Source organism: Theobroma cacao, chromosome 5 (assembly GCF_000208745.1).
Source record: "Theobroma cacao cultivar B97-61/B2 chromosome 5, Criollo_cocoa_genome_V2, whole genome shotgun sequence".
NCBI classification, from domain to species: domain Eukaryota; kingdom Viridiplantae; phylum Streptophyta; class Magnoliopsida; order Malvales; family Malvaceae; genus Theobroma; species Theobroma cacao.
In genome coordinates, this window is record NC_030854.1 from 3,026,667 (window position 1) to 3,089,875 (window position 63,209).

A 63,209-nucleotide genomic window follows, 5' to 3' on the forward strand; every position below is an offset into this window, starting at 1 on the left:
AAGGACAAGTATAGCTTTGTGTTTGTTTGCTTTCTGTTTTCAAACCTTTCATTAATTTTAATCCTCTGAAACAAGACCCAGCCACCAAATCCAGTTCTCCCGCATCTGACTTGTCCAGTTGCATGCTGAAACTTAAAGCCTGGGCGTAACACAATGGAAGAACATAACTTGTAAATTTGTTTGGACCAACCCCGAGAGGCCGAGACTCTCTGAAGCCTTGTCCCACAGGCTGAGGTATGGGAACATGGGAGTTGGGGCAGCCACAACATTTTTTTACCTCTACAAATCCTAGAAATGGCAACGTCACAGCCCCACAGGGAGGGGGTCAATGGAACCTATAGAGTTGTCCCCGGAAATACTACAATATGGAAGTGGACACGGGGGTGACACTTAAAGCAGTCAATGCAAGTTAAAGGCAAGGGCATGGATGGAAGGAAAACTTACTCTTTAAACATCAGTTAGCCAATATTCCTGGCTATTAAAATTGTAAAATTTGGATTTTACTTGTGCAACATTTACCAGATATTTCCTAATGATCTGAGAACATTTATATGTGCAGATCACAGTCGGTGTTAAGGGGGCTGTAGGGATAACACAGCTTCTTTACAACTGAACCTGAATTACAGTTTGCTTTAACGGCAAATACACAAATGCTTCAACTACACTTCTTCCTACGTAAATTTCTAGCATGAGGGTAAACTGGAGCTCCTTTAGTTGTTGTCGGGTGCTTGGAGGAAGGGGCATCAACAGGTGAAATTTTTGGGCTGCGAACCCTTGGATATGGATGAATGGTGGCCAGTTCACGGATTCGGCGCACCACAGGCTTTGGTAGGGGACGTACAGCATGCTTCAAATCATTCTCAACCTGCAACAAACATTTTAAATTATGATTATACCATAAGAGACACTATAAACCATCACTCTTAATGAACATACTCTGATCATTACTGCTTTTGATATGCAGAAGACCACGAGTAAATACTTGCCCTGCTGATATATATTTAAACAGTCAACCCTGCATCCCACATCATTTCATATTTTATCAGGAGGGGGAGTTTCAAACATGTAGCTCTTGATGCATTATAGCTGGGGTAATGTTTACTAGAAACGACAATTCTGCATCCTTAAGGATCCAGGCTCAGCAGCAAGCTCTTAGGCCACTTGATGATAAAAATACAAAGACTCCAAGCATTTGCAGTTCCAATTCTGATCTCTAAGTAATCTTAAAGAAATAGTTGTAATTAAAAGAATAAAAATTAAACAAGTAGAATGAGCTAGAGATACAAGCAATTGAAGTGATTGATACCATCCTATTCAGGTGGAAGCAAACGAAAGTGCAAATAGAGAAGGAAAACAACAGAAGGCTAACCTCTCTCCTGTTGTGTTTAAGTGCAGAGCTAGATCTCAGAAGATTTCGCCATTTGTCCTGTAGAAAGCATCCACATTTAAAAAATAATTCAAGTATTAACACAAGAGGAAACAATAATATTGGATACGGCAGCAAGGTACCCTCAGATCAACAGGTGTTCGATAAGCTGATGATGCAAATAGAAGCCTTTTTATATCAGTCCATCTTCCAACACCATACTGAGCAATTCCATCAACCAACTTAATCACCTCTGCAAGGGTCCACATCCTTTGATGCTTCCTCCTATCACAAGCCGTTTTGGATCTTTTGCTTCTCTTATGCTCATCTTCAGATTCAGATGCAGAAAGCTCATAATCAGATTCAAGCTCCTGCAAAGAAAGCAAGAAAAATAATTTTAAAATTTTAAGTTATCATGCTTAAGAAAATTATTGGGTCAACTACTTCCAAAGACAAAAATGCCTAATCAAGGAACAAGAATGCTATTTTTGTGCAAGTGAGAACAAAAGTATACATCCTTGATAGTCAGTTGTCTTCTGTTCTCACTCCTAGTTTTCATATAAAAAGACCTCACATCATCAATATAGTCCATACAAAAAATTCCATGCAGGGAAAGCATCAGTTCAAATATGATGTCATAACTAATTCCTATACTAAGATGCAGCAAAAAATCCCTGCCAAGATGTCAACAAATATGTGTTACCAGCAAGCAGAGAGGAATGTGAAATAACTATTGCCTTATGCCTAATAATTCTATTGTATTTGTGGCAAATATCACTGATCTGCAGCTAGCATTTATCAATATTTGTTTTTCTTCTCGTGAGTCTTTCTGGTTGTCATAGCCACACAATATTCAAGGACAATATCTAAACAAATGGAAGTGATGAATAGAAATATAAACAAGCAAATGAACAGGAGGTGAGAGGCTCGGAGGTAAGAGGAAACTATTTCCAGATGGGATAATGGAACTTCTACCAATTTTGGCACAATTTTCCTGGGACGTCCTCTCCGTGGCCGGGATTCAGATGGGACTTGAGGAAGTTCTTGTGATCTGACTTTAAGGCGCTTATTCTTTCCAGAAGCAGTAGAATTTCTAGAAAATTCCTCAATGTACCTCCTTGTAGGCTTCCGCACTCTCTTCTGTCTGAGAAGAGTGCCACCTTTTGTTACTTTAACAGAGCTTTTTACTTTCTTATTAGACAATATGAAACTTACTAAAGGTTTTTCATCATCATCAGACTGATCAAGATCTTGCATGTTTTCTATAGTAGGATGTATGGTGTCCATAACTGGAGCCTGACACCCACATTTGCTCCTAAAGGTCTGATGTACATCACAATTGACCATCTTCCCAAGCACACCATTCCTGCCATTGGATTCTTGAACAGCTGCAATTGATGATTCTGATATGCCACCAGCACTATTACTACTTCCACTAAATCCAGGTGAATGACTTTCTGAACTTGAGTTGTGCAAATTTGATCCTTCACAAGGTTCCAATTCAGAAAACTTTTCAGGAAATTCAATATCTGCACTCGAAACAAAAAACAGAGGGAAAAGGAAAAAAAAATACATGAGAATCATGTGTTACAGCACACAACTGGTAGGCAATTAAGACAGGTACAGACAAGACTCACCCAAAAGAAAATCTTCACATGCACCAGAAAGATCATGGGCTGCATGAATATCATCCACTTCATCAACTTCATCCAGCAAACCATCAAGAACCTACTAAAGCAGTATTTTGTCAGGTATCACCTATGCATGTTTGCATGCAGTAAATACAATATTCAACACAAAACCCTAAACAAAAAAATAAAAGGAAAAGCAATAACAAACACTATAAAGCATAAGACAGAAGAGTTAAAGAACAGAATGCATCAAACAATGACTTGGAGATGACATGAAAGCTTCAAGAATAAGCAATACTTACTTCAAGCTTCAAATCGTCTCCTCCTTGACCATGGATAGAATCCAGCCCACCTTAACAAGAATCACAAGAATATAACAGCATCAGAAGAATAACCATAGAAATTGCAAAATAAATCTGTAAACAATAGCATTCCTGAGTTCAACAAGGAAGTTAGTTTCTAGTATTATACTATTGCATTGTTTCATTCATAGTGCAATATTTGGGAAACACTTTTCAACCACATAAAAGCATAAAATCTAAGAACACTATTCAAAGACTGTCCCCGCATCCTTGTGTGACTCATAACTTTCATCTCTTGAAATGATTATGACAATTCATGACTTAAGCTTGAGTCTTAGAGCAGCTAGTCCAAGACTCCCGGAATTCATGCAGGACACATGGGAAAAAAAAGTGACCTTCCAACAAAAGAGACAGATAATAAGCAGGATTATATTAGTTTAAACAACTCAAAGGTAAAAGCTCAATATCACCAGAAATGCTTATTTTAACCAGTTTAAAGCACAATAGATGTTGTTTGTGAATGTGCAGAACTAATGATAGAACAAATTTACACTCAATCATTCTACAAAAGCATGTTAACAAGTTCATGCATCTAAAATGCATGCTCTTTGCTCCTACTATATTTTTTTGTTTTTTCCTCCCCCTGGAAATAGTTTGCAACGAAGAGGGGACCTATGCAGTTTGTTTTTAAAGGGATGACAGTGACCATCATATGGTACTTATCAAACACTCTAGATGCTTCTGCACGCTACCATTCACAAATTAGAAGCACTTCAAAGATCATTTTCTTTTTCTTTTGCTTTTTAATTTTTGAAATGAAAGCATCAGCAAAAAGAAGAGTGACAAGCTGTTAGAGTATTACCACAATTAATTTTCCAGCCAAAATCAAAAGCACACGAGAAGTCCTCCATTTTCAAGTGCTTTTCTAAATTCTCCTTCCCAAAACATAGGACTCCATCTACTGAAACATGCTCACTTTTAGGTTCTGCAAGTAAATGCTCAACTTCAGTTGCTTCATCTTCCAAGCCAGGAACAATGGATTCATCTACCTATATCCAGAGAAGAAAAGCAAGGGAAGGAGGGCAGAGGGAGCAATGTAGAACTTATCAAATTTATAAACTTATTTAAGGAGAATGCCACAAGCAAAATATGAGGGGCAGCATGAGACTGTAAGAGCAACTAAGCATCAATGACAAAAGGCAGGCAAAACAGAGAAACATAAACAGAGTTAACTGAACATTGATTTTTTCTTTTAAGACAGTATCACAGGTAGCCTCAACTTAAAAGAGACAAGTGGGGACCTACCCAAAACAAGAAAAAAAAGGAAATATTTAATATGGACAAGGCTTATAACCATTCAAATCCATTAGTAGGGATGTCAACAGGTCGGGTACCCTATAATTTTGAGATACCCGAACCCTAACCCTATAAAAAATCAACTACCCTAACCCTATTAATTACCCGAATAATTTTAAAAGTTACTACCCTAACCCTAACCCTATTATATTTTTATTACCCTATAATTACCCTAACCCGTTTAAAAACCCAATTAGATTAAAAAATTATTGAAATTTTTTTCATGGATATCCAATTACTCGAACTCGCATACATATACAATAATATTTCTTTACGTATTTCATAAAATTAATTACGAATTAAATTAATAAAAACAAAAATAGAATTATATTCCTTTGTAATATGATATGATATTCATATTATTTAAACATAATTAATTATCTAATAATTTTTTATTTATATATATTCATATTATCACATTAGTTATTTAACTAACTATATTTTAAATATATTATTTTGTCAATATACAACAAAGGAAACTGCTTGTCTAGATGGTGGAGGCGGTGAGTGCTTTCTTGCATGACCTGGGTTCGAGTCTTAATGCTGCAATTTTATTCAGGTATTGTAAACGGGTTTGGGTAGTGGGTATCCAAAGTGTGATACCCGAATCCTTATCCCTATCCATTAGCTTGATTCACATATGATTGGCCTATATTTTGCAGTTACTCCCATAATTTAGTAGATCAAATTCATGATTAAATAAACAACATATATGCATTACAAGTTGCAAAAGCTAAGGAAAAGTAAGTCGTGCTATGCATAAGAATTTCAAATATTGAAGAGAATGATAACTCAACAATTGAAAAGATTAAAGAAAAGTTTCTAACCCTTTGACGCTTCATGTCAGAAAGCTTCTTTATCAAATGAGGTTTCCGATCCGTTTTCATGTTATGACCTTAACTTGTACTATCCAAACCTGCTTTCATGTGTCCAATTTTCCCTACAATTAAATGGAAAAAGATCTTTATAAAACTATTGTCTACTGAATATCATAAAATGACTAGCTTAATACACCCAGGAAAACAAACATTTGTAATTCCATTGATCAACCCAAAGAAGGATTTTAAAACAAAGAAATAAACAATTTTGCCCATGATCGTCAATATAGAAAATTGATAAATCAAACTTATTTTCACCTTCATCCAACCTTTTAACTTTTCAAGGGACCAAGCGTAGTATAAAATATCAACAAGACAATGCAGATTCTATCCATATTACAACTAAGAAACCAATTCACAGACAATACATTTTTCTTCCTTTTTATTTTTGGGTTGCAAGGGGTTGTCCAAATTGGCCTTAAACATAGACTCACAATGACAAAAGAATCTGAAGTTCTTCTCCATGTTCTCTTAACATTCTTGGGTCATTATTGTATCTCTTGCTTCTTGCGCTCGCATTTTGCCTCATGAGCAAACTACATCACATAGTCAGTTCTACTTTCAACTCAATAGTCATTTACCTTTAAAACACAACCAAACAGAGCGCATTTTAGTTTAAGAAACATTTACACTGATTTTTCCGGGAGCTCTAAGAATTCCATTCACACATCCAAACAAGAACCTTTTAACGAAAAAATAAAAGGGAAAATTAAAGGACTTTCATGTTTATAAGAAAAAATGGAAAAAGGTAAAATCAAGTCTACGGAATTTCAACTAGGATTTAACATTAACAAAAAAGAAAAATGATTTTTTTCCGATAAACTGCGAGTAAAATTTTATAAAAAAATAATTTTTCAATTTTATACTTATATTTCTTAAAGAAATAAAGATATATTTAGAGTGAAGTGGGCCTACTCTATCTGTTCAGTTCATCTAAATTTTTATTTTTTATAATCTCAGTAGAAAAAAGAAAGAAAAACAAAAATCGGATAAGCTTATCCATTTTATAAGAAAACAGAACAGACAAAAAAAGAACCAAACATTTTTCGTTTCCTTTCCGATGTTTTCTCAGTAACCAAACAGACACTAAAACACAACTCCAACTAAAGAAACATCAAACAAAACAAAAACCAGACATACCTCATTCATCCGTAAACCAAACGCCAACCACTTATCACTCTCCGATCTACTTAATTTCCAGCTAAAAAAACCTTAAAAAATAAAAAAAATCAAGATCTGGTAAAATCTAGAAAAACAGATATAAAATCTAGATTAAAGAGAAAAAGATCTGACCTTAGAGAGAGTGTGAGTGCTAAGTGGAAAAAAAAAATGAGCGAATGTTCGAAAGAGAAAAGCTCAAAACCGCCAAACAGCGACAGGAGATGAAGAGGAATAGAGGGAAATGGGGGCTTCTTTTTTCTACTAGACGGAATCCAAATAGATTTTATATTACTACAATTTTTATTTTATTCTTCTATGGGGGTGTGTTTTTTTTTTTTTCTCGTCAAAGTGGTAATATAATGTGTCTGTCATGTCCGGGCCGCCTCGTCTGTGACCTAAGACAAGCAAAAAATAAATAAATAAAAATGATTGTGTGTGCTTTTTTGTGGATTGTCCACGTAGGAATTCTTTGACGGTGATATAGGGGGGCGTTACTCGTTAGACGTGATAAAGGCATGTTTGGAAGCGAGTAAATGGGCGGGTGTTTGGTCGTGCGCTTTGGGATTGGTAATAACTAATTAAGTAGGTTGGCTCGGCCCATAGATTAGGATTAGGAATAGCGTTTCTTCGGATTCCAAACCTGAGCTTGGATGTAGCCAGCCACTTGCCACTCAGTAGCTCGACCCTAGGCCTTTTGGTTGTGGACCCAACTCGAATGAAGCTGCGGTCCACATCATGGGACACGGTAAAAGACTTAACAATACGTGGGCTGTTCTCTTTTCCCTCTTTTTCTCAAGTATTTCCTGTCAAATTGGCTTGAAAAATATTTTCCATATTTCTTTAATGGGTTTGGTACACGAAAGACTTTTACAGAAAACATAGTCAATCATTGGTTTTCACTATCCAATGAAAATATCATCTTAAATACGATCAATTATCAATCGCTAAGGTTGATAAAGCCACTGTACGGGTTGAGATCATCTGCTAACGGTAATCGGCGACCACCGTTAATTAATAATTGTGAAGCAAAAAGGTTGAGAGCATTATCAAGTATTCATGTGACAGACTGACAGTTCCGTACAAAGATTACATGCGGAAATAAAATCATACAGAACCTGATACCAAGCTTAACCATGAAAGGCAGGGCCACGGCATCACAGTCTATTTCAGACTTGGTCATAAAGACTGACCGAACAATGGCAGAAGCAACTAATTTGATGGAATACCAGAAAAGACTAACTTTAGCAGAAGATAGAATAGACAAACTGAAAAGTACTAGGATTGTCAAGTATGCTTCCATGACAACTATTTAACCCTGTTTCCCTTGTTTAACTAGCAAAATTTTGGCTTTAAACCATGCGGTGAAGGATCACAAACTCTCTCAAGCATTGCCATCTGCAAAGAAGATTGAAAGTAACCCACTTCCAAGCAGTCAAGGAAAATGGAAGAGTTACTAGTTGTTAAATACTACTTTTGCAACCTGTGGTTGTCCTTGAGTTCCTTGATCTTCCATTGAATCTCCACTGGTTGCCAATCCTCGAATCATAACATCATAATAGACCTCTTCAACTCTTCTTAGGTCATACTTCATAGCTGCCACAATAAGAAAGCATTTCAAAATCTAAATCTAGGATAAGAAGTTGGCTTAAAACACCAGATTAGCAAGGAGCAAATTAAGAAGATTATGCTTACAATCAAATTTCTTGCGCAGGAAATCATTTCGAAGATTAAGCATCCGGAAGGCTGCATGAAGATCTGTCAAGAACTTCAGCACCTTTCTTGGGCAATCATAGTCCCCAGCTGTCACTTGGTTCACCACATATCTTGGCTGTGAAAATGAAAAAAAGAAAATAGCATGTTAAGCCAAGTTGATAAAATTTCCCAATTACTTTAATGGCTGGTAATTACATCCACCAAAACACCATATGTGGGGTCAGGGGTGCATTCAACTACTTGTTCAATTTCCGTAATATCTCATTCCAAATGATCACATTCTCACCAGTTTACTTTAATCTGTAGTTTCTCCAAATATCTGACTAAAATGTATGTGAAAAATAGAGTAGGAAGAATGCATTAGCCAATTGGAAAAAGCAAGAGACAGCATGCTTCTGACACAGTTCTTACCATTTCATTGGACATAAAGCAAATACCTGCATGGTAGAGAAAAAGTTCCCAGATCAGTATACTCAACTAGGAGAAAGATAATACTCCCCCAAGTTCAAAAAATAAAGAATAGTCATGTCCTGTCTCTTGCACAAAAAGACACAAACACTAAAGAATAAAAATAACCAGAAACCGACAACAATCAACAACTCTTCAGTTAAATTCATAAGTGCAACCAGCATATGTGACTGATTTAATTCCATCAAAGTATCTTAATAAAACTTTCAACCTGTATGACGAGGAGATCTTCTCTTCAACAAAAAATAAATAAAAAAAAAAGGAAAAATGCCCCTGCCTTTTGAACACAGTAAATTGAACTGTTTATGAGGTCTAAGAAAATTGAAGCTTCCTAGAAGTAGAGACCGAACACTACAACCCATTAGATAATAAAACTCAACAACATCTTCTTCAACACTTACCAACAAGATAGTCCTCCACATCTAAACCAAAATCCGAATCGTTCACTGCCAGAACAACCAATTTTCTCAATTAAACAGATCATTAACAAGAACAAAAAATACTCACAAACCTGGAAAAATATTCATTACTAAAACATACATCCAAGTTTTTCCTCAGCTTCAGTATGCATAAGAAGAGTTCCTGTTTCCAACCAATGCATAAAAGCAAGCAATGAAACTACCATTTGAGTTTCAGTCCTCCAATCCCCATGATACCTATACACACCAAACACCAAACAAAAAAACCAACTTACAAAACTTTTATATACATCAAAATTTGAAATAATCAAAATCTTAATTCAATCTCACCTATAATATTGTCCAGGGCATTCCCTAACAACTTCAGCGAGTTTATTAAAAAGATCCTTTAGCACATTAATCTGAGTCTTTGCCTTCTCTAAAACCTCTATTTATATATTAAAAAAACAATTTAGATAATATTTCAAAAATCAAATAAATTAGGGGGAAATGAAAAAGAAGAAACTTTACCGGGTATTGGTTTAGATTGGTGAACGAGGAGGAGACTAGCCTGCATGAGTCGAGTCGCCGACTCAATTTCCAAAACAACGGCGCGTATGCGTTCCCGTAAGCTTCCAGAGTCTTCTAGCTGCACTCGGAACTTCTCGAACTGCTTCTCCAAGGAAGGAGATGTTTGTGGCGCGTCGGAGTCACCGCTGGCCATGGAAGTGGAACAGAGAGTGGCGGTCACAGGGGAACGGAAAGGGAGGTTTTTGAAAACGCTTGAGGGAAGTGAAGGAAAAGTGGAAATGGCGGGAACAAGGTGAAGAATGGTTGGGTTAGGGTTTATGGAGTAGCGAGAGAGTGTGAAGCAGTAAGCGTTTCGAAACGCCGCTTTCATATTTGAATTGGCGTTTTTTTTTTTTTTCCTTTTTCTTCTTTTTGGTTTTTCTTTTCATGTCCTTTTTGCACGGCGGTGCATCAAACACCCAACACCTCAGTAATATTTTCTTTTTCTTTTTTTTTTTGCACATGAGTATTTTATTCTCTTGCATACTTATAATAAATAAATAGTTTTATTCCATAAAAAAGTAAATAATTTTTCTGTTCTAGAATAATTTCCTTATGATTTTTACATTTATAGATATTTTAATAAGTAATTTAAGTACATAATTTTATTTAAAAAAGTACTTGAACTATTAAAAAAAATTTAAAAAAATTTATTTTTTATTACATTAAATCAAGTTTTTATATTTTTATTTTTATCAAATAAACTTTTATAATTAAAGATTGATTAATTGTTGTTAATCAAAACACCACTTAGTACTTTATGTCATATACTTTTAATGTGGTATGATGATATATCACAATGATAACGTAACATGTTGATATAGTATAATAACATTATCATTTAGTGGTATCAATATCATATTAGCATTTAATGATAGTTAATCAACCGTTAATTTATTTGATTAAAAATAAAAATAAAGTAACTTAATTGAATGTAATAGAATAAAAAAACCTTATTTGAATTTTGTTAAATAGTTCAATAGATTTTTAAAAGCATAATGCCTAATTTAAATCTTAAGGAGCTTAAATGTGGTCTAAATGCCAGAATATTTTGTTAATTATTGGTTTTACTTCATTAAACATGAATTAAATACATGAAAAGCAAATTCCTTGAATGGAATCATTGGTTTTACTTTATTAAACATGAACTAAATACATGAAAAACATATTCCCTGAATGGAATCATTGGTTTTACTATACTAAACATGAATTAAAGACATGAAAAACATATTCCTTGAATGGAATCTGGCCTTTCATTCACCTCCAAACAGTTCACTGTAACTATACTAATGAACTGAACAATTTTTCTGACTCTTTTTTTCCTCAGAAAACTGTTTAAGGAACAGATCATGAGACCCATAAATTCAGCTAATTATGCCAGTTAAAAGGTTTGCCATAAAAATAAAGCCTCAGCCCATCATAACCAGAATTTCAGACCATGAAACCACGATGCAAAAATGGTCACTTGTTACTGACAAAGGTGGATAATGTGAGGGAACTAGTGAAGAAATTCTCTCCTTTCTTCTCTTTTCTGTTTGATTTTACAGGCAGCATGATGTAGTAATGTGTGAGTTTTCTAACTTACCTACCAATAGTCATACCACATACACAATTCAGATGACCACAAAAGCCTAAGAAATGGACATTACATGTTTACAACTGATCCACAAAGATGATTGAGCCTTGACTGCTAGCCATCAATTCCCATGTTGTTTAGAGGGAATTTTGTATCACTTTCTTAGTGGTGGTATAATTCAATGTTGAGTTTGTTTTGATACAAAATGTATGGACTTTACAGATTTGTACACCAAAAGAAAATCTAAGAAAAAAAGATTACTTCTCCTAACTCATTTCTTCCTGAAGGTAACCAGCATGAAAAAAGCTAAGATGCGAGCGACAATGCCATTGATAACAAGGATGATTAGACAAAGATTCCAGTCATGAAGATCATAGCCACTTTGATTCAATGAACCACAACGAGTTATTAGCCACACTCCAGAGTACCTGAGGAACAAGACAATGAGGAAGGAGAAGGATGCTCTCAGTAGGCAAGGATTTTGTGCTTATGGCTAGTGCTCAGTTACAGACAAGGATAAAATATAGGGCAAGAAAACAGAAAGGAAGAATGAATCAGCTAGTAGAAGCTAACCTTTCAGCATTTGCGATGACAAAAGCTTCTAGAGCCCACTTTGTGTAGCAAAAATTCCCAAAATATTTCACAATAGCACTGTCTTTATCCTGGTTCGCAGTTAGAGTCAAAACAACAGGAAGAAGCACTGCCCACTGAAGAAGAAATAAATGAGGTTCATTAGCTAAAAGAATTCAGAAAAATTTAGGTTAATAGTTTATGAATTGATGAATAGTAACTTTTAGTACATACCAGTTGGGCAAGACTAGGTGCAAGCAAAATGGCCAATATATACGCCATGCCCGTGACACAGTAAACAAGGCAGAGCAAGACAATGTAGTTATCTTGAAAGGTTGATCTAGGATTGCTGAAGAAATAGAACATGGATAAATACGCCACTGGTTTGAAGATTGTATTAAAATGATCAACTGTATCTTTGGATAGAAAATAAGCTAGACTGCTGATCCCAGATGCGCTCTCCCTTTGATATTGTAATTTATCCAGAGAAAATGATCTCAATGCTGCGATCTTGCATAATAGTGCTGCAAACGACGTGGTTAAGTCTATATACAGTGACTAAGGAAATAAAGAATGATAGGCATGGAATTACTGTGTCTCTGACAACTTGTTTATGGAATCTATTGCAAATACTGATCTAAGTATATGACCCAATGATAACATGAGTATGTCAGCCAAGCTTGACTTTTTAACTTACAAATAGCAACGACTGTATATGTGTAGCCAAGGGACCCGAATGTTTCATCGTTCACTTTAGCAAGAGTCCCTAAGCAGGCTCCAGCAAGTAGTAGAATCATTAAATCAACTGCTTGCATCTGAGCTTCTCGTAGTCGCTGTTTAGCAACCCTGAAATATTGCCATATAATAAGTAATTTGGGAAATAAAATTGAAGAGTTTATGTATTTACCCAGGGGCGGAGAGGAAAGAAACTGCAGCTGTTCCGAAGTCAAAACTTCAAGAAGTTCAATCTACAATAACAGTTATTAGCAAGCAGATGTTTGGACTAACCTCAAACAATTTGGTCCTTGATAAATATTCATATATATTACGGAACAAGATAAGGCAACTGGAGGGAGATCACTGTGCTACTGTGATACTATGGTGCCAAAAAATACTATCCTTTTAAATTGTAAGTTACAAGCTGTGATGTGAGCCTAAGAAGGTTCACTCTAGGCAACAATTAAGACGTTTCTGGAAACACTAGCAAAGCTGCCATAAATGTGTGAATGATTTAGCTACTTTTATCTGGGTATATAATTAGTTTACTAGCCATTAATGGTATCAGAGCGTAGACGAGAAAATGTTTTATATGCTTCTGAAATGGGAATACAGGTGATGGCTTATACCTCCCCAGGAAGTATCTATACTGGCGAGCTATACCCGGCGTTCTCCGGTTTGATAAGTCCTTAGATTTCGAGTAGTCATTCTGTATCTGGTCTCGCTTTACTTCAACATTAAACTTTACATCCTCCCACAGTTCTCCAGCAAATGATTGTCCAACAGCTGCAGCACCAGAAGTACTTGGATTTGAGCCAGCGGAGGGTGTTGTAAGTCCATCAGCCAACTGAAGCATGTCTGAGGGTATTGGGTAGCCATTGTGTAGCATCCATCTGATAGGAAGCTGTTCACGAGTCACTCCCGTTGGCTTCACAATACCTTCCAGAATGTCAATGAAGTGGTCCGGAGGATTGACACGATCTGGCACATTGATCCCCATGCCAGCAAAGTATTCTTCAACTTTCTTCACTGATCCATGATATGCAGTGAGACCACCTTTCGCTAGAAGAATTAAATCATCAAACATCTTGAACAAGGCATAGCTGAATCAGAAGAAACTAACAATTACCCTCCAAGAAAAATATAAAACACAAATTGCAAACTCAAGATGCAGCCATATTTATCTTACAGTCAATTCATCCTTCAAAAGCATTGATATACACAAGAAGCAATAAATAGACAAGCACACACTTTTTTTCAATTTATCTTTTGTACACAAGCGTAGTCCTATCAAAATGCTTGTGCTTAGATATTCTAGAAGCCACACTGATGACTTTGTCTTATTTTAATAAAAGACAAGACGTAAAATTTATTACTCAGCTTGACACCACTACCAGATGTAACTATCAATGTAGCAGCAACATGGATAGCAATGCACTATCATATCATAAACAATCAATTTGCTCTAAAATTAATAGAGAAGTAACTAATGCTAAAAAGCAACTCAAGTAAGCACCTGCTTGGGACCTGGTTCGCAACAATTCAGCCAATTAAAAGGTTATTTTGTCTTTCTCTAATTTTTGAGTTTAAATAGAACATCTGATTGTTCACTGTCAAGTTGTTAAATAAAGACAACAGGAAAATTAACAGCCACAGAAATGGAAGAAACATAGTTCATTTCTTTGTTTATCATATGCAATAAGTCAAGGTCATAGCTATTTTGGGAGAGAAAGAGAGAGAGAATCATGCCTTGGTTGGTGAAGTACCATGCAGATATTTACCCCTTCAAGAGCTTCACGTCGAAGTGCTCGAAGAAGCAACTGTGAAGATGAACTGTCTAAACCAGTAGTAGGCTCATCCAAGATCAATAGAGAAGGTTCCATAACCATCTCTAGTCCAACATTTACACGTTTTCTCTGGCCTCCAGAGATCCCTCGCTTCTCCACTGTCCCAACAACTGAATCCCTAACTGCCTGTAGTCCCAAGGACTCAATAACCCTTTCAATAACCAACACTTTATCGGGTTTTGCCATGTCAGCAGATAGCCTTTGGTATTATGGCATCCACCAAAAATAATAAAGTCAGAATGAAACTTACAGGATATGAGGTATCAAACACAAAGAAAATAAATTATGGTCCAGAAGGATGTTAAGATTACAGAATATTTCTGATTTATTGCCTCTTCCCTCTGCCAGAGGTAGGACTTACAACATAAAAGCATGCAAAATAATATTTGTTCTTTACAACTTGACCATTAGTGAAGTTGTCTGTCGGAAGTTTAGAATGCCTATTTCTTTCCTATCATGACATGCTTCAGTTAACAAGTGCTTAGTTCATGATTTTATACAAATTCTTCTTGATTTTCACATTTTTCTTTTACTTTAAATTGCATGAAGCACATAAACTGCAGAAAACCTAACAATTCCAACTAATAGCAACATGACTATGACCATTAAACTTCTGATTATAACTGGGGCAAGGTTTCTTAAAGTTAGATAAAATGCACGAATACATTCAATAATTCAAAATCCATAAGAAAGATGCCCAGATAAAAGATGAACTGTCTAACCAACCAATCTTCTAAAATGATGAGTCATGATGATTGCAGTTAGCTTGCATACATGATAAGTTTGAGACCACATACCTGCACCTCGCACTGAACCGGAGATTCTCCTCTACTGTCAAGTTTCCATGCACTATATCATCTTGTGGCACAAATCCAATAATTTTCTTATATGATTGGATAGGTTCATTTTTTCCATTTATAAGAATTAAACCTGTCACATTGCATCCAGTGGCTTTTCCTGTCAAGGCAGAGAGAAACGTAGTTTTCCCAGCTCCTGATGGGCCCATAACTGCAGATACTCGACCAGGCATGAGTTTCCCAGTGACACACTTGAGCAAATGTTTCTGTTTCCCCTTCAAAGTGAGGGTTAAATCCTTAAAAGAAATCTCAATCACAGGCCTAGTCCTGATATCATTATCAGTAGCCATTGAAATTATTCCTGAGAAGGTCAAGTTCTTGTTCTGTTGTGCTTTCTCCTTCTCAATTTGACCATATGCATACTTAAAAATTTGACTTTGAGTATGCAATTGTTTACCCCTTGGTGCTTGTTTTTTTATATTTTTGTCTCTGATATTCAGATTAAAACCTTCATGACTTTTGGGGTCCTCTTCAAGGGAATGCAACATCTTTGTGAGGCTGCTTGGTTCCTTTTTCTTTGCTTTTGAATCTGTAGATGATTGCCCTGATACCCTAGGTGGCACAGGTGGTGACTGAGTATCAATTTTAACAGATTTACCTAGACCAAAATTCTTCTGCTGTTCCTGTCGCCTAGTCGATTTTGCCCGAGAAAATGTCCGTGAAAGCTGTTGCTGCCAACCCCCCTTCTTGGCAATATTTTTTGCCGCTTTCCACCTTTCACGTGCTTGTGCAGTTTCCCGTGCATGTCTTGCAGCTGCTTCTCTGGATTTAGCCTGTCTTCTTTCCCGAGTACTAATTACTTGATCAGAGCAATTATAAATAATGAGCAGCAGAAGACTCATTCCAACCTACTTATGCAACAGAAAGTATAAAAGTCAACTGATTGAAACTAGAGCAACAAGAAAGCTAAAATAGATCAAATGGAGAGAAAAAGAAAACACAATTTAATTTTGCATAAGCATGCTGAAGAAATCCTTCAGTGGACATAAGTTTAATGGGGAATGCTTGAAAGAGTTATCTACAACGCATATAAATTGAAGGACATGGCAGATGAGCAACCCTGCATTCCCATTAATGTGGCACAGAGGCCAGCTCAATGATAATAATCAAATTAGTGATCTATGACAAGTTTGGAAACCACTTACAAAAAGCATGATTCCATAACCATGAATATCCTGGTTCGAAGTATTTGGATTGCAGGTAGTTAACTTGAAGCAAGCTGCAAATTATTCATAAAATTCCCATAAAAGAAGGCATTCATTCTTTTTGAATGAACTAAGAGCATTGAGAAAACTTTGCTGCATATGCAGCAATGATAAATAAGACACCTTAAGAGCAAGAAAAGATTGATTGAATAATGGAATGCATTTACAAATAATTATGGTGGTTCATCATATCATGTATTTGCAACAAATATTCCATCATGTGATTCAAACAATCCACTTTTGAGCTACTTTCACTCAATGGAATTTCACACTCAAAACATTTTGATATTTTCGCGCAGGCTGCATGAACAGTATTTGCATGCATTGAATTTAAATTTGAATACATTGGGTGTAATACAAGGAAACCGATTAAGCCAGTGCATCTAATCCTTTTTATTATAATTTTGGTGAACTTTTGTCAACTAGTCAAAATGAATTGTTAAATTTTATCTGTTAGTGTTCCATAAATTCTTCTTCCTAATAACCCTGAGAGTTCTATAGCATTAAAATATATGTATTGCAAGCTTTGAAAAGAAATATGAACAAGAGGAATTCAAAGCAAGCTTTGAGGAAATCAAACTGATAAAAAAAAACTTACGCAGTTGGGAAGTGGAACCCATTCTGCAGTAATGTCTGAAATTTCATCAAAAAAGCTTATCAGTAAACATAAATTCCTAGCATGGAGTACTTGCACAATATCATCAAATCACGTATATGGTATCCTGAGATATATTACAGGTTCTGCAAACAATTATATTGATGCTAAGAGTTATGGGATAAAAATCAATACCCACTACTGCAAGTAACTCTATTTATGGTAGAAGGGCAGTATGATCCTGGTGAACAGAAAATCTCACTACTACTTGCAACATCAGCCCACATATCCGCACCACCGCAACTGTGATTCGGCTGCCCAGGAGGAATTTGGTAATTATATCTGCAAATTTTCTCTACCAATAAATATTAATGCCTATTGTACACAATAAGAAACTGAGAACAGAAGAAAAGAAAATTTTGAAATCTAGGATATGAACTTACGGGTCACAAACTCCAGATGATGTATTCAGCTTTGCAAGTGGACAATAAGAACCTAAAGGGCATGCTTCATTTTGCATGAACATGAAAGACAATAAATGTATTTCATTCAGTTCCATTTCTATCAATAAAATAATTCCATAGTTTGAAATTTCCATCAGTAATTATTATCTTTATCTTAGAATTCCATTGCCTTTCAAATATGAATTAATTACGTGAACTTAAATTACTACAAGATGAAAGGAAAATAGATTCCTTTGGATGAAGCTTGGTTTTTCTTTTCAACAAACAAATAGATTCATACCAAGAAGTTAATACTAGCATCAGGGTATACTTATCCACATAACTAAACTTGCAGGTATGAATATTTATGCTGCACCATCCATATCCTCTCAATTGTTTAATGTAAAAGGAATCTCTACCCCCACTGTTTGATTTATCATGGATTTACCACATAAGATTTGCTCAGCGATGAAAGATGTATCATTAAACAAACTATAAACCAAATCTTGCATTACAGATTGCAATGTTACTGGAAAGAATTTCACCAAATTAATCCTGAAATGGGCTCATGAATCTATGAATCATCATGATTCAACTATCATTAGGAGTTCTGCATCTTTTCCCCGTGGTTATTGACTTTACACAGATAGGAAATAGTTTTTGTCGCACCTCTGCCAATGCAATAAGATATGACCAACTTGGTAACCCACCCCATACATTCATATGCCTTTTCCATCACTATTTTGCCATGCTGTGAACTCAGTCAAGACCACATTATGTAGATATTTAGGTCTGCAATTTTCAAAAAATAGTCTTTCCATTTCCTAAGCCACTTATTTTATACAATTAAAGTGTGAAAACTTCTTTTCTAACAGAGAAAAAAATGAATAGAGCAGGATTTCCTTTCATACTTTGCGATTACTAAACAGAGAAAACAGAAAGCAATCAACCACACAGAGTAGAAGAAAGAGAAGAACCAATTATGTGCCTAAAAATTGTAATTGATTTATTATAAAGTACTTACCTATCATGCAAGCAAGACCCCTAGGGCAAAAGAATCCTTCACAACATGGTTGACAGTTTTGAGTCCTGGTTGGCATGTAAGTTGAATTTTTGAGCTCAAAATGCTGGTTTTGGTCAGCATAGCAACCCCATCCCGGTTCACATCCAGAGACCCAAGTTGTCAAATTGCAGTTCTTGTTAGGTTTTACATAATTGATAGTTTCAGTCCCCTTTGCAAATAAACTACTGAAGTAAAATTTTATTTCTGCTGCTGTACATAGTCGATGGGTGAGATCTCCTGTTAAATTATATCACATTCATCATCAGGTCCTTGGTGACAAGTATGATAATACATTGGAAGAATGGAAAAAAACTACAACAGAAAAACTTGAATCATGGTAGATATTGCCATCAGATGACTCAGACTATTAATTTTATCACCCATTTACTTCATTTATCACTTTTAAGTTTGCTGAATTCATCAAACTGGTGCCGAAATTGCCCAAACCATTTCATGCCGACAGTAGAATTGAAAAAAGACAAACGTATCATCTGATTTATCTCATTTACAATAATGGAGTTATTATTTAACAGCATCTCCTTTTGCTATTGGTGTGCTAGAGTCATGGTCTTCTTGTTTTTATTTTTCAAATTTCCTAAATTTTTAGAAGTCAAAAAAAAATCCTCTTATTCCTTAGGATAATGCAAGTATCAATTATGAGTACATATTAAATCACAATTTTTCAGTAGACATAACAGCAAAAATTCTGAATCATCAGGGATGTCACCAGTTCAAATAAATATACCATTTGAATTGGCTAAAGCTTCATACCTTTTGTCTTCTTGACACAATTAGTCAAGAAATTCAAATTTCTCGAAAAATTAAATGCTCCATTCCAGTCAGCTTTCCTGAAAAGGGAGAACATGCATTCACCAGTTACAAAAATTCCTCTAGGGATAAAAAAAATGAAGAGTGACATGCATGATACAGAGAGAAAACAGCAGAAAATTTTAAATTACTTACGCATTCTTTATGCAGAAGCCCAAATTACAACTGATATCATTGCTTAATGTAACAGTAAGATTCGAAAGCCTTCTATAGATAAGGTCCGTTACAAGGGGAAGATAGGCAGGGTTTTTCGTTTGACTGTAATCATCCCCATCCACAGAACGTGCAAAAGGAAACAAACTTAAAACAACAAGAAGAAAAAACAAAGCATGGGGTCTAACTTCTCTCATAATGATCAGCTGAAGCTCTAGAAATCACAAATCCTAGGAAAAACATAAAAAAACTAACTATAATTGCATTCTGTGGATTAACCATGGCGTCATCACTGGTAAGCTGCCTTAATATTTCATGGTCCTGAGTTTTTATCCAACTTTCAAATGAAACAAGACCACGAACATTCATGGGCCAAAACCAAAAAATAAAAATAAAAACTTGCAAATGGGGTAGTTGAAATTTTGCAGACCAACTATGAATTCACAACAGGGAAGATTAGAGAGCTGTAGACCCTTGAGAGAAAAACAAAAGATTTTTCGGTCAAAAGGGTTGAGTGAATGTGTCTTCGGCTTTGGAAGGAGGTCCTTGGTTTTGGGATGAAGAAATGGAGGGGAGAAATGGGTGGCTACATTGAAGGTGAAACTATGTGTGTTGTGCATGGCACGCGAAATAACTACTCCCTAAGTGTACGTTTCACGTTTGCAGTTAACAGATCATTTACAATTTACATCAAACGGTTAATCTGCTAAGCCAATTTAAACATAACGTTACCTTTCCACCTTAAAGAGACAGAAGCTGTACCAAGGACAAGGACGCTTTAACTTAACTCAACTCGATAGTAGAGGTTTTGTTAATCTGGGCACGCCACCGAGTGATGTTTGTGGCCCACGGATCTTGTTTTGATTTTCCAACTAAACAACCTCTTTTCCCAATTGTTTTAACCCAAAGAACTTAATACCAGTAACAAAAACAGAGACTTCACCGATCAATGTTTTGATGTTGCGGCGCCATGTTGGCCCTTTCAATCTCCTGTGCCCCAGCACAACTGAAAACCATTGGATGTCAAATAGTAACAATTAGTGACAACTAGCCAGGTATATAGCTTAAAATTAGTATATATTATAAATAATATATCCTAAAAGTGTTGAAGTTTAAATAATTCAGAAACAAGTCTATATATTTATGGTGTTTACATCAACATTTTTGGGCAAAGATTAAATATTTATGGATGTTGCAAATATCCGCAGCAATGGGGTTCATCCATTCAACCATAACAGGATGTAAAAGGATGTAAACAAACAGATAATGTACTTAATGGTTCCAAAAATTCGTATTTCAGACCACCTTGACTTTGGAGGACTCCACATTGGTCGTGAGCATCACGGAACAAGACTTTTCTACTCCCCTTAATAAACGCTAAAACAGCTCTCTCTTTTCTGTCTGTTGTTTTGTCTCTCATTTTCAAAGTACCCGTTCACACTTAAGTGGCATCCCTTCAAATAATTGAGTTAGATTTATGTTCTTATTCATTGTCGTGCAAAATGTCTTTTTGTGCTTCATTTTTCCATTTTTACTAAACTTTTGGTTGGTGAGATGACTTGTTGCCCCAGCCGGTGAGCTGCCGTGTACAGACTTCTTCTTTACAATTGAACACCGTTCATCATAATTCCAAGCATTTTGAGGTCTTTTGGGGGCACTGGACTAATGGGCTTCTCTTAAAATTCCTTAAGAATTTGGGAGCTAATTCAAGTTGACTAGTTGAGTAGCCATACTTCTGCATTTCCATCCAAGAAAATTGAAGGTTTCTTCATTTTTGGCTTATAATCAGATTTTGGTTTTTAGTAATGATTTTGTTATGAAATAAGGAGTGGGATTTTGTGGTTTTTGCTTTTGTCTTCTTGACTTGTGGATTGTGATCCAAGAAGGCAGTGTTTGGAGACTGGGTTACTCGGAAAAGTGATGATATCTCTAAAACTAAGATGTTGGATTCCCTGGAATGATTAGTAGAATTTAGAACCTTTTTGCTTTCTTTTGCCTTTTCACTGTGTATGATCTAGTTTTGGAAACTATAGGTTTTAAATTAATTTGTTTAATCTAGTTGGCTATAAACTCTTGCATTTTCATTTCTTCACCATGACTTAAAATGTGAATTTGAGCTTTCCTTGGAATTTGTTGCTCATGGTATGTTTTTTTCTTATTGGCATGTAAAGATATTAACTTTGACTTCCCTGGTCTTTTAACTTAAAGCATCACAATATTCCTAGAGAAATAAAGCTTTCTACTTATATATAGCTCTTGACTTTGCAGGTGTTGTAGGTAGTCTTTGTTTTGCTTCATCATATCTTTTTATCTCTTTCTTGGGATCTGGATCTGTACTGTGGAATTTATTGTGTTTCAATTCTTTGAGGGCTATGAAGTGTTTTATATTCCCCAGTTGGGATAAAAAAGATGAATCGAAGACCCCCAAGTCAGTTTCAACTCGGTCTATGAATTCTATATTCACTGATCGTGAAATAGGGCGATCTGGGTCTGAATTAAACTCTCAGAATGTCTCAGGAGTCAGCAATGAGTCCATGGGGAGGTCCTCTTTTCCTAGCATGTCTCAGAGACCTAGCAATCTAAGAGTGTTCACAGTTTCTGAACTTAAATCTGCCACCAAGAACTTTAGCCGCTCTGTCATGGTTGGAGAGGGTGGATTTGGTTGTGTGTACAAGGGGTTTCTCAAGAGTCCTGATGATTCATCTCAAAAGATTGAAGTAGCAGTGAAACAGCTCGGTAAAAGGGGGTTGCAGGCAAGGCTTCTTGACATGTCAACATATTGAAATTTTCTCTTCTGAATTAAGTTACCTTCTTTCGTTTATCTTTTTGAAAAGTCATAGGTAAAGATCATTGATATTCTCAGTTGTTATACTGGAGCACATTTTGATATCATATGCATACTCATGTGTCTGGATCCTATGCAAAATTAGGTTCCATCCAAGTCATTTATACTATAGTGATCTTGCATATTCACAAGAATCTGCATGGTTTATTTAAATCTATATGAATTCAATTTGCTAGCCTGGAACATTCTAGTAACAAAATTTAGCAGAAATAAATTCTCTAGTAAGTATCAGGTAGAGCTGGAAGTTTTAATCAGTCAATGAATTTGACTAAGTTCAAATAAAAACTGATACAGTTTCTCAGTAATGATATTACACAAAGATTAGGAAAAGTGTATATTTCTCCAGAAATCCTGTTTGAATTTGCTCTGCTGTTGGTGATGCTGCATATGGATGTTCTTGTTCCCCTTCTATAGACTCTATTTAATGCTTATGATGCTTAAATGCAAAATACTGAAATAAGATGGCTCCTGTGACTTTTCAAATAATAATTAAAAAAAAGATGGCTCCTGTGACTTTGAGCTGAGAACTAACTTTTATAACCTTGGCATCCCGCCTATTAATCAATAGGGGCACAAGGAGTGGGTGACAGAAGTGAATGTTCTTGGGGTGGTTGAGCATCCAAATCTTGTAAAGCTAGTGGGCTACTGTGCTGAAGATGATGAAAGAGGTATCCAAAGGCTTTTGATATATGAGTATATGCCCAATAGAAGTGTGGAAAACTATTTATCTGTTCGGTCAGAGACAACTCTTTCCTGGGAAATGAGATTGAAAATAGCCCAAGATGCTGCTCGTGGCTTAGCATACCTACATGAAGGAATGGATTTCCAGGTATAATGCTACTATTAAGTTTCCATTTCAGATATAAATTGCTTTTCCACCTGTTTCTTTCCAATGCACTGAGCTTTTGCATGATATTGTGGTGTATTTTACATTTTTTCTTCTCCTACATTATTCTTTTCTTTCCCCTAAAATTCCCTTCCAAGGGAAAAAAAAGACTAAGGGGAACCGGAGTTGAGGTTCTAAGCTCATTGTTGGCACAACCAGTAATTATTAAATTTTTTTCAGATTATTTTGGATGATACTTATCTAGGTTTCCTTCATCATATTTGACTACAGATCATCTTCAGGGATCTTAAGTCTTCTAATATCCTTCTGGATGAGCAATGGAATGCCAAGCTATCAGACTTTGGATTAGCCAGATTGGGCCCTTCAGAAGGATTAACTCATGTCTCAACAGCGGTATGTTCAGGCTATTTGACCAATCTATTACTTGAAGCTTATCCCTTTAGTCACAGCTCATGTTTAGTCCTCTAGTAATGTAAACCAAGGTTCACATGGTAGTGGAATTTTCTTATCTTCTCTAGTAGGTATCTTACTGGTAAAAACCTCCAAAAGTTTCTAAGTCTCATGACCCAAATGTCCAAATAGGTCCTTGATGCCATTGACCCAAATGTCTTTTTGATCAATGATTCGTTTCAATGTAATTATTCTATTCATGCTGTTGGATTTGCCTTGAAAAGATATTCGAAACAAATGGACAGCTTAAACCTTGTAGGATTGTGGAACTTGCCTTTAGGTTTTCAATGAAAACTCTACAATGTTTATTCAAATTATATGAGAAAGAAATGGTTTTTGTTTCTTGTTAGGTGTTTAAAAGTCAGTTTATGCTGTGAACATTGCTTGTTATAGAGTCAAGAGTAATATTTCCCCTATCTATTTATGAACCTATTTACAAGCATCAAACTGGTGATCTCCAGGTCGTTGGAACAATGGGATATGCTGCTCCTGAATACATCCAGACTGGACGTCTCACATCCAAGATTGATGTGTGGAGCTATGGGGTCTTCCTCTACGAACTCATTACTGGTAGGCGGCCTTTAGACAAAAACCGCCCAAAGAATGAGCAAAAGCTCTTGGACTGGGTAAAGCCATACCTATCTGATGCGAAGAAATTCCAGTTTATATTGGACCCAAGACTGAAAGGTAAATGCCAGCTCAAGTCTGCCCAAAGGCTTGCAACTGTGGCCAACCGATGCTTAGTCAGAAATCCAAAGTCTCGCCCTAAGATGAGTGAGGTGTTAGAAATGGTGAATCGGGTTGTAGAGGCATCAGCAGGATCGGGAAGTCCTGAACCACTATTGAAGACTTTGCCATCTGTGGAAACCTCCGGGGAAACTGGAAGAAAACATAGAAGAAGGATTATAGATTTCAGAAGTGGTGAAAAGTTTGTGTGGCCGTGGACTCCAAAGCTTGTAAGAGCATGTTAACAGCAGTGACGTCAAGGTTTAAGCGAACCAGACCTGCAGGCATTTCGGTTGGTTAGATATAACTCGAACAAACCTCACAGAGCTTTGAAGGGTTTTTAGCATGAACTTTGACTGAGCAATGCAATCAAATTTCCCACACAAATTATACATAAGGAATATTGTCATGAAATTCTCTCCTTTGCCAATATGTATAAAGCTGCTTTCTGATCATAGATGTGAAAACCTTCAGATACTGCAACTTCTTATGGGAACCATTGAACATTCTCATTTTGGTAACAGGAGGCTATTAATGGTGCTCAGAGGAAGATGCTTACAGGTGTAGAATTTGGGTTTTGTATCTGAAAATGGATTGAGTGGTTCTTTTTACCCTTTATTTTATTTTCTTTTTTTTTTTTGTGGATTTTATGATGTCATTTCCTCCATTTAGGATCACCATCCAATGCAAGCTTTCTGAAAATAACATAATATATTTGGTTTTTCCTATCTTTGTTGACGCTTGACAAGATCCAATGGTGCATGCCTTTTCATTGCATGTTAAGGGCCTTCATATCATATGTTAGAAAATTGGATTAACCCTTTTGTCTCATTTAAAGTAACCCTCTGCTATGTGCAAAATACTGGATTTCATATTAAAATCATAGTGAAACAGACATTTTGATTTTTCATGAAATAAAATTGATCTCAGCCATGACTATGTTCCTTAGTAATAACCACAATGTCTATGTCGCTGCCACGTGTACTTATTTTGGACAATAACAAATTCTTTGGACTGTCATTAGTCATTTGCTGCCACCTGTTTGTTGCCGCCTTTGGACCACCATCAATTTTAGCACCAGCCTGCGTACCCTATAAAGCTTTTGATAGAAAATTAAATAAATAATAAATCTTTTGGTGGCGGCAATTTTTTAATTCTATTCAATAAAAAATACCATGAAGAATAATTTAAATTTTTTTAAAAAATTAATAGAGTATAATTGCGGCAATTTTCTTGCATCTGTTAAATTTTATTAAATTAAATGAAAATGGCGACTTGGACTGTTTGGTCCATACTGGTCGTCAATTGAATTCTGGGACGATGGCGGATTTATTAAGATTTATTTTCAAGAAAAAGGTCAGAACGGTCATTTTCACAGCACCCAATCAGGACTAAAATCACGCAATCTCAGCCGTGTACCTCGTAATTTGCCGTCTACTAAAAGAATATCAACGCTTCCTATTTCAAACTCTGTAAGTCAAACAAAATTATTCGAAGAATCATTTAATAAAAATTTTTACAAAATGCCGCTTAAAATCAAAAGAAAATCATGTCCGCTCGATTTCGGATCCAGCGGCTCAAAAGGCCGTCCGTGTTGAGTCGGGTAGGGGCTTGCTTGTCGTTTTGACGTCCGCGGGAAACAGTTTATGTATAAATACGTGAAATAAGGGCAGTCTATTTTTTTGTAATTCTTTTGGGCTTCAAAAAATTTCAACGTTTTGATCGTTATCTTATGTCACTCGTGTACTCCATTAAAACACAGTAGTTCCTTGTTTGCTTTTCTATCTTGTTTTTTTTCTTTCTGTTGAAACCAAGGTTTCGAACTTTCAGGGTTTGGTGAGTACTTTAAATTCCATATGTTTTTGGGTTTTTTTTTTTAAATTCTTTTGATTGAATTGGACTTGGAATGATCATATATTTCTGGGTTTTGATTGATATATTTTATCTTCTTTTTTTAAATTCTGGGTGCTTCTTGTTTGTCATTTTTTAGGTTGCTTGATGCTAAAGTTTGGCCTTTTCATTGAATCTTTGTAGGTGTTTCTTTGTTTGATAGGATATATCAAGTTTTTGTTTGAATTAATGTATTCTTTTTTATGGAAATTTAGCTTCTTTGATTTGTGGTTTCCATGTTCTTTGTATTGGTTATTACTAAGAACTAATTTATGTGGAGAAACGTAAGTTATGTCTTGTCATGGAAAAGAGAGTTTTTTAACAATTAACAGAGGTTTTAGCCATTAAATTTTCTTTGTTTATGGGGAAATAAAAGCTATGTGGAGAATATGTTACAATTGAATTTAGATCAAAAGGGTAAATAAAGAAATTAAGTTTATATAATTTGACTGTTGGTAATTAAAGTTTTCATTTAGTTGGTTTTAGGATATAATAGAAATGATTCTTCGAGTACATTTAGATCTAACACGATCTTATTCTGTGTTAGGATGGAAATTTAGCTTCTTTTTTTTTTTTTGCTTTTGATAAAGTTGATTCCAATTTAGGGTTTTGTCTAAAAAGATGGTACCTTTTTCTCAACTCTTTTTGGGCTTCTTTTTAAACAAGGTAATCTGGATTCTTAACTCATAAGAAATGGTGCTCCCTTTCGGAAGGATATTGCTGGAGCAATTATCCTTAGATTGAATAAAGTAAATTGATAATTCATCATTTGTTTATTTAGAAAACTTTTTAACTTTTTAACTTTTTAACTTTTTAGAACTAATTTTAATCTATTTTAACTAGTTTTAGTTTTTTCAAGGTTTTATTTTGACGCACTTGGACAGAGTAGCACACCTTAATACAAACAGCAATTAATTTCATTTTCATTGTTAATATGAAATAGTTCCATATTCTGGTTCTGTATGGATGATTGATTTTGAAATAGCTTGAAAAATCTGGAACAACTTGTATATCAACTGGTCAATTTCAAGGAAGGATTAATTTTTTATTTTCCATCGTTTTAATAGGATAGTGAACTAACCTCCCCTAGCGAGTATATATTGTTGCAGTATCTTAATTTGATGCTTGAAGCAGAGCCTTTTGTTTTTCAGGGTAATTGCAGTTTTATGACTTGGTTCTTCATGCATGAATATAGATATTCAAATGCTTTTTTATGCGTGAATGAAAATCTAATTGAGAATTGTTTGTACAGATTGTCAAGTGTTCACTGAGATGATTTAGTGGAAAATATGCTTGAAGTTGATGATTATGTATCAACAAGATTCAGATATCGTGCATTGGTTTCTGGGCTGTGACCCGTTTTATCATTCTGCATATAATAGTGACATAATACAACATGATGCTGGTGACATATATCATCATGCACATTATTTTAGAGATCATACTGATACAGAAAGCACCCAGATAGAGAATGATGAGGTTATTGCCCGTACCCTTCAGGAAGAATTCTCACATCTAGCGGTGTCAGAAGCTTCTAAATCTTTTCATTCTGGAGAACAGCAGTTGCAATCTTACAGTGAACCTCATGATTGGCATAGTTCATCAACAGGGGACTATTATTATTCAGGTGCACAGAATGTTTTCCTTGCATTTGTATTTCACTTCCATGGTATTTTTCTGCTTATTATTATTTAGATTCTATTTTGCCACAATGCACAGGCTATGAATATGGCCAGGATGGATCTAGTGATTTGGTGCCACTTAGTTCATGCTCTAGCCCCAGTGACTCAGAGGATTTTTCCTGCTCTTTGGAGCTGACCGATGGTTATTTACTAGATGATGATGAAGTAGGCAAGAGGTTGAATCAAATGATTCCTATTCCTGTAAGTTTACCTTATAAAAATGTCGTCATTTTACATTCAATTATCCATATTTGTGATTCTCTTATCTGGAGTTAAAATTGTGAGTTGATGCATACAAGCCATTTTCTTCTGATGCATTTAAATCTGTTCTGTGCAGCATGTCCCTAGAATCAATGGAGAAATACCATCAATTGATGAAGCAATGTCAGATCATGAAAGGTTGTTGAACAGGTATTAATTGTATGTGAATAAGAAGCGTATCAAGGATTTTCCTTTTTTTTTAAAATTTTTTGGGAGGGAGGGGGTTGTTGGCTGGCTTGGTGATTTGGTTAAATCAGCTAAGCAAGGTTGATGCTAGATTTTTTTTTTCCTAAATAGATTGCAGGCATATGGTTTTGTTGAGCTCAAGGTTCAAGGGGATGGTAACTGTCAGGTTTTTTCTTATAATCTATCCCCATATTGAGTCATTTAGGCTTGGAATTATCTTAGTTTGTGGTTTGACCTGTGCATTTCTGGAATAATATTTGTGGTCGATTTTTCCTTTTCCAGTTCCGTGCACTGTCAGATCAGTTATATCACACACCTGATAATCACAAATATGTGAGACGACAAGTTGTGAATCAGGTTTGTTGTCCCCGAATTAAATTTTTGCTTTCATAACATAAAAGTTGTTTATCAAGGCATATAAATTGATCCTGATGTAGCTTTTACTATAATGGCTTGTTTTGCCAGCTTAAATCTCACCCAGAGACATATGAAGGATATGTTCCCATGGATTATGCTGACTATTTGAAGAAGATGTCAAAGTAATAGTTAAATTATCTACTTTTCTTGTTTATGCTCATTCAAGCTTTTGGTCAAAGAATGGCCATGTTAATACCCTTTACAAATGGTACCAGGAGTGGCGAGTGGGGTGATCATGTTACATTGCAGGCGGCTGCGGACTCGGTATGTGTTAAAATTTATAATAAGTGAACACCTTCCTTTTGATAGAAAATTGGGTTGTGACTGAAAATTTTTATTATTATTAATTTTCTTTTTGACTTAGCAAAAAAAAAATTTACCAATTTACCATAAATTTTATATGCAACTAGTTGTTGCCTTCTGTTTTATTTATCAGTTCATTTCTTGTATTGGATGTCCCCTAATTTTACACCTACATGTTTTAGTATATATTTTCATTGCCTGAATTTAATTCTAAGAATATTTTCATTGACTTTCTGAACAAACAAAGAAGTAAAGTGTGAATATCATGATACATGTGTTTTAGCTATGTGGCAGAGTTGTCTCCTCCACCCCCCAAATGTGGTGCAGCTCTCACCCTCTTTTTCTTTTATTTGCGTACGACTGGGTATCCATGCATTTTTCATGTCTAATACTAGCAACATTCCTTTTTTGCAGTATGGCGTAAGAATTTTTGTTATAACTTCCTTTAAGGACACTTGTTACATTGAGATTCTTCCTAACTTCCAGAAGTCAAAAGGAGGTAAAATTTCAGTCCTTTTGCTTCTGCTGCAAGCCTACCTCTTCTTTGTTTTTCCTCTGGTTGTGTTTTGGAGATTTCTTTTTTCATATAGAACTAAGATAATGATCTTTTCTTGTCCAATGAAAGCCTAAAGGTAAATACCTTTTGTTGTTAATTTCTTTGTAAAGTGTAGTCTGCTTTTGTATCCATCTGCACTTTTTGCAAAAGAAGCAAAAAACACAAGTAAAGATATAACAACATTGAAGCTTTTTTTTTTTCTTTGCTCTCGTTTGTTTTTCTATGCTCTCGTATATGCTAAGCCTTTTGAGTTGTTGTGTGTTCTAATACAGTCATTTTCTTGAGTTTTTGGGCCGAAGTTCACTACAACTCAATCTACATTCAAGGAGGTGACTATATTACATTTTCCTCTTTTGTTTAGCTTGCACAGAATAATTTATATTTTATTTGAGCACAATAGAAGTAGTATCAGAAATATTCTCAAAAGTCCCGGTCACTGAGCAGCAAAAAGAGCTAATTTTATTTACTTATTCTTTCAAATACAAGGGGGAATGCTTAGCTAAGCTTCTCGTGGTGTGTGAACCAAGGTCTCCGACCTATTTGGTTGTGTGAAGAACCTTGATAGGAGGATTGGGAAGCCTACAATGTCGTCTGCTTTCCAACTTAAAATGGAATTGCATGTGTCATAGTTCAATGCTTTACCATGTCCATCATTCCTCTAATATCATCGTTTTGTTTTGCATTTTGCTTTGTTCTTGATTCTAGATCTCCCCTCAGTTGAGGTTCCAAGGAAGAGAAAGTGGTGGAATTTTGGGAACTAACACAAATAAGGGCGAGTCAAGCTTCCACCATTATTGTTGCTGTCGACTTGCCCAAGCTGTTCAATCGCTCGAAAGACACACCCTGAGTCCCCTTCGAACCATCATAATAATCTTTGCTTTCACAACGATATAGTATTTCCTACTACTTTATATTGTAAAACGAACATAAAAGGAAAAGGCCTTATGATACTTCTGGCCTGCCCTTGAATGTTGCCAATATTCACAGCTCAAATTTTGCATACATGAAAGAATTCCAACAGGAGTGTATCTGTTGTTCATACTTATTCTTTGTTGATTCAAACATAATCAATCTCAGCATTGAGAACTCTGGTTTTCTTTCCAATGGCATGATGCGGTACATTCCATTCTGCTCATCCAGATACTATATCTTTCAAAAAGAAAGATTATAATCGATGTTTGTGTCTGAAGTTTGAATTGGTCAAGAATCAAGTGTGACCAACTGACCGTTGGATATGACCCTAGAAACAGTTCTTACTGTATCGGAAAGACTGAATTTTTGAAATTTGAACAAGGTGGGTCAGTCTTCAGAGGAGACCTGCTGCAGCTTGTTTTAAGAATTAAAAATTGTCTGCCAGTTTTATTCTCCTGCAAACTTACATGTCATGAATAGATGAATCGTGGGTCCATTTCCTCCATTTCAGCAGTGCTTTTGATTCTCATTGTTTCTCAGTCCACTCATCTAAACCCAGAACCTACTTCACTCTACAATGCCGGAAAAAGAAAAAGAATTTGACTCAAAAAATTAAAGAGTAATATTTAATTTCCATTCCTGAACAATTTACAGGGATAAAAAGAAGGCATTTCTAAGTGCCAAGATCCATCACTTCAAGTTCTGCAATCTAAACTAAGAAAATAAAAATACTACCCAATTATACAGATTATATATATATATATATATATAGCTGTACTTCCCCGTCTCTATTCATGATGCCTAATCTCTTCTTCCTCGTCTTCCACCCGCTGCCTCTCCTCCACCTCCTCTGCCGCCGTCGTAGGCTGCAACAACAACGCCGTAAATGGCATATGTTGATACCCACTTCTTCCTACAGCTGAATACTGAAACCCTACTGGTTGGCACAAGTCCAACCGACAATTCGGCGGTGGCGCCGTCATGGTAAACATCCCTGCCACTACGCTGCCGCTGCCAACCCCTACCGGGTGTACCTGACACGACACAGAAGGCGGAGAAGCGGAAGTCATCGTGGGGCCGGCGGGACAAGAGATTTCATGGGCTGCAGGGACGGTGCCGGACCCGGTGGCGGCAATGATAGAAGGCTCGGCTTGACGGAGCAGCCACTCGATGGTCTCACCGTCGGAGCGGTGGCCGAGTTCTCGAGTCAGCTGGAAGATCCGGGCTGCACAAAGGGCCGGCATCCGAACACGGCGGCCACGACCATTCACTTTGGTGTGGCGGTCTTTAGAAAGCGAAGAAACGGGTTTCCGAGTAGGGAGAGCGAGTTGGGTCTTGGGAGTCGACTCATCAGAGACCACCGAGTTAATGTTCGAGTTCTGGTGGTTGTGGTTGGCGGTGGAGAATTTGTGAAGCGCCATTTCAGAGCCCATGGAGGGTTAAGGCTAGGGTTTTAAAGGGCTTATTTAGGGTTCGGAACCGTTTTGGCGTATTTGGGCGGTGTGGGATGCTACTGACCCCACGCAGAGGAAAGCGGAGTCTCTTTTAAAGGTGGCGGGGAAAGAGATCGAAGGGTCCGATTTGTCTTGACGTGAGGGTTCGGCTGACGTGTCGAGCTGGGGTTTCATCAACTTTGTGATGTGGGGTCCAGTAATGGGGTTAGGACAGTTCCCCGTCCTAGTTTGGGTGTGGATGGTGGGTCCCTCTTTAGATGTTGTATGGGTGGATCCCACTTTTGGTACGTTGATTTAGATTGATACATATGTATGATGGATCCTTTACCAAAATTTTTGCTTGGGTTGCAATAATTGGAGAGTGATTTTGGGCCTTGATTTATTTTTGGAGCATTTTTTTCTAAGAAAATAGATTTTCTTTCTCACTTGTAACACCTATTATTCAAATTTTGAAAATATTTTTATTACTCAATAAATAAATTTTATTAATAAATTTAAACATAATGATTTAAAACATCATGAATTATTTAAGAAAATTTATATAAATTTATATTCTACTATTACTTTCAATTAAGTTTTTGTATTTTTATTTTATATCAAATAATCACTTAAAAATAATTATTTTTAATTAAAATATTATTTATTATTTTATACATACTTGAAAAATAAAAATATCACGTAATGATGTCATTATGTTATCATGTCATATTATTATTTATTATGACATGTTAACATTATATTGTATAAAGTAATAAGTGATGTTTTGATTAACAATAATTAATTAATTAATAATTATAAAAAAATATTTTATTTAAAATAAAAAATATAAATACTTAATTAAATTTAATAAAAGATAAAATTTTATTTAAATTTTTTTAAAATAAATCAAATATTTTTTTAAATATCATATGATAAATTTAATTATTTAAAGAAATTTGCCTTTATAAAAAATAATTAAAATCTATTTAAATTTTTTATAATTTAAAATTTGAACTTTAAATTCAATTTTTATTATTAAATAAAATGTCCAAATCTAAAACTATGTTAATTTTGCACTTCTAGAAAGATTTGAAAAGTAGGGGTAAAAAAAAAAAAATAGGGAAGACATAGTCGTGCGAGAGACGTGGCATGGGAAACCGTGTGCTAGGAGTTGGGGAAGGTGACAGATTGTACTTTGAAACAAACCAAGTGAGTCGTCTGACAATCTGACAGACACATTGACAACCCTTGGAATTTGCAACTTTCTCCCGGGACTCACCCCCTTGTCTCTTGTGGCCTCCTGCATCCCTCCACTGATTCTCAGATCTCAACCGTGACTTCACTTAATCTAATGTGATTTGACAATGACCTAATTTTCTAATTTAATTCCCTTCCAGCTGAATTGTGATTTAAGTATCGAAACGACACTTGAAAAAGGTTGAAACGATCCAAACTATTTCATCCAATCACCACGTTCCCATTTTCCTTACCTAAAAGTCATGCTATCTAAAATAATGCTAAAATTATTTTAATTTTTTTATATTTTTATTTTTAATCAAATAAATTTTTATAATTAATCATTGATTAAGAGTTATTAATTAAAATCTCATTTATCTTTTTATAACATGTGTCATACTAATATGTTATAATAAATGATAATATGATATGATAATATGATTGTGTTATATTTTTCAACTTTCTTGTTAACGAATGTCATTTATCTTTCTCTATCATGTGGTATTTTAATATATTATAATAAATGATATCGTAATGTATTAATGAGATATGATAATATGATTATATAATACTTTTTAACTTTTACGTCAGTAAATGTCACTTGTTTTTATATTTCATGCAACATGCTAATACATTATAATGGATGATAAAGCAGAATATTAATGTAATATGATAACATAATCACGTGGTATTTTTTAATATTCATGTTAGCTTCATATTAACATAAAATGATAAATGATATTTTGATTAATGATAGCTAATTAATTATTAGTTGTCAAAATCCATTTGTCCAAAATAAATAACAATAACTAAAATTAAATAATAAGAAAAATAAAGATTTATCTTAATTTTTTTAATAATTCAAAAACTTTTTAAAAACATTATGCCTACATAAAACTATATCACACATTTAGATAATAAACAAATGATGGATTGATTGTGATCAAAGTAATGCAAGTTGGAATTTTTTGATTATTTACAAACGTTATGGGAAAAATAAATAATAATTTAATAAATATTGAATTTTTATAGAAAATTGAAAAGTCAAGTTAAGGAACATTTATTATTATGCTTAGTATTTAAGAGTAATGACAATATATACATGATACCATTCATTTGAATTAAACCAATCAAAGTAAGAATTCCTTAATAATGAAGCTTATATTCATAACTAGGATATGGGTATTTGATCATTTAATTAGTACATGATTAATTGTCTAAAGAGTAGAGTTTAATTTTTTTTTTCAATTAAATAAAAAAAAAACTTATATTCATAGCCACCAACAAAGCCACATGTTAGCATGTGTTCTTTGGTCAAGACTGATGAGACTTTTCGTTTGCTAAAATGTTGACCACTTGAATTGATTTTCCACCAATTTGTTTCAATGTCTCCTTAAATTCAACACGTTACCTCAAAAGTTTTTTCATTACTTCCAAACCCTCTTCTTAATATTCTTCTCTCTCCCAATCTCTATCTTTTCCGCCAACAAAAAATGGGCCCCACAATGCTGTGACGTCAAGTGGGGCCGAATCGGTTTGTTTAGCGAGCCCATACAGTTTCTCAACATCCACAAAGCCCAACCCAAATCAGTGGTTAAGTGGTGCCCAACTTGGGCTTCATCAGCGGTATCAGAATTCAGATGGGCCTAGAAAAATATCCTTCGGACGATTATCTGTACGGGCCCCAAGGTGTATAAGGCCCAACCTCATCCATTTGAATGGTGGATTACCAAATTTGAGGCGTGGAATGGATTTTTCTCAGCAGGGCGGTGCTCAGCTTCTTCTTCTTTATCTACAGACTGCAAAGCTCAAAGCTCTGGCTTTTGAACGCGCATTCTCTATAAAGCAACAAGCAAACTCACACATACCCAGATGAACGAACCTAATAATGTTTAAGATTACGTTGTAGAGAAAAACAATAGTTACATTTCCATCCATGGAAGCTGCAAGGAATTTGCTTTCTTCTCCTCCTACTTTTTCGACAAGAACCCAACTCAAAAGTTCTGTTTTTTCAACATCATCTTCTTCAGGTAACATTTATTTCTAGTATTGGGGACATTGTTTTCTTTTGTTGTTTGTAATCATTAGTTTAATACCCAGTTTAGAATTACTCTAGTAGTCTACTTGTTGTGTCGCTAGAGTGTTCGATGTTCTGTTTGTTAGATTAACTTCCTTGGGATTTTCTTTTTGAAGCATTTTTGTTCTTTAAGGATATGTAGCAATGATTGTTGGTCTTAGAAATGGGAATTATGCACATGGTAGACTGAAACTTACTGTTACTTCATTGGTCAATTTGCTTTTAAGTTGAATGCATAAATTCAACTCTTTTACATTTTTTGATATATGGTGCAGTTGTTGTATTTATATAACTTCCGGGTTTTTGATAAAATTATGTATGTTTATGGAGATATAGATGGATAGAAAACTGTCTATATGTGGTTATGCATGAATGTATGTGTTTTGCTCTCAAGTTCTGAGAAATAATGATTTTTAAGTTATGAATGACAATATATGTATCAATTATGCAGTTTTGATGTTTCATGAGCAAGCAGCTCCTGCAGCAACTTCTATTCCGATTACTTCTGTAGCTAGGCATTTTCCTACATCAGTTCTTTTACAAGAGCAGCGTGATGACTATAGACCTCTGCCTGTCTTGCACTTCTTTAAGGAAGATAAAGCATACCCGGTGAGATTGTTGTTTTATCTATGCAGAACATATACGGAAACACAGACTTACCTTTTATGTTCGTTTTCTGGTCATTTTGTTGATATCTTTTCTCAATATTTGTTCGGAAACTCCTTACTTAGATATCATTATTTACTTGATTACAGGGAGCAACAGACAAACAGCAGATTGAGAATGGGGCATCACTTAATGAAGAGAATGCCTCCAACAACTTTGGCCAGTTGGGATTTGAAAAGAAATTGCTCCAGTGGCCTGATTTAACGCAATTGTAAATGAACTAAATCTCATCTATTGATTGCTTCCGGCATCAAATATCCCTGTGACTGTAATCTCTTTCCCCCTGAATTCCAGCCTCATGGGCTGCTTTAATTGTTTTTTTCAATCTCAGATTGTCACTTTTGGAATCAGAGGAGAATCCATCATCTACCTCGAATATGCAGTCTGTTGCAGCTGATACCAAGGAGATTGTGGATGTTGAACCAAGTAATATAGTTGCCCTTGCTAAGAAGGCTTTGTCAGCATCTAAACAAGCTGCATCGTTGTCTGAGGACCTCAAATTAGATCTTGATGATTCACTTTCTAATAGGTTAGTTTCTATATTGTCTTCCTAGTTTTATTTATATTCTAGGTTAAACCGTTGAGGACTGATATCTAATGCTATTGCAGCTTGGGGTCTGCTAATTCGTGTACTTTGCCAGTTGAGAAGGAGGAAGTAGTTACTGTTAGGTCAACCAGACGTTTAGAGAGACAGTCTAAACGACGGAGGGTGCAACCTAAAGTTACAATTCGTGAGACCTACAGTTCACGAAGGACGGATGTAAGAAGAAAGTTGAGTGAAGGCTTTGATCCTAATGATCCCCTTCGATTGTTCTTGTGGGGTCCTGAGACAAAACAACTCTTGACTGCTAAAGAAGAGTCTGAATTGAGTAATCAAGTACAGGTACCTTTTTCAATCCTGCCTATTTTTTAAAGCATGGAAATAAGGAATTTTTTGTTTGTAAAATGTCTTATTCGTGGTGCTTGTAACACCTACAGAATTTGATGAGATTAGAGAAGGTGAAGAGTAAGCTTCAATCTCAGTTTGGGCGTGAACCAACCTTGGTTGAATGGGCTGAAGCCATAGGTCTTCGTTGTTCAGCCTTGCAGGCAGAACTCCACTCTGGAAACAGCAGTCGGGATAAATTGATCTATGCGAATTTGCGCATGGTGGTTCACATTGCTAAACAATATCAGAGCCGTGGTCTTAGCCTTCAGGATCTGCTGCAGGAGGGAAGTATGGGTCTTATGAAAAGTGTTGAGAGGTTCAAACCACAAGTTGGATGTCGATTTGCCACCTATGCCTATTGGTGGATAAGGCAAACAATTAGGAAGTCTATAATGCAACATTCCAGAACTGTTCGATTGCCGGTACTTATAATTTCCTTCTCTTTCTAATTTCTAATTTCAAAAATGAAGTTTATGCTTGCTGGCATGTATGCCACCTACACATGGAGCCACGTTATGTTTGAAAGTATACAGTCTTTGTCCTATTGCATTCTAGTTCTTTGCCAACATAATAATGTTGGATAGGACCATATCTCTTCAAGTAGCTGGAAATCTTATAAGTTTATCATATATGTTTAAGGCAGACAGATTTTTATTATATTACTGAGATATATTATACCAGTGAAGAACCTATATATTGTTCTCAGGAGAATGTACATACCCTTTTGAGCAAAGTATTGGATGCAAAAAAATCATACATTCGAGAAGGAAATCATTGTCCTTCCAAAGAAGAACTAGCAAGACGTGTTGGAATTACGGTTGAGAAGTTGGATAAGTTGCTATTCACAACAAGGATGCCACTTTCTATGCAACAATCTGTGTGGGTGGACCAGGATATCACCTTTCAGGTAATGCTTTCATTTTACCTTGATTCCCATGTGGTAACATTTATTGATTAAAAATGTGAATGACCAAAGACAGGGAAATTGTGGTGCAAAAAGGGGTGCCACTCATTTACAAATTTTAAAGAATTTCCTAAATATGTAGCTTTAAACCCGGCCATCCTATACTAGTTCTTGGTTCTTGTCATGGTCGCAGGAGGTAACGCCAGATACTGGTATTGAGATCCCAGATGTTAGTGTGGCAAAGCAACTGATGAGGCAGCATGTGCGCAACCTTCTAAGTGTTCTCAGCCCGAGAGAAAGGACGATAATCAAGCTAAGATTTGGTATTGAAGAAAGCAAAGAGAATTCTCTGTCTGAGATAGGAAACATGTTCGGATTATCCAAGGAAAGGGTGAGGCAGCTAGAGAGCCGGGCGTTATACAAGCTCAAGCAATGCCTCAACAAACATGGACTTGGTGCATATGTAGATTTGCTTGTTTAGATATAGAGACACAGACATATCCCCTTTAGATTCACCGGTTCATCCAAGGGCGAGAGTGAAATCTGTTGTTAAGCTTATGGCAGCGTAAGAATATGGCCTAAAGCCTTCAACCGCTTAAAATGCTTCCACATTGTAATCTGACCGTGATGTTTTTCTTGTTAATAAAATAAATTGTATCCCTAAAGTGTTGTCTTACGTATAAATAGCTGAGTTTTAAACCAAATTACTAAAGTTAAAAAATTCAAGTAAAAAAAGTGATAGTTTAAAAAAGAAGTTTAATTATATATGAACATTGTATTTTCTTATTAATATGATGATTTGTTAAACATGATGTATTATTATTTTTATTTATTTCATAATATTTTTTTACTGTTTTAGATTATGAGGCATAAAAATTCAATTTTTCTCTATCCACAACACTCTTTTCTTAAATCCTAGAAATTTATTTTTTTTATTTGTTTGTTTTTCAACTCTGTTTAAAACTATTAGTTCACATTGAATAATTTTATATCCATATTGTTATGTTATCATATTTAACGTCATATTAATAAGAAAATAACATGTCCATATCAATATAAATAATAAAATTTTTTAATATATTGAAGTGATATTGTCGATTTTGAAAAGTACATAATTTAATTTGTATAAATTATTATATAGAGGTTAAATTTACCATTTTGATAGAAAAAAGAGACTAATTGTATAATTTGACTTTTATAAAATAAAAAAAACTGGAGAGGAAACGACGTCGGGTGGAGGACTGAAAGGTAACAGACGGAGCTCCAGTCGAGAACATAAAGAGCTCTAGGGAGAGGGAAATCAAACAGGAGGTCTCAGAACAAGCGCATGTAGATTCCTATCATTGAATAGCAATGTCAACTGAAAAACTTTCCCAAATGTTGAAGGAAGCCGTCTCCAGTAACCGAACTTCACTCACAAACCAAAAAACAGCAGCAAAAATCACTACAATCCTCATAAAATCCGGCCTTAAACCCTTTAAAACCAACCCATCTCTGCTCTCTAATCTCGACTCAAACGTAACCAGCCTCATTCTCTCAAACCCAAATCTCCCTCTTCAGTCTTGTACCCTCCTCTTCAACTTTTTAAAAACAAACCTTTCTCTTACTTCCCAAAAACCCAGTCTTAAAACCCATATAGCCATCATTCTAAGATTGTACAAAGCTGGAAAATTCAAAGAAATAAAAGAAGTATTGAAGTTTATAATCTTTGATGATAATCTTAGATACCCAGTTGAGGAAATGATTTCTCTAGTTGGTTTCGAGTGTAACGACTCAAACTTTCTTGAAAAGTTCTGTGACTTGTATTTTAGAGTTTGTGTAGATAACAAAATGTTTGAAGAGGCAAATGGGGTTTTCGGCTACATGGAGAAAATGGGTTTTAAGATTGATGAAAGGTCTTGCATTTTGTATTTGATCGCATTGAAGAAGTGTGGTAAAGGTGATTCACTTTTGGGGGTTTTTAGAAGAATGGTTGAGTCTGGTGTGGAAGTCAGTGTTTATTCTATGACAATTGTGATTGATGGATTGTGTAATAGAGGGGAAGTTGAGAAAGGTAGAGAGTTGATGAATGAAATGGTTAATAAAGGGGTTAAAGCTAATGTTATTACTTATAATACAATTTTAAATGCATATATTAAAACGAAGGATTTTGGGGTTGTTACTGAGGTTTTGAGGTTGATGGAGAAGGAGAATGTGGAGTATAATGCAGCCACTTATACTGTTTTGATTGAGTATTTTGGAAGTGTTGGTAAGCATGAAGACGTTGAGAAGCTGTTTGATGAAATGCGTGAAAGAAGGGTGGAAATGGATGTTCATCTTTACACTTCTATGATTAGTTGGCACTGTAGAAGAGGGAATATTAAGAGGGCTGTTTCGTTGTTTGATGACTTGACTGAGAAAGGCCTTGTTCCGAATGCACATGTTTATGGGGCTTTAATTGATGGTCTCTGCAAGACTGAGCAGATGGAGGCAGCTCAGATGATGGTAAATGACATGCAAAGTCAAGGGATTGATGTAAATCAGGTGGTATTTAATACACTTCTGCATGGATATTGCAGAAAGGGGATGATGGATGATGCTTTGAGTCGACTGGCTGCGATGGAGAAGAAAGGGTTGCAGCCTGATGTGTTTACTTACAACACAATAGCTAGTGGGATGAGTAAATTGAAACGACATGAGGAAGCAAAGAGATGGTTGTTCATGATGGTAGAAAAGGGAGTTACTCCTAACGTAGTCAACTTCACTACTTTGATTGATATTCACTGCAAAGAAGGGAACTTTGTTGAGGCAAAGAGGCTATTTCAACAGATGGAGAGAAGGGGAGAGAGGCCTGATACCATTACATACAATGCTCTCATTGATGGATATACCAAGAAAGGGAAACTGAAGGATGCTTATAAGGTAAGGGATGAGATGGAAGCCAAGGGGAGAATTCCAGATGTATACACATACACATCACTTGTGCATGGTGAATGTATTTATGGGAAGGTAGATGAGGCAATGAAACTGTTTAATGAAATGCATCAAAAGGGTCTAGTTCCAAATGTAGTCACCTATACAGCAATTATTTCAGGGTTGTCTAAGGAAGGCAGATCAGATGAAGCTTTTAGATTGTACAATGAGATGATCAATGTGGGCCATATGCCTGATCAAAGAGTTTATAGCGCACTTGTGGGTAGCCTTCATACAGTCAGGGATCAATAGTTCTGATTGCTGGTAATGTTTGCTTCAACTGTGGAGATTGGACGGTCCTTGACCGTGCTGTTCTTTTTCTAGTGGTATGTAGTTTAGACCTCACAATATGCAGCTTGGTGCTAACAAAATCTCAACCTATCTTCTGGATGACATATATTACCATCCTGATGCTAGGACTTTAACCAAAGAACATTCTTGTTTAAGAAAAATGCCTGTGAACGGATATGCTTGCCAAATCATGTTGCCCAGGATAGTTTGAAAGCAAGCATGGCTGAACTTGAGGTTAGTTCAAAACAAATGCATGTGGGATTTTGATTTTAGAAATGGCTAGTATTTTCAGTCTTTGGGTTCTGCTGCAGGCTTCGTTGAGATGTTGGTCATCACATCCCACTGCCATGGATGCTGCACCTGGGAAGTACGTATCAACAGTGGGCAATCAAATTATATGGCTTTGGAATCCATGCAAGTTTGTGTCCTTCATGACCTCTATCATTAATGTGACTAAATTATATGCGGCTTGGATTGCATTAGACTTGATGTTTTTGCTGAAGAGTGTTTGCTTGCTGAGAGAAGTAAGTTCAGTAGATGAAGAGGATCTGAGAGAAACAGAAACACCAAATTTTATCATGAATTTCTCAGGGTTGTAATTGCTTACCCATAAACAAGATTCACCCCGTTCTTGGGCACTAATTATGCGTAGATGGTTCGATAGTGGAAACTGCTACACTGCAGATGATGCTATTCCCAAGTATGTTTGTATGTTTTAGCCTCTTCACTTCTACACCCTTCTTTTAGGCAGCAAGGTGTACGTTGGGGTGTCTGAATAACCAAAATCTTCATACAGAGGAATTGAACTTGAGCTGTGTAATAGTCTAATAGAGAACCTTAGGTACCTCCATTCTCATGTGTGAATCAAGATAGAAGATCCTTTTATCTTTGTGAAACTGCAGTGAAGACCTTGCTTATGATATTCCTTGTATTGCCACCTGATATGACAGACAAAATGATGATGACTGCAAATCCATCACAGAAGGAAGTTGCAGAGGATGTTGAGGATGCTGTACTAACTTTAATGAATAAGTATTATATATCTGTTTCAGGAAATGGCTAAGCTTTCAAAAGATTCTAAAGGATAGGAACTGTCAGTTGCTCATCTCTGATTAGGTATGACAGGTAGAAGGGATCATGAGATGAATGACCCTGGAACTACAGAAGGAATGGGATGCCTCCTAATGGTGTACTCTAAAAGGCAAGCTGATGAACTTATCTATAACTTTGTCTAACAAAAAATGGCATTTTAGACTTGCTTCGTTGGTCTTAACCTGCATATTGCAAATGTGTATGAAATTTTGTCCTGAAACTTCTAGTGTACATGTATTTCAATGAAGGTCCTTTTTCTTTTTTCCCAGATAATTTCCCTGAAGGGCTTTCTGTTAGGCATATTATATAACTAGTTATTACCGCTGCTGCTATTTCTTTGTCTTTGTTACGTGTAAAAACTTGTTGCAGTACTATCAGAATCAGCATGTTTTTTGTTTGTGGTCAGTCTTCAGAAAACCTATATTCAATTAAAGCACCTTGAGTAGTTATTAAACGTACTTAAGGCATCTGTGTAAGGTTAATTCTATTCCTAAGCTGACTGTATGGCAGTCAAGGCTGCTTTCTGCAATCATTTTGGTTCTGGTAAGAATTGTTAATTTGGTATAGTTTCACAGCGGACTAGTTTCATCGCAGTTCCAGAAGTCTTAAGACATTTGGGAATTGATTCAACGTCAGCTTGGTAGCTCTTGTAGCCATGTTGATGTTTCAAGTAACAGACCAGCTGGTGAGATTGTACCGAGGTATCTGTTTCTGGTCTGTGATTTAACTCATATAAATGTGTATCTTATGCTGAAATTCAGAGCATTTTGCAGTTCATACATTAGAGTTATGTACAAGAGTGAAGAGTGTAGAATAATTGAATAATAATATGACCACAATTTAGTCAAATTATACTTAACAGTCGGACTTGCTTATCAAAGTATTTCGTAAATTTGCAGCAAAAGCTTATCTGGGGTCTATTCAAAGATTTAACTGAACAGCACATCAAAGAGCCAAAGATCTGGCCTTTCCTTATTGGCCAGTGATCTTGGTTAGATCTAGGACCTTTCTCACAAAACTGCAGATCATCAAGTATCAAGTGTCTTTACATTTTCTGATTATATGCACCTCTTCTAAGTTTAAGCAAAACTCTCTACAGTCTTCACAACAAAATTCGCGGCATAACAAGCCCCTTGGCTCGCCTGCACAATGGTATCAATAACTCGACCGGATCAGCTCCGTGTCTTCTCTTTTTCCCTTCATGTCACCAGGTCACCTTGTCCCCATGATCGACATGGCCAGACTCGTTGCCACCCATGGCTCCAAGGCCACCGTAATCACCACCCCACGAAACATCTCCCGCTTCCAAACAATCCTCAACGGAGACCATCAATCTGGTAACCTCCAAATCAACCTCCTGACATTAGATTTTCATTTCTCCGCCGCAGACCTATTTGAAACTAGTGAGAACCTTGACACACTCTCATCAAGACACCTTTCATACAATTTCAGCAAAGCAATCATGACTCTACAGCCTCAGGCCAATGACCTTGTCTCTCAATACAAACCTGATGCGATCATATCCGACCAAAATATCCCGTGGACGGCTGAGATTGCCCAAAATTACGTTATCCCAGGTCTAGTTTTCCATGGAACATGCTGCTTGAATCTCTCTTTGCTTAACGGTTGCAGCTAGCCAGAGTAAGCAAAAGCTAACTGTGTGAACTCAGAGACCGAGTCCTTTCTAGTACCCGGTTTACCTGACCCTGTTTATATCACCAAGTCTCACATGCCAGACCGGTTCTTTGGCAACTTGGGGTTAAATGATTTCTTTGATAAGTTCACCGAAGCTGAGTGAAACACGTATGCTAATAGCTAACACCGTCCATGAGATTGAACGAGAATAAATGGTAAACGAATATATCCCGTGGGCCAGTTTCACTCTTCAATACAAAGGATCTTGAATAACAGAGAGGGAAACAAAGCTTCCACAGATAAAGACCTAGTGTCTCTCATGGCTTGACTCGAAAGAACCTACTTCTGTACTTTATGTTTGCTTTGGGAGTTTATGTGAGTTTCCTGAGCCACAGCTTTTGCAGATAACTTTTGGCCTTGAAGCTTCAAAGGTTTCTTTCATTTGGGTTATCAACGATGATAAAGGTCACATCTTTGAATAAAAAGTTAAAGATAGAGTCCTTATTGTAAAGGGTTGAACTCCCGAGATTCTTTAAATTGAACCACCCAGCAGTTGGTGGAATATTCATGACTCACTGTGGGTGGAACTCAGTGTTGGAATCGGCGAGTTCAGGTGTGCCACTCATTATTCTTGTTTTTAATTTTTCTTCCATGTAATTATAAAACAAATATAGTAATCTTTCTCTAGCTAGATTGATATGAGAAAATAGAAAAGATATGGTTACTCATATTTCATTCATCAAATATAAATCGAGTGTCAAATAGTATCTGTCCCAACCAATGACACCCTTATTACTTTATGTAAGAAGCTGTTTTCTTGTCGACAAAAAGTGGTTGCAATCAAAGCTTTTGAGAATTTCAACTAGATGAACATGTCAGATTCTACATGAACATGTCAGAGCTGGAAGAGATGTCTCAAACCTACCCATTGATTGTGACTTAACAACAGGCTTCGTGGATGTAGAACAGTAGAAGGCATCTCTTTTCTTTCTCAAAAGTATGATTCATTTCAAAGTCTTTTTTTTTTATCCATAGATATTAAGCATCTATATTCCTATGAATTTTTGAAGTAAGCATCACCTGTCACATAGCATTATAAGTTTCTTCTCATCTGAGAACAATATTTACCTTTTACATATCTAGGTTTTTGTAGAGATTGACATCTTTGGATTCCTTTATTGTTCAGAGTATGAACATGATGTGTTCTGGACAGTTTGTTGTCTACTTTGTTCTTAGGCTTAGGAGGGTATGCTTGTTTGTTGAAAGCGTAGAGGGAGGGTTTTCTGTGTACATTGCTTCTGAGGAATACTGGGGAGGTAGAGGGAGGCCAGGAATCTCCTCCTTTTTATATAGATTTTTGGGTACAGGGCATGTGGTGTTGATTCAGGGAGGTTACCTTCTAAGTGAAGAGTAACAGATTTGAATTGCTTGTTTTTTCCCAGAGATAAACCAGTTTGGTTTCCTCTGATCTAAATACATTATTAACTTTCAAAAAAAAAAAATAACAAATCAACCAGGTTCAAATTTAACCTGAAGTTCATGACCTTCTGAAATTTCGGAAATGCAGCATTTTAAGAATGGAATGTCATTATTACTCATCCCCTGAGACAAGTTGGAGAATGAAAATAGTACTGATCAGTTTTGGTTCTACAGGCAAAAGTTGGCAGAGACATTAATTGTTAGATATCATAACATGTCAAATAGTACACAACATTGTTTGGTGAGCAGATCATGCAATAATCGATTTCTTATTTGCACCAGATATAGTTTCCTGGATAAATCAAATCCTTAAAATGCTTCAGTCTTTACTTAAAATCAAGAATAATATAATCGTTGCAGACACTGGAATCATGATCTTAATGAGCACAAAGACAGCAACCATTACAAAATCACAAGGCCTTCTCATCAGAGATAGAGAACATGTATCTAAAAATTCCATGCAGAAATGAACAAAGGATTAAGCTCATTTCAATCAGTCAGCAATTTTTAAAGGTGTAAAATACCCTTCAAAACCCCATCTTGTTGCTCTTTGATCATAGCATTAATTCTATTTGACATAGGTAAAGTCCAAATTACGAGCCATACAAATCTTGCACTCACGTTATCAGCAAATCGTCTATAAGTTGAGGGACTGCCCACACAAAGTGGAAAGGAAAAGAAATATATAGGGTTGAAAGACTATAACAATTCAGGTTCAAATGTTGAACTCTTTATGTATGGCAGTCCAAACCAATAACATGTCGAAGAAGAAAACAGAAAACACAATAAGACGTTAAAACACATATAGAATGCATGAAATAATTTTAAGGGTAGGATTAAAGGAGGAACCATATATATGAATCAGAAAAACTAGGCACTACATGAACACTTCTGCCACTTTGTTCTTTCTGTATATGCATGTAACAAGTAGAACCCAAATCCCGTTTGGATGTGTTCCTTAGTTAAGGAAGCAGAAGAGACATATGACGTTGATTAATAAAATAGCCCCCTTTCCCTTTAAATATCCTCTCTCTACTTATTGGAAATTAAAGGAATGTATAGGCCCAAAAAAGATAGTAATATATGGAAGGGGAGATATCATTAGTTGTGATATATAATCAATGTCGGAAAATATCTTCTTTTTTTTTTTTTCAGTTAATTAAAGATTTCATTGGTAGTGAATATAATTACAAAAGATAGCAACTGCTACTCGAAGAGAGAGCAGTTGCATCTCCTATTAAACAGACTAAAATAAGATAATTCTTGTAAGAAAAAGTCCTCATATCATAAAACAAAGAACAAGTAGAGCAAACTGAAATAGAAAAAAAAAAAATTGATCAAAGATAAAGGGATGTCCCCTATCCTCTGTGTTGTGATAGCATCAAAGCAAAAACAAACACACAATAAATGAAAAGGAGCAAATTATGTGAAGAGAACGCTTCTGAAAGCACACTGCAATAAATATCACCACCAAGCAGAAAAAGTAAAATTCCTGTCAACCCCATACTTGGCCAAGGAATCTACAAAGGTGTTACCTTCCCTTAGAATGTGTGGGAGAGTGACATGACCAAGTGAGTGTAGGTGAGCATCAATTTCATTAAAGACTCGTCAAAAATTCCAAAGTTGATGCGATTCATTATTAATCCATGAGAGAGCTACCTTTGAGTCAGATTCGATGATCAAGTTAGACCTATATTAAGGAGATGAGGCAAAGAGTTGCAAAGCATAAGGGATGGCCATAAGCTCAGCAAAGTTAGACTCTTGGCAATCAAGGAGGCCGAAAAAAACCCCAACAACAAATCTGTCAGAATTCTTAAGATTGCCACCACAACCAACCGGCTTCGGTTTACCTTTAGTAGAACTGTCAACGTTGAATTTGAGATCACCATCTTTGGAGGGCTGCCATGAGACGCCTAGTGTGTATATAGGAGTAGATGAGAGTAGATAATAGCATAGGAGAAGAAATGTGTGTATATAGTTAAGTCACATGAGAGTAGCTGGTAAAGAATACCCAAAAAGTGAGAAAAAAAAATGATGTATGTAATTATTATATAGATATATTTCATCCTTCCATCATAAGTCAGGAGTTGGTTACTAGAGTTTACAAAAAGTAAACATAATTTATGTCATTTGTAGTGGAAACATATTTGAATTATAAGATATATTTGTTAAGCAAATGAATATTATTCCATGTTTAGTGCTTCAAAGTTGGTGTACTTATACTAATACTGGTACTACTACTACAGAAGCAATCTTAAACAAGTCTTAAAGATTTGGATGGCAAATTAAGGGCATCTCACCTGGAGTGGCAGCAATTAACGGTTGGAATGAGCAATCAGCTGTAAAGCACCGAAGCAACTATAGGAGGGTGCCAATGAACAGCATGATTGACAAATGAACAGAGAGGACCATCAATTAAAATTTTTGCAGCGCAGCAGAGAGATCAGATCAGATCAGAAAGGTTGCCCCACCGATCTCAGTGGATGGTGAATGGGGAGATACTACCAAGGACGACATAGATGGCATGCATAATTACACTGAAAAAGGTTTCCAGAAACAGAAAAACTCATTTGTACATAAAAATCTTGATGTAAACTAATTAGAAAATCATCAACCCCCAAACGAACAGTATGGGGTTAATACCTGGGAATTTAAGATTATCATCACTTTGTTTTGATGCTTATAAGAAGAAAGGATTATGATTGATATATATATATATATATATATATATATATATATATATATATATATATATANATATATACTATATATATATATATATCTAGCTACATCAGTGTCGGCCGAATGCAAAAAACTTGAATCAAATAATTACCATTATATTATGCAGTAAGTTACAGATATATAGAGTGAGTGAGAGCAAAGTCTTCTCACTTTATTATTCCCGATAATTACAGGCTTGGATGTTTCTAACTCCAAGGCCAGTGAGATTTCAATCCCATCTTCATGATGCCAGGCTTCAAGTCATCCATCTGCCATTCAAATTTATATACTCACTTGAAAAGAACATAAATCCTGAATCAACAAGCAAGAGAAAGGAACATACCTAGGAAGGATTAGATTTAGATCCAATTGGTATATATACCGCCAATAGATACCCTTTCAATTTATTGGTAATATTGGGAAAGAAACCACCATGTTGGGATGGAAAGGAGAAGAAGCCGATCAAAGTTCTCCATCTAGCCATTCATTGCCAATGCAGCATCATCAGGATTCTCAGGCCAAAACCATATAATATATATAAATATATATGTACGTTGCATGTGAATCTTGATGATGCCACATTTGCAAACAACGACTGCTCCTCGATTTGTACAAACAAATTAACCAAAAGAAGAATCTGTAGATTAAATTTTATCAACTAGCTATAGCCAGATTAATTAAAACTTGTTTCTAAAGATTGGAAATACCAATTCCTTTGTAAAAACACCATGCACCAGGCAAAGTTGGGATAGAGATAACTAGTATAAATATAAAGCTGCATGGATTAGATCTTAGTCCAGAAGAATATTAAGAACGTACCCTAAGAGAAAACCCTAATTTAATCAAACAAAATGATTAAATTCAAGCAAAAATAAAAGAAAAATACTTACTTAAAAAGCAGACTATATTTCAATGCTGCCAATTATAATTCATGAAGTGCCACATGAAATTTTAGACATATAGATCTGACTCTACCATGCATCTCTAAATCTGAAAAAAGACTCCATGTTGCTATCTGAAAACCTATTAAGATTCAAAAGAAGAGAAAAGGAAAGACCACTAGAACAGAGGCTGTTGTGAAGTAGAAAGAGCAAAGACAAAGCAAAGCATAACGAAAGGAACAAAGGAAAGAATAACACTAGTCTGGTTTTGATCACGAAAACTGAGAATCAGGGTTGAAGCTAGCTATAGCTTCTTCTGTGCGGGTGTGAAGGAGAGAGAAAGAGAGAGCGTAAAGGGAACCTAGACCAATATTATTGGACCCTGAACAGTGGAGAGGATATATCATATGTAGGCAATGCTTCATGTCGTGTCCCAATAGAAACTTGCCTTGTCAACAAAGCGATTACCATAAAGCAACAATAATTATTGATAATTAATAATTACCACATACTCATACAAATTTCTGGATAACTACCTGTTAGATTAATATGCCTTTATTCTCCACCACTTTAACACAACTTGTCATTTGCTTCCAATGGAGTTAAACAGCCTTTTAGCCCCCTTGGATTAATTCAATCATAATCATCATCATATATATATATATATATATTATAATGCACTTAATATGCATACATTTAAATCATCTTAAATTTTCCATTATCTTTAAAGGGTCAATATATATATAGGTCATTATTGTCATATTTATATTGAAAGTTTTATATATATATATATATATATAGTTTATTTTGAAGAATAAAAATGAATATTCTGACAGAAAAACATTGACATATGAGAGTGAATTAATGCAAATATTATGTGTTTTTTTTTTTAAAAAAAATGAACTGAATTATATTGATTGAAAGGTAAAATGAATGTAGTACAGAAGGAGGTCCACCGGCTAGGGTCAAACAGTACAATCTGATGTGGTAAGTGAAGTGTTTTCATTTTCATTTTGGGCAAGGTGGGGCTCTGCCTCTAAATAATTGATGATTAAAGAGATCTGGCAATCCTCCTTGTTGTACCATATATGGCCTTTCGTCCACATGAGGTGGCAAATGGGTCGGCTGGAGTTGATGGGCAACAAACACAATACAACTGGTGAGAGGTAAACTCCTTTCTTTGTTGTGTGTAATCATCCAAGAGGAAAAGAACCAAATTGCCAATGAATCAATTTTAGTAGGAGATTGTGATTGTGGGGTTCTTTTCCATGACATAAAGTCGTTTTACTCTTTGAGTTTTATTGCTTGTTGCTTTCCATGACCATGTCAACATAGGGGCAAATTCCAGTTAGCATCATCTTTTAGCTAGGCAGGTCTTTGTTTGAGAATGAAGTGAGATCAGATCTTGCTGGCACGAGTCTCCTCTCTTTTTGTTAGGTCTTCGTTAGCAATGATATATATTTCCTTCTTTTTTTGCATACATAAATTAAAGCATTAATTCAAAAGATAATGCATAACAGTTAAAAGCCATTTATATAAAACCCTTTGTTATGGATAGTATTGTTCATTAATTTTACAATAATGTCAAAATAAATGTTAAAATATCCAATCACTTGACTATTCACCAAAAATAAATGTTTATAAAATTGTTATTTATTATACTCATAGAATTTGTGAATAAATAGTCAAGCAGTCAAATTTCAGCAAAGTTATAACATTACTATGACATATAAATATTAAACTATATATTTTTGAAAACTAAAGAATATTATTAATTAAAAGCATACAACAGGATGATATTCAAATCACTGAATCAACATTGGAGTCGCTTTCAATTATAATCCTTGTCAGTGAATTTGAATTTGCTTCCAAACAACGGAGAAAGCTTCAAAAGTAGGCATGATCAGCTGAGCCAAAGTTTGAGTCTACTATTCCAATGCTTTTTGAGACAATAAGCAAAACTTGACCCGCAAAATCTCAAATGACTCCCCCGATACCAACAGGCCAAGGTGTCATAAAGCAGAGCCATATCCATGTTGATATTTCACACCCCTTGAGGAGAGAGAGACCTTAAACCATCCTGCCTAGCTGGTTTCTGAGGTGAGGTAAGAGACAAATCTTGTACATTTTGGTCATGAATTGGGCAAAATCGAACAATCCAAATTTGGATATTTTTTACCTTTAATTACAATCCAAGCAGAATACTAATTAAATCACAAACTTGGTCAACCAAAAAGATAACAAAATTGCATAAAGAAGAGTTTCTCAACTTGGTTTCTAATTATACTTTCTATAAGCATCAAAGTTGGAATAACGATTTCAAATATTATCCAGAAAATTGTTCAGGAAATTTTTGACCAACTATTGCATTAACTTACACTAGACAGACATGCCAAGAAGAAAAGATGATCAACCAATTCTGGTTCAGCAAAAAAAACACACAATTTTTGTCTTGATTCCTTAGCCATAGAATAGCATTGATGCTCTCAATGCTTTCTAGCAAAAAACATTTTACTTTTGGAGGAACACTCCCTTTCCAAATATAGCTCTCAATCAAAAATTCTATGTCGGACGATTTTAAGTTCGAACTCTTTTTCAAAGGATTTGAGTTTGGGAAGTCTATTTATGGTGTGAGAAAGACCAAAGAACTCTTGTCATACACAAAAGGAGAATGAATGAATGAGTTTAAGAGCAATGCTTGATTGCAAGAATCCAAACTGAGAATCCCCAACCCACCCTAGTGTTTGCAAATGGTAGTCTTATATGTCCACTATTCTCAGCTTCCTCTTATCATACAATTCACCTCACAGAAACTAGTGCTGAATTTTTTCTAAGTTAGGATTTCTCCCTACTTGGCATTCTAAACAAAAGACTTGTAATACATTAAAATTTCTATAAATTAATAATCTTGATTAAATAATATTTTTGATCGATCCCGACTTAGGAGTTGAGACTAACGTGGTAAATTAATAATTCTCTAAATTTATAAGATAATACATTTTAAAAAAAACACATAATTCTCACAATATATATATATATATAAATTAATAATCTCTTTTTACATCAAAATTATATATATACATGACCCAATTAGAAGGTCTTTGTAAAATATGACTCAAATGTTACTTGTTTCTTCTCAAAATGTATATCTCCTTGTATTTCATCTCTAACTTTTTTTAGTACATTAAGAAGTTCTGTTATAGAATTCTCATATTATAAGAGAAAATTATGCAATGTGATTGTTGTTTTGAGTGCATCTTTATGCGAGATAGGTTCCAGTACAGAATTATCGTCTTCAATTTCATCTTCTTTTTCATTTACTATGACATTCTCAATAATTTACTCGTTACGACTAATGATAATTTGTAATTTGGTAATTGGGTAATATTCATATAATCACAATACACCATACATATTTTAAGTTTAATATTTTGAAACTTTTTTGATAAATTAATTTTTTAATTAATTAATATATAAATTAATAATGATTAATTTATCGATTAAATTATATCTTAATTAATTAATAAATATTCATTATCTTAAAAGTATTAATTTATAAAATTTTTATTATATATGGGGAGATTAGGTAGATCAGATTCTATTAAAGCAACCCTACTACCAACAGACAAAAAACAAAAATTTACTCTTTCACGGACTTAGCCTTCCCTTAAAAGCATCAATCATCAGCTGCCAAGTGGAAATAAATCTTGGTATTGGCTCCAATAGGTATTCCTATACCATTTAGAGAAGTGGACTTTTTAGCTCCGAAGCTAAGCTAATTGAAAGCATCGGAGAATTCTTTCAATTACCCTTAATTGTTTAGTCTTTGATTCCTAGAATAATTGTAAATATCATATTAACGAATTCTTTTGTTCAATATTGAGACAGTTTTTCGTATTAATAAACTTATTTTAGTAATTAAAATAAATAAGAACGAATAAATTTATAAATATTAATATAAGTTATAGAGCTAGTGCTTTTAACGGGAAATGAATTGTTTTTATACATTCTGCACAAGTAGAAGTGATGTGTTTATCTATCAAAATACATGCATTATTATTATTATTAGAGAGAATATATTAGATTAATTCAACGTCTTTATCAAGTAATCAGTTGAATAAAATCCAAAGTTAAACAGCTTTCAAAGATCTCTGGCCATGTTCCAGGCAATGATGATTTTGATTTGTTGAATCATATATGTTGGACACAATTTGTCACTTAACAAATAGATTGATGTTTAACAATTTTTATGTATGTTTCACCCCTAAACGGTTAATTTGTTTGCTTCTCCCATGATGAGTACACCTTTGGAAATTAATAGGCAAAACAACAGAGGACTCCCTTCGATTCCCAAAAATTTCAAGGAGTGTGCAATATCATACACATGCATGCAAGCACTCATTTGTGTCTGTGTGGAAGAGAAGAGTCTGCACCTAAAAAAAGGCAATCTACATCCTGCTTTGATACCAAGGTGTACCTCTGCGTTATTAGTGAGCCAATTAAGCTTGCATGCCCAGGATCTAGTTGTGAGAGGAAGTTTTGAGTCGATTCCGGACAAAGATAAACATATAAAGACCTTATTCATCATCTTTGTCATACCACCATTTCTTGAAAGACCAATAACAAGTATGTCAAACCTCATTGTAGGCCTGCCAAATGCAGCCCCATAACATCCAAGTTCCAGAGCATCATGTGGCTTTGACAGACAAATATGAAGCCAACGTGAATGCATAAGACCCAACAGGGCAAGTGTACCATGCCAATGAGGACGTGCGTAGCACTGTTCCATGCCCAAAGAGGCTCAACCCACATCCAGAAGTCACCAACATTGACATGGCCAAAACCTTCAAGCAGCCCTAAAACCAGATTACAAATCATTCTGGAAAAACTTCTCGAAATACCAGCCCTAAGATCAAACTTTGAAGGCTGAGCCAGCAAGCACATTGGGACCATCGATGAAGCACCAACGTCTGCAGTAGCAAAATTAATGACTGACACGAGCCCCAAACCAATGAACACAGATGAGATTGTCACTCACCGATGTCACAAGAGCCCATTCTTTTCCTTGAGATGCGTTAGCCCATGGCGAATTTATTTAATCATGGCCTATAGACATAGGCCACCTCATTGTCATTTTCCACCCTCCAAGCTTATTTACGTAACCTTTTGTCACATCTTTGTAAGGTGAAAAAAAACAAAGGGAATCTTAATGGATTAAAGAAAAACCACACCCAAAAATCAAAGAAAACAAAGATTGAGGTTGTTTTGTCTTCCCTCATTGATATTATGGCCAAGTATAGGTTTTCTTTTGTTGCATTCTTGGCCTAAGTAGAGTTGGGCCGAAGTAGATTTGAAATCTATAGTTGGTCAAAGGATTTTTGGGCCTGATATCAAAAGTTGGGCTGGCTGATCATAGGCGGCATATATTCGACCTTGCTTGAAGAAATTTTGCTATGTCTTTGGTGAGTCCAACACATGTTCGGAATAAAAATTTAAGTAAGTGCGACGTTATTATCTAATATATTTCTCTTTTACATTAATTTAGGTAATAATAAAAGAGGTATTCGAGCATTTTAACTCAATAATTGATGTATAATTTCTTTACTCAAAAAACAAAATTCAATCTTCCATTGCTTAATTTTGGTGATAAAAATGGGGGACGGGGGTGGGGCGTTGTTTAACCAAGAGAAAAACAATGAAAGAGTGCAAACAAATTAGGCTCAGCCAACACATGGTAATATACTCATCTCAGTCTGGAGATTTCCCTCCCTTAAGAAGACCTCTTATTAGAACATGCGAAGGGTAATTAAGTTAATGTTTTATAAAATCAGTCATTGTCTGTGTCAGCCAGGCATGCAAAGACACATTGAGAGAATCATTTTCATGTTTTGACTAGGTAACAACAGACCAGTTAGAAGAAATATAGTTGCCTTAAAAGATAGAAAAGGGGTTGGGGTGAAAAGACATCCACAATTTTTTCTTTTTTACTCGATCAAAGATTCTCTTCATTAAACGATCAAGCTTTAACAACCTACACATCTCACTCACGTGAGATGCATGGTTACAACAAGTATACTGACAGAGCACCTAACAACACGTATCATCTCATATCAGACAGAAGGTACACCATATCATTGTACACCCTTACCATTACATCCCAACACAGAATACAACCATCAACATATATCTTGAAGCTCTCTTCTCAAAACAGCCTCTCAACGAAAGTGAATTTCTGGCCCCAGTCTTACCATAATGCTATGAACATTTTCCTCTCTTCCAATCCCCATTTTGGCTAGTGAATCACCGACTCCTTTTGCTTCTCCGAAGATATGGTTGACCGTAACCCCTCCAAAGGTCTCCCTCAACTTATCGATTTCAACAAAGATTTTCCGATGTGTCCAAGGTCTTGTCTCCTCGTTGTTCATCCATGAAATAGTCGTTTTTGAATCTGACTCTATCACCAAAGATCTTGACGCTCTCCACTATGATGTGCTAACAAGCTTCAAAGTTGTTACGATTGCCATCAGCTCTGAGTATAGTTAGACTCTGCGCGTCCTCAAGGTCCAAAAAACAACCCCATTACACCTCCTTCTTCATCCCTTGAGCACTCCCCACATCCTGTCGGTCTTGATTTACCTTAGTTAAGCCATCTACATTAAATTTAAGTACGTTTACCCTAGACGTGTAGTCAAAACTGCTTAACTAGTCTAAGATACATTTTATTAACCATGTTATTTAGTATTAGTATAACGTGTAATCTATTATTACCTGTTTAATTGATTGTGTAAATTACATGTTTATCTTATGCTTTTATGACCCAATTAAACCCCGATATAAATACTTTCTTTTATTATAATTTATAATGATAAGAATGGATTTTATTCTAGTACTTAATGGATATTGTTGTTTTATTATAATTTTTTTATTATTAATTTAAAATTGAAATAATGAAGTTGTATTTTATTTTTAATTATATGTATTTTAATTTAATTATGTTTATCATGTTAATTGTTTGGATTATAAATCGTATTATATCATATAAAATTTAACCTAACCTATTTAATGAATGTATTAAGTGTTTTGTACCATGTTGTGCATTTAATACATGTTTATGTATTCGTATTTAGAATCTTCACACGTTTAATTAATTATGTCATATTTGTATTTATTTGTATAATTATTAATATTTTATATTTAAACAACACAATTAAAATACACAAATAGGAATTGTGAAATCTACCTCCTCGTACATTATCAAAACAAAACTTTTATCTCTATATTATTTATTTACTTTTTAAAACCTTGAGTAGGTCCATGAACGAGTCAAGTATACATTTTACTTCGAAACAAGGAATTTATAAGAGTAAGTTTGTCTTACTTACACCACTAATGTTCATTGTAGTACTTTTACACATTTAACTTTTTAACATCTTAAATTTAACTAGGCCCATGATTAAGGATTTAAACTTTTGTACTAGCAATTATTATTTATAAGGATCATCCAATGTTATAATATCATGCCACATGTAAACAAGGTGAAAAGAATTCTGTTTTTCTTTCTTTGAAAAATTGCTGGAATACAAATTATGATCACCAATGATTAATTACTATTGAATGGTAAAAAAGTGTAGAGTTATAATGAGTCAAACCAAAAGAAATCTGATTCCAATCTTTTCACCATCGGATGCTTGGGATTTTACTGGTCAATGAATCTATTGCAAAAGTACATGTCTTTAGAGGTAATAAAAGAAAGAAAGCAGTAAAAATAGGAAATAGAAACTGGAGACTCTCTTCACAAGGCCCATGGTTGTAGCAATAGGTTAGAATAATAATAATAATAATAATAATAAATTAAAAAAAAAAAAGCACTGCCATGATGATGATAACATTTAAGTGGTAAATCATGGAAGATGGCGACCCATCAATTACTAAAACGTTTTCCTAAGACCCAAAAAGACTAATTGAAAACTGGCTAAGCACATGGCAGGCCCCATGTTCAGGGTCTCTGACTCTTGACTTTCTTCCTTGTTTAAATGGTACAAAAACACCCAGCCAAACCAGCATCATAAACATTAACAATCACGGCAGTAACCGTAGCCCTTATCTGCATTGCCTCAATTCTCTTAACTGTTGCTTTCTACCCAGCTTTTCAAGCCTTTGCCCTGTGCTTGTCCTCCCTTTGTTTCTACGCTTTTTTCATTTTTACAGTATAAATCCGCCATACAGGTTCAAATTCTACTGCATTTTTTTATCCTTTATAAAGTTGAAGTGACCAATCAGTCTACTTTTTCCTTTTTCAAAAGTGGAATACATTTTTTTGTACTTGTTAGGATCTCAAAAACACCTTGCTAATTTCTCCGAGTTGGAAAATTATATCAAGTTGGGAATATGTACCTGTTTTTTTCTCTTCGTTATCTTCAATAAACATTCAATTTCTTGTAATTATTTATTATTAGGTCATGATTAAGTACTGCACCATTCTGCTGACTGCAGTTGGCTGAGTCTTGTCATTAATTACGAGGAAGGCAGTCTAAATTATGTTGACAAGCAGATACACATTTCACCATTATGGCATCATTGAAAAAGCATGACCAGGAAGAAGCCAATCCCTTTGTTGTTGCCCAACCCTGCTTCCTTTTCGTCAGTTCATCACTTTAAGCAAATACCACTTCTAAATGGTTGCCCACCCCTCCCCGGTTCCTAGGGAGAATGATGCAATTTCACCTCAGCCCCCAAAAGGCATCTCATCACCACACTGTTCACTGTTTTGGGGTATATTATTGTGCGTGAGGCTAGCTTTGCTCTTGTTGCAGTCGGATTGAGCCTTGTCTTGTTCTCTTTGCTTTCTGTTATACCAAATGGACAGCTTTTCTTAATTCTTACTCACTCAAGAAATTCTACATTTTCTTTTCATGCAGATAAACCCGTTATGCTTGACTTGACTTCAACTCAAATGCTTAAAAAGCAAAGACAATAAGATAAATCCCAGCTTTTGAAAGCAGTGATCATTAAAGTAAGGACTAATTAAGCTAATAACTCCAAGGGGCAAATCCTCTCTTTGTCACGTCCAAGTCCTTAATTACCATTGGTACAAACTTCTTATCACATTCCATTTAACATGAAGAAAATGCCTGCCAGCAAGAAATGGAAGTTCAACTTGAAAACTTATGATTTAACACATAATCATCATATTCAATAATCGTAGCATAGTAATAAAAAGATTTATAAAAGTGGGGTAAGACACGTGCAATACCCGAGATATAGTAACGGTTCAGGTGAATTGGGGGAGAAAGACTAACGTTGGTCTATACTGTATCTTTTTTTTCTTTTTTTTGCTCTCATATGCTGCTCTGCTCTTTCCTCCCTGACAGCTGGTGGGTTGCAGTGGCAACAGTCCATATCCTATTTAGAGGAGCCCAACCCAGAATCAAATCATAACACCTCAATTCAAAACTCTCCCTTCTATATAAATAACGCCAAAGCTCATTCAACCTCTACCTTTCATATTTACTGCTTCTATTTGTATAGTTAGTGGCAGCAGTGCCAGAAACAACACTGCTAGACGCAGCTCAAGCAAGAGAAAAGAAAAGCTTACTCATTCATATGGCAGGCAAAGAAAACGACACAAGATTTATTAGTAACAAGCACGCCTGTGAGCCTTGCAGATCCTTTGGTCAAAAGTGCAGCCATTTGGTTAAGAAGCAGCGAGCCAAATTCTACATCCTCCGCCGCTGCATAGCAATGCTTGTCTGCTGGCGTGACCGCGGCGAGCCTTAAGGGGCCATTTTGCTTTCATCGTCTCTGCTTGTATAGGAGTGTAATTAAAAGAAGTGCTTTTGATTAATATTACTAGTATAATTGTAGTTCATTATTAATTTGAAGGATAAGAAAATTATATAGTGTTACATGAGTTTTATCCAGCCTTCTGCCAAAAAAATTCTAGATCTGTTTTAGGTTTTGGATATTTCCCTTAGGTGAATTGTCCTTTCTTTTTTTTTTTGCCCTTTATCTTCTTGTTGAAAGATGAGGAATGGTTTCTTAAGTCCATACGATTGTTGTAATGGTTGCTTCCATCTTCTTTTCTGTTGCTCCTTTTTCTTTCTTACTTTGCTTTTCTTGGAATGCTGTGAAGTTCAAATTTGTTGTTTAGCTGTCAAAAGGGTTGATGGGACTGAATGGAAATCTGGGCTGTCATCAAATTCTTTGGAGGGGTTAGTGTAGTTATGCAGTAGCATATTCATCTCTCATTCATTGGTGGAAGAATGGAAATTCCTGTTTTTCTTCATATTCCTGGTTTGCACTTTCTTGTTGATACTTAATTTCAGATATGTTTCTTCATTCTTTCTTGGCTATCTGGACTCATCATGTACACAGTACACCAATTTCGGTTGGAAGAGGTAATTTGTAAATTAGAGCAGAAATTTTTCTACATTGGCTCTGGATTCAAGAGGGTGATAGCTGCAACTTGGTGTTTGCTGATCTGATAATTTACAATTAATTTATTCATTTTGAAACAGTTTGCGTGCTATAAATAGAAATTGCAGATTCTTCTTTTCTCGTCCAGTTTCTCCACATGAAATCATCATTGGTTAGAGAGAAAAAACCAAAGACGACAGATGCTTCTACTTTTCCCAGATTTCAATCTTCCCTCACTTTCCACTGTCAATCATACGAATCATTAAACTAATCCTCCCCATTTTCTTTGTCAGTAACATGAGATTATCATTAGGCTACAGTTCATCCCCTTGTCAACAAAATAAAATACCAATGAAGGGAATCTCTAAATAGTGATTTTAAGTAGAGAAAATGTTGTCATTAAAAGACAAGAAAAACAATTGTTTTAGTTTCAAAGCGAACTTATGAGAAACATGTAGAGCGTTAATCAACATGCTCGCCATACCTAAATATGATTCGTCAATTCAGACAATCTAATCACCAGGTCCTTATGCTTAGGGAACATCAGACAAGAGCCAAGCACTAGTTTTAGAATTATTTTCTTTGGACCATTAGCCTCGAGTTTCAACTTACTTGTTTACATTTTTCTTTTGTCCCCCAATCCCACCATGTTTTCGTTTAATGTTCCTTTACGTGCAACAAAAATCCATCGGCTCAGATTGAATGGAATGGCTAACCATACGTCAAATATATGCTATTTTCCATCATCCTCGCAAGACTACAATTGTTTTCCTGTGACAAACCACTACTCTTCTGCAAACAAGTCGCCATTTAGTATTCTAAGTAATTATCTCAATTATAGACATTAAAGTACTTATTAACTACAAGGGTTTCCTTGACCAAGTACTCCACCTACTGATTGGACCCACTCTGGGACTAGCTCCTATGCTAACAGCTCGAAAGACAAATTAAGATCAAACTTAGATATTGGTTTTCTTTTTTCTTTTTTAATTTGTCAGCATCATAGAGACATTGTATTCACGATTTAAATCCTTATCCTCTATCTATGGTAATGAAAGAGACTTACTATATTGCATCTAGGATCACCCTGGTATAGCCTCTAACTGATGGAAAAAGGGCAAAATCATCAAAGCCTATTCTAAAAGATTTACTATTTGACAGAAATGTATAAGTTGACTAATAAATGAATTCTTGACCAGCATACATAGATATATATATATATATATATACTGGTTATTACACCTTTTTTTAACAGATTTTTCCCCCCCTTTGTTCTGAATATTTATCCATCTAATCATTCAAAGACATGTTCTCTATAGTTTTGAACATCAAACGACATCATATAAAAAAGGGCATTAGTATTTTGATGGGGGAAGCAACAGCAATGATTTTACACAAAAAGCTTTAAACCCCAAACATGCATATGAATCTGAATTATCCCAACATGATAACCCCTTAAGTACACTGAAAATCACATGTGAGGGGGAAACACTTGGCTGATATGACACAAAAAAACATTAGCCTTTGTGATGCCTCCAGGGGAAGAGCACGCCCCTTATATTACAAGACAAATTATGCTTTTCTCTGGTCTTGGACAATCTTATCAGCTGGAGATTTGCTCTTTCAATCACACTCTTATCTTTCCCCACCGTCAAAAAAGTTAATAATTGCTTCTAATTATTGTTCTAATTAAAACACATTTGACATTAAATTTAAAGGGTTAATCCCGCTTTGACATGTTATGTGACAGTTGCTGTCAGATATTCATCCTCGTATCACTGTGGGTAAAAAGTGAGCTCTAGACTCCGATCCCCAACGAGACCTAATTTAACATGTACACACTGGATGAACCTAGCTATTAGAAAATTAAACTTAAGTTTGGCCCAATCATGGTTATCGTTTTAAAAGAAGATTAGAGATCTAACTCATAAGACCCTCACACAGTGGAGTCCAAGGCATACATTAATTTGTCTCAATTTCAAAGAACAACGAAACCAAACTTTGACTATGGTAATGACAAATTAATTATAGAGGGTACTGAAGGGGAGTGGTAGTCATGTTTTCCACAAAGCAGCAAACAAAAGCCAGCCTGATGTAAAGATAATATACTTCCAAGCAAACAGTGAAAAAGATGCTACCTAATCTAGGAGTACGATTAGGGACAAGGCAAATGACATGAATTCAACACGTAATGATTTTAGTAAGGGGATCTTTGGTTTTACGCTTACACACTTGCTTTGGGAACAATACATAATAATAAGGTGGGTTTCCAACTATTATCCTCACACAGTAAGTAGCTCGAACAATTTGGTACGATCTGATTCTTCTCCACGTTCCCGTTGCTTTTTTTGGTCATTCCAAAGGATATAGATATAGTAATGTACTAATGGCTCAGTTGCTACTATATATAGTTGAAGGTCGCCATGGACTAAAAAGAATGTCAATATGATGAGAAGATAAGCATAGGGAGGAATTGAGAAGGGGTTGAGAGAGCAACAAAGCGAAAAGCTAAACAGAAAGGAAGAGGATATGTTTAGATTTGGTTTATTTTGATAGTTTGATGTTTGCTTTTCGTTTTTGTTCTTTTTATGTAATAAAAGAAGTATGAAATCAAACATAAAACCTTAACGAGAGGCGAGAGAGGAGAGAGCGATGCGAAAAGGGGCAAGACATGATGTGGGTGGGTCAATGGATGTGTCAGCCGACAGCGAGAATCCTTAGAGGAAAGAAAGGGAAGTGTGAGAGGGAAGCAGGGGGAGATAAAAGGGGAGTGTACAATACAACCCCGCACTGCAGCTACCCCAATTCTCAGTGCCCCTCGTGCGGCCCTCCCACCCTTTCCCTTTCTGTGCCCTTCGGTCCCACTTTCCCTGCCGTTTTTAGTCCTCCCCGCTCATTGCATTTGCACACCACCCTCTCCAGTCTCCCCCCGCCCCCCCTCAATAAATTTCAATAATGATATTCAACACCTAATTTCATCGACTCGAACACTATGGTATCAACGCTTTCATCACCTTTTTTCCACCAATTCAATTCCACTACTGTTTGGGCTATTTATGAAAAAACAATAATCATTCATTCCACATGTTTTTATTGTTTGTGTTCAATATTACCTATTTGCCTTTGAAAACAAGCAAAACTTTCTAAAAACATGCATTGAAATCCCAGGGATATGCTCTCAGGATTTGCCCCGTGACATTTTCACCATTACTGTAGCTAAGGGCTCCATTATTGCGTTTGATGACTGCCCTAGATGGATGCGAGTTATTAGCTGATGAGGTAGGGGTTGCACACCCCAGAAGTGTGAATATGCAACCTTTCTTTTTTCTTCATCTTTTTCTGAGTAATGAAATGCCATTTCGCTTGAAAGAAAAAAGGATGGGATGGGGGCACTAGAATGTGGAAAGAAAATACAATATTCAAAGGGTGGGGGACCCATAAACGGACAGAGGCAACACGTGCATTCCTGACAACGTTGAAATATAGGGAGGAAGGGGGGGTGGTTTTTTGATCTGTGTTTGTTTACCATGGTTTGTTTTGGTTTGTTTACTGCTAGGCGAATCCTCTGGCAAAACAGAAGAGGCAAATAACAGCAGCAGCAGCAGCAGCAGCATTTGACGATGTTTCTGTGTAGTTGCCTTTCAAAGACTTTCCACGTGGAGACGCACGTGTGGGTAACACCAAAAGTTATCGTAAGAATAATAAATATAAAATAAAAAAAAAGGG

General features: G+C 35.5%; 9 protein-coding genes, 1 long non-coding RNA gene and 1 pseudogene across 16 annotated transcripts; 6 read left to right on the top strand and 5 right to left on the bottom strand.

Moving 5' to 3' along the window:
• On the bottom strand, positions 429-6,978 carry LOC18597982. Of its 5 annotated transcripts, none has more exons than XM_018121835.1 (10): positions 6,827-6,978; positions 6,674-6,744; positions 5,483-5,595; positions 4,162-4,348; positions 3,300-3,349; positions 3,004-3,094; positions 2,582-2,895; positions 1,510-1,737; positions 1,370-1,426; positions 429-865 (listed from the first exon to the last, which is right to left on the bottom strand). In XM_018121835.1, the coding sequence occupies exons 3-10, from the start codon at positions 5,540-5,542 to the stop codon at positions 656-658; spliced, it is 1,197 nt and encodes a 398-aa protein (XP_017977324.1). In that variant the 5' UTR covers positions 5,543-5,595; positions 6,674-6,744; positions 6,827-6,978; the 3' UTR covers positions 429-655. The 5 variants fall into 5 exon arrangements, with proteins under 5 accessions (XP_017977324.1, XP_017977323.1, XP_007027366.2 ...); XM_018121834.1 differs by having other exon boundaries at positions 2,342-2,895; positions 4,165-4,348; positions 6,827-6,977; XM_007027304.2 differs by having other exon boundaries at positions 2,342-2,895; positions 6,827-6,977.
• On the bottom strand, positions 7,680-10,195 carry LOC18597983 (translin). The gene is made up of 7 exons (XM_007027306.2): positions 9,805-10,195; positions 9,625-9,721; positions 9,416-9,531; positions 9,277-9,321; positions 8,819-8,844; positions 8,387-8,522; positions 7,680-8,287 (listed from the first exon to the last, which is right to left on the bottom strand). Exons 1-7 carry the CDS (start codon positions 10,172-10,174, stop codon positions 8,148-8,150), a joined length of 930 nt encoding a protein of 309 aa, XP_007027368.2. The 5' UTR covers positions 10,175-10,195; the 3' UTR covers positions 7,680-8,147.
• On the bottom strand, positions 11,334-20,293 carry LOC18597984 (putative white-brown complex homolog protein 30). The gene is made up of 14 exons (XM_007027308.2): positions 19,680-20,293; positions 19,488-19,564; positions 18,678-18,953; positions 17,654-17,717; positions 17,406-17,552; positions 17,214-17,248; positions 16,556-16,629; positions 15,351-16,258; positions 14,456-14,752; positions 13,336-13,809; positions 12,687-12,835; positions 12,224-12,513; positions 11,993-12,126; positions 11,334-11,847 (listed from the first exon to the last, which is right to left on the bottom strand). The coding sequence occupies exons 1-14, from the start codon at positions 19,892-19,894 to the stop codon at positions 11,691-11,693; spliced, it is 3,297 nt and encodes a 1,098-aa protein (XP_007027370.2). The 5' UTR covers positions 19,895-20,293; the 3' UTR covers positions 11,334-11,690.
• Positions 21,118-25,277, top strand: LOC18597985 (probable receptor-like protein kinase At5g47070). The gene is made up of 5 exons (XM_007027310.2): positions 21,118-21,459; positions 21,966-22,450; positions 23,111-23,371; positions 23,660-23,782; positions 24,301-25,277. Exons 2-5 carry the CDS (start codon positions 22,070-22,072, stop codon positions 24,808-24,810), a joined length of 1,275 nt encoding a protein of 424 aa, XP_007027372.1. The 5' UTR covers positions 21,118-21,459; positions 21,966-22,069; the 3' UTR covers positions 24,811-25,277.
• Positions 26,204-30,964, top strand: LOC18597986. The gene is made up of 11 exons (XM_007027311.2): positions 26,204-26,401; positions 27,708-28,082; positions 28,175-28,338; positions 28,475-28,548; positions 28,696-28,750; positions 28,867-28,941; positions 29,050-29,123; positions 29,217-29,265; positions 29,719-29,803; positions 30,133-30,189; positions 30,566-30,964. The coding sequence occupies exons 2-11, from the start codon at positions 27,758-27,760 to the stop codon at positions 30,619-30,621; spliced, it is 1,014 nt and encodes a 337-aa protein (XP_007027373.2). The 5' UTR covers positions 26,204-26,401; positions 27,708-27,757; the 3' UTR covers positions 30,622-30,964.
• LOC18597987 (transcription factor TCP11) lies at positions 31,371-32,444 on the bottom strand. The gene has a single exon (XM_007027313.2). It carries the CDS (start codon positions 32,203-32,205, stop codon positions 31,561-31,563), a length of 645 nt encoding a protein of 214 aa, XP_007027375.2. The 5' UTR covers positions 32,206-32,444; the 3' UTR covers positions 31,371-31,560.
• Positions 35,181-38,678, top strand: LOC18597988 (RNA polymerase sigma factor sigF, chloroplastic). The gene is made up of 8 exons (XM_007027314.2): positions 35,181-35,471; positions 35,970-36,127; positions 36,274-36,395; positions 36,516-36,713; positions 36,794-37,067; positions 37,163-37,534; positions 37,819-38,019; positions 38,210-38,678. The coding sequence occupies exons 1-8, from the start codon at positions 35,378-35,380 to the stop codon at positions 38,495-38,497; spliced, it is 1,707 nt and encodes a 568-aa protein (XP_007027376.2). The 5' UTR covers positions 35,181-35,377; the 3' UTR covers positions 38,498-38,678.
• Positions 39,338-42,883, top strand: LOC18597989 (pentatricopeptide repeat-containing protein At2g32630). The gene is made up of 2 exons (XM_018122033.1): positions 39,338-41,493; positions 41,571-42,883. Exon 1 carries the CDS (start codon positions 39,370-39,372, stop codon positions 41,218-41,220), a length of 1,851 nt encoding a protein of 616 aa, XP_017977522.1. The 5' UTR covers positions 39,338-39,369; the 3' UTR covers positions 41,221-41,493; positions 41,571-42,883.
• Positions 41,479-44,976, top strand: LOC18597990 (annotated as a pseudogene).
• LOC18597992 lies at positions 46,753-49,422 on the bottom strand. 3 transcript variants are annotated; one of them, XR_001928212.1, is made up of 4 exons: positions 48,530-49,063; positions 48,358-48,455; positions 47,766-48,002; positions 46,753-47,378 (listed from the first exon to the last, which is right to left on the bottom strand). It is a non-coding gene; the product is annotated as an uncharacterized LOC18597992 (long non-coding RNA). The 3 variants fall into 3 exon arrangements; XR_001928213.1 differs by lacking the exons at positions 46,753-47,378; positions 47,766-48,002 and adding an exon at positions 49,077-49,422 and having other exon boundaries at positions 48,272-48,455; positions 48,530-48,823; XR_001928211.1 differs by lacking the exons at positions 46,753-47,378; positions 47,766-48,002 and having other exon boundaries at positions 48,272-48,455.
• Positions 58,570-59,494, top strand: LOC108662085. The gene has a single exon (XM_018121225.1). It carries the CDS (start codon positions 58,671-58,673, stop codon positions 58,842-58,844), a length of 174 nt encoding a protein of 57 aa, XP_017976714.1. The 5' UTR covers positions 58,570-58,670; the 3' UTR covers positions 58,845-59,494.

Excerpts from the sequence above, each read along its gene's own strand:
- LOC18597987 (XM_007027313.2), bottom strand. The coding sequence starts at position 32,205 with ATGGGCTCTGAAATGGCGCTTCACAAATTCTCCACCGCCAACCACAAC.
- LOC18597986 (XM_007027311.2), top strand. The coding sequence starts at position 27,758 with ATGATTATGTATCAACAAGATTCAGATATCGTGCATTGGTTTCTGGGC. Across the intron at positions 28,083-28,174 it reads AGGGGACTATTATTATTCAG|GCTATGAATATGGCCAGGAT; the intron begins GTGCACAGAATG and ends CACAATGCACAG. Across the intron at positions 30,190-30,565 it reads CTCAATCTACATTCAAGGAG|ATCTCCCCTCAGTTGAGGTT; the intron begins GTGACTATATTA and ends TCTTGATTCTAG.
- LOC18597985 (XM_007027310.2), top strand. The coding sequence starts at position 22,070 with ATGAAGTGTTTTATATTCCCCAGTTGGGATAAAAAAGATGAATCGAAG. Across the intron at positions 23,372-23,659 it reads ATGAAGGAATGGATTTCCAG|ATCATCTTCAGGGATCTTAA; the intron begins GTATAATGCTAC and ends ATTTGACTACAG. Across the intron at positions 23,783-24,300 it reads TAACTCATGTCTCAACAGCG|GTCGTTGGAACAATGGGATA; the intron begins GTATGTTCAGGC and ends GGTGATCTCCAG.
- LOC108662085 (XM_018121225.1), top strand. The coding sequence starts at position 58,671 with ATGGCAGGCAAAGAAAACGACACAAGATTTATTAGTAACAAGCACGCC.
- LOC18597988 (XM_007027314.2), top strand. The coding sequence starts at position 35,378 with ATGGAAGCTGCAAGGAATTTGCTTTCTTCTCCTCCTACTTTTTCGACA. Across the intron at positions 35,472-35,969 it reads TTCAACATCATCTTCTTCAG|TTTTGATGTTTCATGAGCAA; the intron begins GTAACATTTATT and ends TCAATTATGCAG. Across the intron at positions 36,396-36,515 it reads TGGCCTGATTTAACGCAATT|ATTGTCACTTTTGGAATCAG; the intron begins GTAAATGAACTA and ends TTTCAATCTCAG.
- LOC18597989 (XM_018122033.1), top strand. The coding sequence starts at position 39,370 with ATGTCAACTGAAAAACTTTCCCAAATGTTGAAGGAAGCCGTCTCCAGT.
- LOC18597983 (XM_007027306.2), bottom strand. The coding sequence starts at position 10,174 with ATGAAAGCGGCGTTTCGAAACGCTTACTGCTTCACACTCTCTCGCTAC. Across the intron at positions 8,523-8,818 it reads GCTTTATGTCCAATGAAATG|CCAAGATATGTGGTGAACCA; the intron begins GTAAGAACTGTG and ends TCATTTTCACAG. Across the intron at positions 8,288-8,386 it reads CCTGCGCAAGAAATTTGATT|CTATGAAGTATGACCTAAGA; the intron begins GTAAGCATAATC and ends TTATTGTGGCAG.
- LOC18597984 (XM_007027308.2), bottom strand. The coding sequence starts at position 19,894 with ATGAGAGAAGTTAGACCCCATGCTTTGTTTTTTCTTCTTGTTGTTTTA. Across the intron at positions 17,249-17,405 it reads AGAGTTACTTGCAGTAGTGG|ACATTACTGCAGAATGGGTT; the intron begins GTATTGATTTTT and ends ATGAAATTTCAG. Across the intron at positions 16,630-17,213 it reads GGGTTCCACTTCCCAACTGC|CTTGCTTCAAGTTAACTACC; the intron begins GTAAGTTTTTTT and ends AATAATTTGCAG.
- LOC18597982 (XM_018121833.1), bottom strand. The coding sequence starts at position 5,542 with ATGAAAACGGATCGGAAACCTCATTTGATAAAGAAGCTTTCTGACATG. Across the intron at positions 3,350-4,161 it reads TGGCTGGAAAATTAATTGTG|GTGGGCTGGATTCTATCCAT; the intron begins GTAATACTCTAA and ends ATTCTTGTTAAG. Across the intron at positions 2,896-3,003 it reads ATGTGAAGATTTTCTTTTGG|ATATTGAATTTCCTGAAAAG; the intron begins GTGAGTCTTGTC and ends TTTCGAGTGCAG.